This window comes from Magnolia sinica, chromosome 18 (genome assembly GCF_029962835.1).
Source record: "Magnolia sinica isolate HGM2019 chromosome 18, MsV1, whole genome shotgun sequence".
Classification (NCBI taxonomy): domain Eukaryota; kingdom Viridiplantae; phylum Streptophyta; class Magnoliopsida; order Magnoliales; family Magnoliaceae; genus Magnolia; species Magnolia sinica.
In genome coordinates, this window is record NC_080590.1 from 28,990,361 (window position 1) to 29,062,449 (window position 72,089).

General features: G+C 40.2%; 2 protein-coding genes across 3 annotated transcripts; one reads left to right on the plus strand and one right to left on the minus strand.

Annotated features, from left to right (window-relative positions):
* Window positions 1–13,860: 13,860 nt before the first annotated feature.
* LOC131233946 (protein REVEILLE 6-like) lies at window positions 13,861–40,602 on the plus strand. 2 transcript variants are annotated; one of them, XM_058230839.1, is made up of 9 exons: window positions 13,863–14,259; window positions 15,506–15,563; window positions 22,173–22,296; window positions 22,381–22,557; window positions 22,651–22,776; window positions 23,524–23,633; window positions 25,706–25,765; window positions 39,796–39,896; window positions 40,262–40,602. In XM_058230839.1, the coding sequence occupies exons 1-9, from the start codon at window positions 14,042–14,044 to the stop codon at window positions 40,281–40,283; spliced, it is 996 nt and encodes a 331-aa protein (XP_058086822.1). In that variant the 5' UTR covers window positions 13,863–14,041; the 3' UTR covers window positions 40,284–40,602. The 2 variants fall into 2 exon arrangements, with proteins under 2 accessions (XP_058086823.1, XP_058086822.1); XM_058230840.1 differs by lacking the exons at window positions 39,796–39,896; window positions 40,262–40,602 and adding an exon at window positions 39,618–39,784 and having other exon boundaries at window positions 13,861–14,259.
* A 9,398-nt stretch (window positions 40,603–50,000) lies between these two features.
* On the minus strand, window positions 50,001–57,537 carry LOC131233743 (meiotic recombination protein SPO11-2). The gene is made up of 11 exons (XM_058230526.1): window positions 57,404–57,537; window positions 57,225–57,308; window positions 56,166–56,295; window positions 55,675–55,812; window positions 55,459–55,547; window positions 54,657–54,785; window positions 54,464–54,558; window positions 51,674–51,736; window positions 51,512–51,588; window positions 51,299–51,426; window positions 50,001–50,555 (listed from the first exon to the last, which is right to left on the minus strand). Exons 1-11 carry the CDS (start codon window positions 57,488–57,490, stop codon window positions 50,421–50,423), a joined length of 1,155 nt encoding a protein of 384 aa, XP_058086509.1. The 5' UTR covers window positions 57,491–57,537; the 3' UTR covers window positions 50,001–50,420.
* Between the last annotated feature and the right edge of the window lie 14,552 nt (window positions 57,538–72,089).

Here is a 72,089-nt window from a genome sequence, read left to right on the forward strand (position 1 = left end):
ATGAGATTAGTAGGATGGTACACTGCAGTGGGCTAGATAGATGAACAATCTGGATTACTGAAAGGACGGTTGCTAGGACGCGAGAACCCTGCCCATCTACACATAAGCGCACGTTTCCTGTAATGTGGTCCACTTGAGATTGAGATATGATTGCATTTTTTTCTCATATTATATAATAATATATATAAATAGATGGACGGCATGGATGACACACATACATTATGGTGGGCCCCACAGAGAACCGACCAGCCGCGAAATGGCTGGTGTCAGGGCGGAGTAGCCAATCCGTTCCCACTCATTTTTCTTGCCTCAGCGAACGCGGGAATTGCCATTTCTCTCCTTTTTAGAAAATTTTCAAATACGTGAAATCCAAATGATGGTTTCCGCCACTTCACTGCATTTACCTGAGCAAGTAATAAATGCTCAGGGAAAATGTATTTACCAGCACATTGAAAAAACAAACAGGCCCTTAATGGTTCAGATTAGGGTTTTGGGGTGCAGATTAGGGTTTTAGGATGCAGGTTAGGGTTTTGGGTACGGATTAAGGTTTTGGGTACAAATTAAGGTCATGGTTCTCGGACTGTCTTAGCCTTCTCAAGATATTAGCCTGGGTGGGGTGTCTACAGATGCCCCTCTTTGGCTGAGGTTGTGAGCAACCGAGCGCCAAAGCGAGTGGACACCCCACCCTTCTGGTCAGAAAGGGTAGTGATTCGAAACTGTTGCCTACTATTATATCATTATCAATTGACTGTTTAAAAAAGAGATGATTTGCACATATCATGAGAGCTAAGGAAAACGTTGTGATTGTCCCTGCGCATTGGTGTGACATTGTGGGTCACCAATCACAACCTTTTCACGTCAGATTGTTAATAGCATTGGAGGGTAAGTCTGAAAGTAGGGCCTCTACGCGTGGGTGCGGCTTTATGAGGATTCACATACTGTTTGATCTATCGTTCCTTTGCTACGTAATCATCCTAGGAGTATTCGATCCATTTGATCGTCAAAGTGCTTAACTACCCTGCGCATTGGTGCGGCCTTACGGGGAACTTACTACGCCAACTTGGACTCGATTAAATTTTTCGAACACCCCGGACTAGGTATGTGCAAGTAATCTTTTACCATGCAGTCTACTGATTTTGATACTTTGGTTACAATGGATTGTTGTCACTTTGAGTTTGATTATTCTTTCTAGAGATAGATCCACTCATTTCTACTAGCATTCGTACGACTGTCCAGATATAGAGATCAGGCTAATCATACATGTATCATGTACGAATTCGATCATCCTCCGGGGATGCCTGAAGATTGAATTCGATCATCCTCCGGGGATGCCGGAAGAGCGAATCTTATTTAGTTGTTTGGACTGACCGCAACTGGAGAATATGGAAGATTTCTCAGTGTACTGCGCGCTGCTTGCGTTTTTTGAAAACTTTATTTTAAAAGCTATTCCCTTTGGAGCTAGACTCTTTGAGGATTTTATTTTAAAATATTTTTTAAATTTTTTGGAAAATATCCGTTCGATCTCGCGGGTGGGCGTCGTCGTTCGGTTTTTATTTACAAAAATTAATAGTAACATTGCCTCCATAGATAAGCTGATGGGGCTAATGATTTGAAATATTTTTGAATTTTTTTAAAGATCCGTCCGATCTTGCTGGTGGGCGTCGTCGTTCGATTTTTATTGTATGGTCTAGATCGAATAGCCTGATAGGCTCCACTAATGAATTAATGGGGCAATTGGGGAACATGAGCCATGATTTGGACATGTCAGCCTAGGACCATGGGTGTTGAAATCGGGCTTGTGAAGTGGGCCTTGCTTTGGATATGTGGGCCTAGGAAATGGTCTTGAAAACATGGGCCTTGAATCATGGGCCTTTAGACAATGGGCTTGGTGGGCTTTTGACATGTGGACCTTGTGGACTTTGATCTTGTGGGCCTTATGAGCTTTGAAATGTGAGCCTCTGGATCTTTGAAATGTCGGCCTATGGGGCTTTGAACTGTGGGCTCTTGGGGCTTTGACTTTGACTTTGTGGATCCCCGACTTTGTTGGCTGCTTGTTCTGTATATGTATGAATGCCTTTTTTTTTATTTGTAAAGAAAGGAAAGTGATGCATAGAAAGACTTTTTTTAAAAGGAATGAAAATTTTTCCTTGTGCCAAATTTGTCAGTGTTTGCTTGTGTTTGGATTTGTGCTTTGGATGATTGGGATCAGAATATTGAACTCAACCCATGTCAAATCCGGTATTTTGAGTTGTTTACCAGGGATCTCTGTTCCCTAAGAGTAGCGCATATTAGGATCATACCCCTTTGATTTGAGTAGAGTTTGATAGAATTCTGATCCAGGACTTATCTCTTCCTTTTGCTTCTTTACTTTGCTCGTTGCCTTGGCTTCTTCTGTACCTGCACTTTTTATTTTTTTTATTTTTTCTCTAGTCGTTTTTGCGCGTAGGCCCTTTTGGGTTTTCACCACAGCTAGCTTTCCCGTCATTTTTGCCTGTAGCTCCCTTTCAGATTTTCACCACGTCCCGGGTTTTTGGTCTTGCCTGCCCCTTGGCAGCTGTGCTCTTTTTACCCTTGGTGCATTTTTAGGTTTTCACCAAGTCTACTATCTGCCTGCTGTTTTTACTCGAGGTGCCCTCTCGGGTTTTCACCTAGCCCGTTTTGCTTAGGCATGCTACTTTTCTTATGATTTTTCTTTTTCTTTTAAAGTAACTGAGGTAGGAGGCTAGACTCCATTCATTGTCGATCGATTGGTGAGTTGCCTGACTTTATCTTCAATCACAACCGTAAAGCTGTTGACATTGGTTTAAACTATCCTGAGGAGAAACGGGCTGGTGACTTGTGTTCTCACTCATTGGGTTTGACTTCTTCTCTTCTTTTTTTTTCTTCTTGTAAATTTTTTTTTTCAACTGCGCGCTTTATTCGTCTGTTTTTTTAATCTCTTTTTTTTTTAACCCTTTATTTTTTTGGAACACTTATTGGAGGGAAGGAATGATGATAGAATGTACCTCAGGATGCTAATCTCTTGTCGTTTGACTTTAGCTTTACGATTGTGGTTGTTGACATAGTCGGGTAGGATTACCCATAATAGATATTCACGTTGTCGGCGTTGATGGGCTCTGGAAGATCTTTACCCCTAATGTTGGTGAGACGAAGGGCACCTCCCGGAAGAACCTCGCGAATGATCAACGGACCATCTCAGGATGGCCTGGAGTTGCCCCATGGATCTAGTAGGCGCAATGATAAGATGTGCATTGTTACCATGTTACTAACCTTTCTTTCAGACTTGTTTGTCATTGGTCTTGGCGATCGTTGTGTGCTTTATGTCTTTGAGATGTAGTTGGTTGCATCAATCTTACCACCAATCATTTTCCTTGACTTCTTGCTTCATTCGTATCCATGATGTAGGATGTTGTTGTTGCTGCCTGCTTTTGTCTGATATGAGAATGCGTTCATGATCATTGGATGCCTTTGGGTTCATTCTTTTGATGATGTCCACACCCCATAATGAAGAAGTGCTAGAGTGTTGTTAGGTTATAAAGATTCGAAGCATGCACATGGATCCGTTATATAAGCTTTGAATACTTGAAGCACTTACTGACATGCTGTAATAGCTTATCTCCATCATTCATCAGTAGGACTCCATCGTGGACTTCAGGCATGATCTTGACAGCTTTACTTGATGGGCTTGACTTCAGGTTTCATAGAAGATGGTGTAAGATTGGTTCTTCATTTGATATGGGTAAGGCTTCATAGGAGAACGCGAGGTTGGATAACCCTGGCCTTAAGAATTTTGTCATCCTCTGCTTGTACTCAAGAGGCGAGGATCTCTTGATGTGTCACGACATTGACCTTTGTTTCGAACTTTCTGAGGGAAATCTACGGAATACATAAGGTTGGAGAAATCTAGAGACTCTCCTACCTTAGATTGACTCCTGATCTACGATCCGGGATTTCGGGTAAGGGACCTCAGTTACAAAGAGGGAAGGTGTTAGACACCCTCTTTGCCCGTACAAATGTACGGTCTCTACTTGATGTGGTAAAACAATCTCAACGGATGATGTATGTTGTGGTTGAGATAGGATTAGGCACACATGCAGATTTCTGATGCAGCAAGATCCGAGATTTCGGTAAGCCACAGAGCATATGTCCAACGGTGTGTCTAGAAGGCTGATGTGATGATGCTTATGCAAAGAGATAAAGAAAATCGGACTAATTCGCTAGGAATTTCTGATGTGACAGGATCTGGTACACGACAAGTCACAGAGCATACGTTCACAAGAAATCTAGAGGAGCAGGGGGGTTGAGAAGGGAATAAATGTCATGATGAATGCTTGTATATGCGATGAATGGATCTTTGGCTTGAACTTGAATAGGCTAAGACATGAATCGAGCTATAACCACTTTGGGCTGGGTCTAAGGGTTGAGATGGTTGAGGTGAGGCTAGAAAGTGGTTGGAAAAAATCTGGAATTTAAGGCTTGGGAGCTCCTCCTCACCCTCACTCCCGCTCTCTTCTCTTCTCTCCCTCTCTTTCTCTCACACTTGAAAAGTGAAGTGGTTGTTGTGAAAATGTGAAGAGGAGAGGGTTATTTATAACCTTCTCCAATGGTCTTATAGTAAATGTGGAGTTTGGAAGGGGTAAAAGCTGATGTGGCAAGTTGTGAGTAGTTAAGGGGAGAGAAACGCCACGTGGTGCACTCCTATTGGCCCTTGGGTTTGGTAAAATAGTAAATAAGGTCGAATGAGGGGGCAAAGTTGATTTTCGGTCGCTGGGCCAGCTGTTGCTCAGAGGACACATGCGCCCCGTAAGTGGTGGTAATCGGAGTACCGCCGGCGGTACAAACTACCACCCGGGCCGAGCTTGGGCCAGGCTTGAGCATGTGGGCCTCGTTTGGTGCGCTGGTTCGTCCGATAGTCTTATTTTTGAGTTTTTTTGGCTCGACTGGGTGTATTTCATGTTGATCCTAATTTTAACGGGTTTTAGGTTCAGACTGGAATTTGGGTTTGGCTAGGTTCAGGGTTTAGGTTAAGGTTAAGGTGGGGTTTAACGGTTCAGATTAGGGTTTTGGGGTGCAGATTAGGGTTTCGGGATGCGGGTTAGGGTTTTGGGTACGGATTAGGGTTTTAGATACGGATTAAGGTCATGGTTCTCGGACTGTCTTAGCCTTCTCAAGATATTAGCCTGGGTGGGGTGTCTACACCTACGTTAGGTTTTCTATCTTTTCATATTTCATATGAAGATGTTTTATATTTTTTAGAAGGAATCCTGTTTAATATGTGACATGTTGTAAGCAGTGCCTCAACCCATAGACTGAGTGACAACTTTGCTCGTATTAGCATTGAGTTGACCATCTCTACTAATGTTTTATTCTCCCTTTCTGCTATTCCATTTTATTGCGGTATATATAGCACAATACATTAATGTATTAGTCCATGTTCTTTACAGAAGTTATCAAATTTATTAGAAAAGTATTCTCCTCTTCTATCGCTACAGAGAATCTTAATTTTCTTGTTTAGTTAATTTTCTACTTTCAGTTTATATACTTCATTTTTGCTCTTTAATAAGTATATATACATATATTTAGAGCAATCATCAATAAAGGTTATAAAATACTTTCTTCTTCCGCGAGTAAGAATGTTGTTTAACTCATATATATCACTATGCACAAGATCCAATACTTGAGATGATCCCTTGACAATTGGAAAAGGTTTCTTTATCATTTTGGATCGTATATACACTACACATTTATCGTTTTTATTATTTATGTATGAGATTAAACTATTTATAGTCATTAACTTTAAAGTATTATATCCTATATGGGCTAGTCTATCATGCTATAGTCCAATGGATTCAACCATATACGTAGAAGTGTTATTTTCATTCAGAGAAAACTTAACCATTCCATTACAAGTATATCCCTTTCCGACAAAGTTCTCATTCTTTGATAGAATCAGTTTTCCTGACTCGTATATCATCCTTATTCCAGGTTTGCGCAGAAGATCCCCAAAAACTAAGTTTCACCTTATGTCTGGGACATGCAGTATATTTGTCAGAATTACTTTCTTCCTAGAAGTAAACACTAGTTCGACGGTTCCTTTGCTGACAACCTTCGATCGGATTTCATTACTCATTTGGACTTCTTGACCAATGATCAATTCCTCATAGGTTTTGAATGTTGATCTGTCGTAACAGACATGTACGGTAGCGGCAGTATCATACCACCAACCGGGAACTTTTCTTTGGATTGTGTTCACCTCTGTGATCATTGCTATGATATCGCCTTATACTGCACTTGTTTCTTTTTTATATTTGCGATATCAACTAACTCGAGTGTAGTGTCTGATTTTTCCACAAACATAGCAAGGGCCTTTGAGCTTTCCATTCTTCTTCTGAGTGTTTTTCTTGAATTTTCCTTTATTAAATTTCAGGAAATCGTCCTTCTTGTGATTCTTGTTATTTGTATTCTCTACTGCGTGCACTTTGGACGAGGAATCCCCGTTGTCATTTTTTTTATCGCGGTTGTGGGATTCTTCCTCAATTCTTAGATATTTCTCGTTTTGATCCAATGTGTAGTCATCGATCTTATGCAACAACTTCTTTCTATAGTCTTTCCACATCAAGGGTAACTTTGCGATAATGGCCCCGACTTGAAATTACTCAGGAAGATCAATCTTAATGGCTTTAATTTTGTTTACTATTAGTTGTAATTCTTGGATTTGAGTTAATAGCGGTTTGTTATCTACCATGTTATAGTCGAATTACCTGGATATCAGGAACTTGTTGGTACCTTTTTCTTCAACTTTGTATTTGAATTCAAGTACAGTTCAAATCTCATTTGCAGACGACATTTGTGTGCACAGATCGTACAAACGGTCAGAGAGAGAATTCAGAATGTGTCCACGATACAGGAGTTTGTCTTCATCGTGTTTGTTACGGGCAGTGATCTGTTTAGGTGTGTCTTTATCGGTTGCTTTAGGCAGCGGTTGCAGATTCGGATCTAGTATGTAACAGATCTTTAGTGACGTTAGAAGGAACTTGATCTTGTCTTGCCACTTAGTGAAATTGGTTCCATTGAACTTATCAAGCCGAATCAAGTCCTAATTCATTAGTTTGATGGATGATATGCTTTCGGCTTCCATATCAAATAATGCTTTAACATTGTTGAAAAATAATACAAAAATGATATTTTCTATAAAATACGAAAAACCAAAAATGATATGAAATAAGGACAGGCTGAAGCACATATGAGAACGCTGTCCTTAGAGCATTATTTGCCCCTACTCAAGTAGATTGAGTATGCTGAAAGGTTACGGGCAAAGTACTTCTAGGATATGACGAGCTTGATGTGAATCTGCATCCAGCAAAAACAAGGACCCACCAATGGAACTCTTGTATACAAATGTTTGGCAAAAACAATAAAAGGAAAATCCTAAAAAGAAAGAGAAGAAGAAATCTGAGTTAGACCACTGCATTGATCTGTTATTCAGCTAATGGTTCAGATAAACCATTCTAGACCACAACACTGGTCTGTTCTTCAGGCAATGGTTCGGATGAACCTTAATATTTTGCTGGAATTTCTATTTGTAAGAGAGAATTTGATTCGTATGTGTTGTTGGAGTGTGATTGTGATAGATTGTAAACCCATTCAGGCCCTGTATATATAGGCTAGGATTGCTGGCAATTTTAGTCCAGGGACTTAAATCCTCATGACTGTTTTCTAGCTGAGAAATTAGCCGTTATTAATAGTTTCTGACTGTTGTGTATGTGGTGTAATAGTTATGCATGCTACAGTTTCTAACCATTTAGACACATTGGCTAGCTGTTGGGCTAGTCACGTGCAATAATTTCTGCATAGTCAAGTATCAATTGCATGAGGAGTTACACTTCTCTGCAACAACTTTATTTCCAGCCTCTATATAAGTCAAATGATCTCATTCAGTCCTCTAGACTCCCAGCTATCCGCTTTAGCTCTCTGTCGCACCGCGACTCGCACACGTCTTATAAAGGAGCGACCATCTATGACACGTGCGAAGTGCAAAGTGAGACTATTCCCAAAACACTTGAAAAGGGGTTATATATATATATATTATAATATTAATAATAATAATTTTATTTAAAATATATTAAAATTAATATATTTTGACAATTTTTGGCCTACCATGGATTTCGAGCTTTATTTGGGTAGCAGCGACTCCAAATAAAATATATTTTTATATTTAAGTCAATACCACACTCCAAGCAAATAGGGATATAAGTTTGATAGTGGAGGAATTAGCCTTGTATTTAGGCCTCATATGTTTAAATTGTTCTTTTGAAATCTGATGGAGATTGAGCAACAACAATTTATGAGTCCCATCATGATATATGTGTATGATCCGTACCATCCATTTATCTTACTTAGTTCATTTGGGAGCATGAGCAAAAAAAATAAAAACAAAAGGGTAATATATTACTTCACGTGGACCACACCACAAGAAACAAGGTGGATAATAATGATGTCTACTATTGAAAGTTGAAAAGTTCTTAGGGCCCACAGTGATGTGTAGCAGTAATCCAACCCGTTCATAAGGTCAAGCAGACATGAATGAAGGGAAAATACAAATGTCGGCTTCACCCAATACTTTTGTGGTCCTCAAGAAGCTATCAACGGTAGGCTTCAATCCCTTCATTTCTAAGTAGTGTGGCCCACTTACATTTTGGATCCTTCTCAATTTTGGGCTCATGCCCTAAAAGGAGTTGGTAAATTGGATGAACGGGATGGATCATACGTGTACATCATGGTGGGCACCACATATTGTAGTTCTCAATCCTCAATTTTAATATTCAAATCTATCATGTCGTAAGGCGGCTGGAGAGAATTCCTTGCAAGTAATAAATGTTTATTTACCACCCCATATAAAACTATTATTTTTACTATCATTTCTATAAAACAAATAATATAATAAAACCATCATGGTAGTAAAATGCAAGAGATGTCACTGACGACCACAGTGACCATAAAAGTAAATAATAGTTACTCATTTACCATCATTTATCATTGTAACGGGAAGGAGAGCCAGACGGGGTTAAGGAGGACGCCTTGCCAGGACATAATCGTCCAACCGGGGCCTGTGGGGCTATCATAATTTATTGGGTTTATCCATGCCGTTCATCAAAATTTACATATCATTTTAAGTAATAAGCTAAAAAATGAAGCAGATACCAGCTCAAGTGGACCACACAAATGGGGATTGAACTTCCACCATTAAAAACTTCTCAATGGCTACAGAAGTTTTGGATTAACCTAACATTTGTGTTTTCCATTCATACATATCCATGTGACCTTATGAACATTGGATGACAGATAAATATCAGGGTAGTCCTAAGAAGGCTTCAATGGTATGTTATTATCACCACTGCTTTTTATAATGTGGTCCACTTAATCCTTGGATCTTCTTCGTTTTTGGGTTCATACCCTGAAATGACCTGTAAAAATGGATGAACGACATGGATAAAACCCATACATCTTGGCAGGCCCACATAGCTCCAACATGGACCCATTTTCTGCCCCAATCCGCTTCGGAAAGAGAACTTAGAGGTGAGGGCACCACGGCCTGACGGTATCTACCTGGAAACGGATTGGCTACTCCCCGTGCCACCAGCCCATGGCTGATGGTCAGTGCTCCGTTGGTCCCACCATGATGTATGGGTTTCATCCACGTCGTTCATATATTTTTATAGATCATTTTATAGCATGAGATAAAAATGAGGTATCTCCCCCATCTAAAGTGGACCACATTATAGGAAACTGTGTTGAATGAGCGTCGACCATTGAAAACTTTTTGGAGGCCATAAAAGTTTTGGATCAAGCTGATCTTTGTTTTCTCGCTTCATCCAGGTTTGTATGACCTAATCAAATATCAAGTAAATAGTACAGTGGGCCTTAGGATGATTTTAATGGTGGATATCCAATCATTATTGTTTTCCTTTGGTGTGGTCCACCTGATATTTACATCCTTCTCATTTTTGGGATCAAACCTAAAATGATCTATAAAAATGGATAAACGAAATGGATGAAACACATATATTATGGTGGAGCCCACGGAGCACCGACCCCAGCCACAGAAGCGAATTAGATATTGAACACTTCAGTAGCCATGTGGCAAAACGCCATTGGTTAGATACCAATGGTACGTTCCCTTGTATAAATGCTACCCTAGTAGATCCGTTAATGGATCTTTCTTGGTTTTCGCCGTGCACCCACTCAACCATGAAATCAGATTTTCATACTGAGAACATTTAGTTGGGCCCACTATAAATTTATGTGATTTATCCACACCTTCCATCTGTTTTTCCATCTAATTTTAGGCGCTGAAACCTAAATTGAAGCTTATAAAAATCTCAAGTGGACCATACCATAGGAAACAGTGGAAATAATGATTTCCACTGTTGGAACCTTTCTGAGCCCCATAGTGATGATTATTTTTCATCCAACTGTTCAAAGTTAAAAAAAGCATGGATGAAAGTAAAAAAACAAATATAATCTTGATCCAAAACTTTCGTGGCCCTTAAGAATTTTTCAACGGTATAAATTCAATTTACACTGTTTCCTTTGGTGTGGCCGAATTTAGCCTTTTATATGCTTAGGTTTTGAGCTAAGGCCCTAAAATTATCTTATAAAATGGATGGACAGACGAGATAAAATAAATAAATCACGATGAACCCCACAAAGTTTACTCAGCATGCAATCCACTGGCCACGTGCCGGTAAACTCCACGTACGTTTGTTTGTTTGTTTGTTTTTTTTTCCCTTTTTGAACATGGATTTCTTCTTGCGCTAGGAACTAGGTGGGGCCCATTGTGATGTTTGTGAGAAATCCTCCCCTTCCATCCATTTTTTGAGTTTATTTCAGGACATGATGCCTAAAATGAACCATATCCAAAGCTCAAGTGGGCCGTACTAGAGGAAAATGTGGTTAGGAAAATTCATACCGTTAAAATCTACCTGAATTCGACAATGATCTTTAATAGCCATCCATACCGTTAATAACTTTATTCCTATTGAGATGAACTGAAATCACAAATATTAGCATGACTCAAAACTTCTGTGGCCCACGAATATTTCACCTTTGGATGTTCAATTATCATGTTTTTGGCCCACTTGAGCTCCAAAAACAGTTCATTTTTGACTTCATGTCTTGAATTAAACTCAAAATATGGATGGACAAGTAGAATTTCTCACAAGCATTATAGTGCCCCACCTAGGTTCCAGTGCAGAAACTTCTTGCGAAAGTCTTTCACTGGAATTTTGCATCATTTTTTCTTAAGATAAGCCATTACATGTGGGATGCAGATTGCATACTACTCCAGCCTGGCCTGTTCAGGCCCTAGGCTCTGAGCAGATAGGTTTATGGGTGGGCCCACCATGATGTATTTGTACATCTAAGTTGTCAATTGCTTTTCTCATATTATTTTAAGGCATCACAGCAAAAAGGAGGTGAATACAATGATCAAGTGGACCACACTAAATAATAAGCTTGGTTGCATTAAAATATATAAAGCATTAAATGCCAATTGCATTAAATGCAAGAGTCATCTGTGGTGCGGTTCATTTAATCGTTGGATCTACTTTATTTTTGTCTTGATGCCTTCGAGAAAATGGACGGATGCTTGAATGTACAGATACATCACGGTCGGCCTGCCTACAGGCGTTTCCGCTCGGAGCTGGGGACAGGCGGGGGTAGTACGCAACCCGTGTCCCTATTGGAAGGAAACGGTAGATTGGTATTCACCAATGCCATTTTCCAACGTCAAAGGCTACCGAAGCGTGGACGCGGAATTCCTGCAGTAGCCTTTCGCAAGAAGTTCCTGCACACGGATGGGGCCCAATAACATGTTTGTGGGAAATCTACTCCGTTAATCTATTCAGAGAGCTTATTTTAAAAATAGAGCCAAAAGTTAGGTGGATCCAAAACTCAATTGGGCCACACGAGAGGAGACTGTGGGGATTCAGTGAGAACTATGGAAACATTCTTATGGCCATAAAAACTTTGTTTCAGAATAAATATTTTGTATTCTCACTTCATCCCAGTGTTAATGACCTTATAAACTGTTTTGATGGCATATAAACATCAAGGTGGAGCTTAGGAAGGTTTCAACGGTAAGTATTTCTTTTCCCAATGTTTCCTCTCGTCTGACCTACTTGAATTTTGGATCCACTTCAGTTTTTATCTCTTACACTAAAATAATTTGAAAAAACAGATTAACGGAGTAGATCTCCCACAAACATACTGTTGGGCCCCACCTAACATCCTTGCGCAGGAACATCCTGCGAAAGCCTCGCAGGAAATCCGCGTCCCTGTAGCGTTCAGTATCCAATCCGCTAACCCCAGCCAAGGGCTGGTGGCAGCCGGCAGGGCTATCTAGTGGCTGGGGCCGGCAGGGCTATCTAGACGGGCAGTGGATCTCGGGACAGAAGGATGAAGCGTTACCAGCACCATGCAAGCCTGAAGTGTGAGTACACTTGACACATGTGTATGATATCCAGGCCAAAATTGTGAGGGTCCATGTACAATACTCACTTTGAACAGATGATCCCAACCATCAGATACGAGACATGAGGTTGACACTACATAAATGAAAACAAGCCGTTGTCCACTTTCAATGGGCAGACGTTCCAGCCGATCATGTCGAGTTTCCAGTTTAAAACCGACACGAGATGGCCCACTAAATGAATGATCCGGATCTCATCCATGTGAGGTGTGTATGGTTTTACTCAGCGACGCACTTACTGAAATGCATGGTACCAACAGTAATAAATGCGGGTGTCAGTCCTACCCGGCGTCAAACGTGCTGTTTGCCGACGTGTACAACCTCAAGCTTCTGTGGCCCGTATTCAGTGGAGGAAGCATACGATCCTGTACCGAGGATATGCACTGTATCCTCCGGTTCCTACTTTGTACATGTGTGACCAGGAGTTTGTGATCGAGAGCGTTGACTGCATGGGGCGCAGTTTGATGGACCATAACATAAGAAGTAGCCTTGATGGGACAATCTCAACCATTCCAACGGTGGCCACCATACAGACGGTTAAGGAAGGAGGAAAAATTAGTATGGTCCAAACTAGATACGGATGCCCGAGGAGATCAAAATCACTAATCTCATGGGTCTCAAATAAACCGACTTGGATTTGGGATATAAATATTCCTTGTTTGAATAATGAATTTCCACTGATGGATGCGAGAATGATACTTTCAGACAAGAAATCAAACAGTTACGGACTTCACATTACTGCACGTTGCATCAGATCAGATCAACGGCCTAAGATCACTAAAACCTTTGACCCCAGATGCACCGAGTAGGGAGACACCCCAAGCCATACATTTGGTGCGACCCATGCTCTCTCGGTACCGCCGACTCATTCCTGTGATTCCTCAACCATAACTTTTAGCGGGTGTCGTTTGGTACTCTGGCGGAGCATGGTGGTTGATGTGCAAGCACTCAAATCTTACAATCAGGCACACATGAACTCAAATTAAACCGACTAACTTGTGGGGCCCACTTCCTCTAACTAACAGTTCCAAAATATTTTTTTTTTTGAACAATCCTAACTTCTGGTCTGTGGGCACTTGTTCGTGAAATAGGACCATCAGATAAGTTTCATTCTTAACCGTCCAATGAGTATCCACGAATCCGACAGTCAGACAATAAAAATAATCGTAATTTAGTTCACGATGCATCTGAGTTGGGACACAAATCTGCATATTTTAGTTATCATATGGCATATACGAAAATTTAAGTAATTTCTAAGCTCACGAGTACCATCTACCAGAGCCTGCCAGAGTATCAAAGTTTTTCTCTAGCTTTTATGGTAAGAGAGAAAAACCCAAAATGGCTTAGTTTTCCTGTGTTGTGCACATCTCTCATTTGCTGTATCGGACTCACTTTGGAAGTGTACCAGCCATACAGCTCGTCTCATCTCATCTCACCCAACCATTCTCAGCCGTTCGTCATAGGGAAGGAGGAGAAAAAGAACGGATTGATCACCATCATCATCATCATCCTATGGTGTCTGTGAACCCTCCATCAGAGGGATTTTTCTTGGACCCTTTGGGGATGGCTCTTCCTGGCCTCGGCTCCATCACCACCACCACCACCAATACCAGCACAGCTCCTGCATCTGAAGATCCCAACAAGAAGATCAGAAAGCCATACACCATCACCAAATCCAGAGAGAGCTGGACTGAACAGGAGCATGATAAGTTCCTTGAAGCTCTCCAGCTGTAAGTATATACACTCAGCCACTTTGTACGTCCGCCTCTCTCGCTTACACTTCATTTCCTCTCAATCTTATTCGTTTTGATGTTATGGGTTTTTTGGAGAATTGGGTTTTCTTTATTGGGTGTTACATTGGTTTTGAACTTGGGCTTTGTCTGAAATTCGATTTTTATTTTTTATTTTTCATTTGGCTGATATCATAGATTTCGGAGAATTTTTTATTTTATTTTATTTTATTTTTTCCCCTGGCTATTGGAGCCTGGGTTTGTTTTAATTTCCCTTTTTTCTTGTAATATTGTAGATGGAGCTTCTTTCCTTTTTTTTTTTCTTTTTTTTTTTTTTTTTTGTGTAAATTTGGTTTTGGACTTTTTTGTAATCTGAAATTTGCTTTCTTGTGAATATTATGGTTGCTGGAGATATGGATTTGAACTTGGATTTCATGTGGATTTCATTAGTTTTAATTTTAATTTTAATTTTTATTTTGTTGATATTATAGATTTTGGAGATTTGGGTTCTTTTAAGGTGTTTATATCAGTCCGTGGTTGGGTTTCATCTGAATTATGCTTTTTTGTTTTGCTTTTCTAAATGTCATGGCTGTCGTGTAATTTTAGATTGGTATGAACATGGGTTTCATCAGAATTTTGCTGCTTTTATTTTTATTTTTATTTTTATATATCATGGCTGTTGGAGATTTTTTTAAAAATAAATTTGTAAGTGTTTATGTTGGTTTTAATTTTTAAACTCGGGTTTCATCTGAAATCTGCTTCCTTTTTTCTTTCTTCCAGGATTTTGGATTTTTTTTTGGGTGTCCAGGTGTCTGTATTGGTTGTGAGATTTGGAGAAATTAATTTTTGGAGAGATTTGTCTTTTTTATGTGTCAGAAATATGGTCTATTGTAGTCGAATTAATCACATTTGATGGGTGGTTGCTCTTGTATATTTGAGTTCTTTATATGGGGAGTTGGGAGTTCTCCCAAGGTTCTACCTATGAAGGTATTTTTGGGTGTTGGCTGTTTTTCTGTCAATTGCTTGGGTTTGCATGAATTCTCTGTTTTACCATGAAAGCACTAGTGAAGTAATGAAGATTCAAGTATAGAGATGGAAATTTAATAAGGGAAAGTTTGTGGTTAGTCTTCGGTTCATGTCTCTCTCACACACTGCATCACTTAATTATTTTCCAATTTGTCATAACTATGGCATAGATGACGGGATTTAACCGTGACATGCTTGTAATTCTTCTCATTATTTTCAGCTTTGATCGTGACTGGAAGAAAATCGAGGCATTTGTCGGCTCAAAGACAGTTATTCAGGTAATTCAATACATCTTTATTTCTTGCTAAAGAATTAAGTTGCAACCAAACTGTAATCTGCGACTCATGAACTGCAACAAAATCATCATTGTACTAATAATGTAAAGGCTGTAGGTTCAAAACTGGCTTGGGTCAAACTTATAGTTACAATGTTCCGCTTCAAAATAAATAAATAAATAAGTCATTACAAAATGAATTGCACGCATCCAATTTTTATTTAGCTGAGCTACTTAGAATTGTTTTACACCTTTGGCTATGTCAATGAAAATGAAAAGAAGAAATAAGATCTTTACACATGATTTTGAATCCAGATGGTCTAAAAGTTTTGCACTTTCTACTGGAGCTTCTTCCGAAACATCTTTCATTCCTCCATTAGGAGTCATATACTCTTAATGGCATGTCCTGTATCACCTTTTGTGGTCTATGAAAGAATATTCAATGCAAGCATCATTTTATGAGGCGTTGAGGTGACTATATCATTGTTGAGGAATAAGGCCTTTTGGTGGGCCCTTATTCATAGGGATGTTTTGTGACTTTACAATGTACAACAATATTTGTGGTGAATGGAAGATGGTTAATTCAAAATTGTCAAGCACCTTGAGACATGGAAAGATGGAAGGTGTCCGACCGGAATCTAAATTTGACCTTGATGGTAGTTTGGGTGGTGACTTTGGTTCTTTTGGAGTCGGATTGTCTTATGAAGGATTACAGAAGCATGGTGAGAGATCGAATGTGAATCTCTACTAAGTTGGAGGAGTCTGCTCTACTTGAGGGCCTTATAGTATTTCTTAGCTTTTTCTTTGGTCCTCAAGTCATCATGCTGCATTTTTCTCCATGTAATCATATGGGTGACTAGCGAGGGTTTGGCCCATGGAGATCAAAGAATATCCTAGATGAGGGACACAAGCTTTGCTAGGTGATGGTCATCTCTTTCCATCATGTCCATTGGAGATAGATGAGATTTTGAACTCTTTGGCCAGGGACCAAATTAGAAAACCAACATTCGGGCATTGGAGTCCCCACATTTATTCATGTTTCTCTTCTCAATGTGTATCTAATGTGCAATTTTGTTCTCCTTATTAATAGAAACTTGTTATGTGACAAGGTAGAGAAAACAAGGAATTGGCCATCCCTTTATCTCTCATCATTCTTAGCTCATAGTCATATCTAAGAATTAAAAACTCAGTATCAAGGGCCGATTCAGCCCGCCAGAGTATACTCATCAAGTATGTTATTATTCAAACAAATTATTCTAATCTTTAAAAAATCTAAAGAAAATCTAAGAGGAACTTTATGTCCTTGGCATGTACCCCTTCTTGATATTGGGTGATTTGAGCATGTTACACTTCCAAGAAGTTTGGCGTGTTGTCCTTCAGTATCTTAAAATTTTGAACTGCGAGCCATGTTCGTAGTATTGGTATCGATGCATTTATCACACCCTTGGGATATAGAAACATATTAGTATTGCAAGGGAAATATCGCATGTATTAGGGAATTTATTGTCGTTTGCGGGAAACATTAGGAAAATGGAGTTTTGAAATGAAACTTCAGGAGATGTTAAAAGAAACATTGTTATACACTAAGAACTTCAGGAGTTTTTAATGCATAACAAAAAACAGATATGCATTAAAAACTTCCTTTGTATAGGGTCCTAAGCTATGCACTATTTGATTACAGTGATGCAGTTATATCCAAATTGAGTTCATACTATTCTTAAACCATATAATACAAATGCCAAAACACAACAAATACATCTAAAAAATAAAAAGGGAAGCAAAAATGCATTTGTACCTATTACATCTCTACCTCATACTCACATAGAGTTAAGAGGCGATTGGAAGTCAGTCTCCGTTTCCAGTAGGACAAACATAGTACTCCTGCTACACGAATCAATAATATTGTGCCAAGGTCATGGTACAATGGTACCAATTCAGGTACTTTCTCTAGTATCGTTAGTACTCATCCTCTCCGAACTTGATAAGTACACGCCCATCCGTGGGCACTGCGTAATCGTCACTTTCTATGGCTGATATGGATCAGGGGTTAGAAATGGACTATGTACGTACGTCACTGTCGGATACATCTAGCCATAGTTATATCCTAGATGCCCCTCCTTGCTTTCTGTATTCATAGGCATACTCTTGCCCATATTTGTAGTCGGATGACCGCGACTGTGTGCTTTAGCTGTTGGCGTTGTTCGTCCCATATCCATGAGGAGTATAACTGTATCCATGCCCATCGCCATACTATGGCATAAAATTGGAGTTGCCTTGCACACCACTGACGTTCATGGACCCTACGCTCTGTGTTAACAACTCCTCATCATGACTCAACTGTTTCTTCTTACTGCGACAATCACACTTCTTCGGCTAAGAAGCCCTTGTTAGGACAAGACGAGAACCATGGTCTTCATTTTGGGTGGCATGCGATCCATCTCTCTCCTAAGTGAATGGGCTAAGAGGCCTTTGACTATGACTCAGACCATTATCACCGCCATCGTTGCCTTTGCCGCTTGTGTAACTTACCATCGCCACCATCCTCAAACTAGTTAGTGTCATTAAGAGTGATCCCACTACTCGTGCCATACGATCCTAATGTTTAGCTGCCTCTCTACATCAACGGTCAAAATAATCGCGCTCCTGGGGCTATGCCTGTCTTTATGAGATAACATCTACGTTGATGCCTTGCGATGTTGCCTCACTAGCTATCTTCGAATCAAGACATCCATTAGCACTTTCTAGGTCAACTTAACTCACTCGTCGAGTGGGCCTCCCGCTTCCCCTCAACTTGTGCGTAGTGGTCGATCATCAAGTCGAGCGGGTCCTTATCCGCAATTCCATCTTCATTTGCCTGTAACTACCTCTCCTGCATTTTCATGTTGTAGTGATAGAAAATTAGATTTTGGAGGCTTAGAGCCTCGTGTACCCCAACTCGTTTTGCTTGTTTGTGTGAATAAGTGAGAAAATGCTCCAGTTTCACTCATATGGTGACAATGACATTGTTTGTGCAAGTATGTAGACTGCTAAGTGTTGTAGGGTTGGCAGTCACTCTTGTAAAAAGACTACCATTTGCGTGCAAATTGCTTTTTGACTATCCGTTAGCTAGGCAATTACATTGAAATGCCACGTGCATACTAGATGATTGAGAAATAGGAAAACTAACTAGATGATGCTACAACTCACATGACATTAGTTTCGACTTTGGATTTGATGGCAGATTCTTTCCGAAATAGGCCCTCTCATCTTGGAACATCATAATCTGTTAAATAAAATTATCATAATTTGTTAAGTATGTATATGCTACCAAATCACAGAATTTAATAATAAATGAATACAATATTCTATAGGTCATTCGCAAAGTTTGTTTTCCCCAGTCACTTTGAAAATAGCTTCTCATATACGTTGTGCACTGCTCTCTTTAAGTCATTGTCATCACCTGACCTTTATTGTAGTGGTACTTGGGGTTAGAAAGTGTGTTGAATCCCATTGAATAAATTATAGTCAATGAATTATTGTGATGAGGTAACATGTAAGAAAGTAGTAAAGCAATGCCGTATGTAGAAAATTAAATCTAGTTACTTACCAGTCGCATGAAGAGGGTGAGAGAGTCCCCTCCCATTGATTGTCGATGATCATGTGTAGTTGTGTACCCATTTATACAACTTGGGGGCTTTTGCTTTAATCACATCTTTCATGAAGCACATCGACTCTCACATAGAACCCATCGACAGATGTCTCATGATCCATCATCCTCAACACTATGTATGGGCTATAGAATCCCCAACACATCATGCATGTGATTGCAAAATGTGTTACCCAAGACAATCGCCAAAGCCCTCCTCCTCATAGGAGCTTATTGCGTTCACCCCACTCAACAGAGGAGAACAAGCGGCTGAGTCCCTGCTTATGTTTCTAGAGGCTGCTATAGCCGATGAAATTAGTAGCGAACTATGTTGCCCCAGGCCGTACTATCTCGTCATTACACCTTCGCTTCTCAGTAAGAAGTAAGGTGTGATTTTACATGAAGTTAATTACTACTCTCTGTCAGCAACCACACTCCTAATAGTTGACCTCTCTCTTATCGCCTCCAATATCAAGTCTATGTAATGGGTAGCGCATAGAGTGCAATACACATGGTACTTCTTCATCAACTCCTTTACCTTCACAAATGTGCTCCCATTGTTTGTGTGATTTGGGCAACATTCTTCCCCGCCTCCTTCATCATATCTTTAATTAGCCCATATATGTAATTTGCATTCTTAATCTCATTTGATGTGTCAACGGACTTCAGGAAAATGGCCGTCCCCTACAATAGACTATAAAATTTGTAAGGGACAGTCGAGTTGGCCCTGTCCATCTGTTATAAATCAGTGTGATGACCCTATTTGCTCCTAATATGGCCTCAATGTATCATTGTATTGCCTCATCTTCGCCACCTCAACTTCCAAGTATGTGCCCATAATCTCACATGGGGAAGGCTTTACACCCGATCCCACGCATTGTACGTCAACAATCATGTTCTTAAAGGATGGCTCTTGGCACCATGGGGAGGCACACGGTCATAAATAAACAACTTGGAAATATACTTGTCTGTCCTGCTCCTCAAATCCTTTCCAAATAACATGTCCTTCAATTGCTTTAGTGCCCCACTTGCTTTCCCATAAACTACTGGTCCGTTGGTGGATTTGACATCCTCGTACTATGTGAGCAGTTTATGCCCCAACCTTCCCTGCTACCACTGCCACCCTTACCCTCTTACTACTCCCACTCCATTACACCCACCAGCCTCCTGTGCAAACCCCTGGAAAGTGGGCTTACTTGACTCCCATTGCCTCTTCTATTCCATTTCTCACTACTCAGTCAAAGACTTTTGAACCGCCCACCTATACTTGGGATCGTCCTACTTCGCTCCTTCTACTCTCCCTAGACCCAGTACATGACATGCTAGCTTCTCCGTATATTTCATTTCATGCTTAGTCCTCTCCTGCCTCACCATCACCCATTTCTTTAGTACTTCATCAATGCCCTCACCTCTTTTAGAACACTAGGATTCAACAATGTTCCTATGCCCGCCTGCCAAGTGTTCTTTCAAATGGTACATTCTACTACTCCTAGACAAGTGCCTGCAATATTGACATTTCAACCTGAATCGATTATTAATAAATGGACGCGGATTGCCGGGTGACCCGACGTAGTCGGATTTGATTGGGCCATGAGTCACTGTCCGAGATGGGGCCTAATAGAGTATGTGCTTGACCGAACAACTTCTAGCCTAATCGAGTACGTACTCGACTAAACAACTTCCAAACATGCTTTGTGTGGGCCCCCTCTCTGACAGCAGCATGTGGCTCAATCAAATTCCACCACGTCGGTTCACCAGGCAATCCTCTTCCTCAAGAAGTGGAATCTCACGCTGCTGACCAATGTCTACCTGCTTCCTTTTACCAATCAATTTTTTTAACCTACATGGTTACAATAGAGAAAAATGAAGTGTTAGAAACAACAATTAACATCATTTGGATAATTTTCAAAATATTTGTAACTTTTTCAGTCTTTTTATTTTTTAATAATAAAATTCCATTAATATATATTTAATGCACTAATATATGTTACACACTTACACTAACTGACTAATAAATCAACTTCACTTAATCTGTGCTAAGTGCATTTTTAAAAAATAAAATTTTAATATTTTAATGTTTTTACTTTCTTACAATACCACAAAATGTGGCTAAAACTTTCAAGAGTACACACTTCTTAACTTGTACATAGGTCAACCTATAATGATAAATCTGTGTGTGTGTGTGTGTGTGTGTGTGTGTGTGTGTGTGTGTGTGCGCGTGTGTGATTCTTTTCTAAATTATTTTCGCTATTTTTAATTAAAAAATATATTTTTTAAATGATGGAAACTGTCGCCCAATTCGTAGATCGGCTTACAACTAGAGTGTTGTGATTTTTTGACACTATAGTTTCAATTTAAATGGGTGAAAGTGGTATTGAGAATTGTCCCCAATTTCTTCGATTTTCCCCAAATTTGAAAATCAGAGGTTAAAATCTATGATTTTGCATCCAAATCACACATGATCATGGATTTCAAGTATGTTTCAACAAGTTATGAGCAAGAAATTTAGTGAAAAGCGAAAAAACGCAGTTTCTTACCGAATGGGTTTCTGGCCCTTTTTCGTGTTTGATCTCAATCTCCTGCCCAAATAGGTGATTTCTTCTACAACAACTCAAAATGAGTTGCCTAAGTCTACTCTAGAACAGATCCCAACAAAGAAATTGGCGAAAAAGTTGGTATTTTTTGAGATTTTTATTTATTTATTTATTTATTTTTTTGAGGTTTAAAGGGAGAAAGGGGTGTTGTCCATATATTGTCAATACATTATCACATGTATCGTGAAATATTTATCCTGCAGCAGGGTTGATCTCACACAATACATTGTGATTTATCGACGATAATATCATTGATACCAGGGAGTTTGTGTTTATCGTACTACTCGGTAGTGATACTGATAATAATATTAATATTATCAATATTGCGAACTTTGATTGTTAGAATCATATTGTTTTTATCTATTTCCTGGATGAAAAAGAATAGCTCTTGCAGATACGTAGCCATGCACAGAAGTACTTCCTGAAGGTTCAGAAGAATGGGACGAGTGAACATGTGCCACCCCCTCGGCCAAAAAGGAAAGCAGCTCATCCTTATCCGCAGAAGGCCTCTAAAAATGGTTAGACGAGTTTAAAACTCCTTTTGCCTTTGTTTCACGATGTTGTGGAATTACTCAACCCCTCATTTTCCATAAATATTTCAGCTCCTCTGCCTGCACAAGCTGCCATCCCATTTCAATCTTCATCCTTTCTGCTTGAACCGGGTTTTGCTCTCAGGACAGATTCATCTTCGATGCTTAGGAACTCTACCACAGGTGCAGCTGTGTCTTCCTGGGCCCACAATTCTGTTCCGCCACTCAGCGTATCACATGTGACGAAAGGTTTTTATTTCTTGACCAGTTTGACCTTGTTTCTTGTCCTAACATAACTCCAACTCCTTAATCGTATATAGTACTGATGAGCTATTTTTACAGATGATATGGGGCCTGCGGGGCCTACAGTAGTAAATAATTGCTGCTGCAGTAGCACTGAAAGCCCTACTGGGACATGGCCAACTTGTGAAGCAACCGATCATGGGAACCATGGTGCACCACTTCGAGGTAATGGCCTTTATATCAGTAAGGTCCCTTGGTTGATATGTTTTTGCAATTGCATTTTAAAACCTTGACCGTTTAATTTCAAATGATTATTGTGGATGGAAATGTTACCAGCAGTTGAATATTATAATGACTTATATGAAAAATCAACAGCTTGATCTTTACCAAAGCATTTGTTGTATGCATATTGACCCACCTGAAGTGCGGAACTGCCTGATTTTTTGGCCATAAGAACTAAACTGTGTGGCCCACCTGATAGAAAACTTGGATCTTGCACATGCGTGTTGTGTTGGCATGTGTTCTTGTGTGTGAATGAGCACAGCTGCACATGCGTGTGGACTTTAGCAGCAGACACATGTGCATGTGTGCACACATGCGCACACAAAAACACAAAATTTAATACCATTGATGATTCAATTTGGTCAATTTCTACCCATACCTAAGCCCAAGGTGTGCTTTTGAGACATGAGCCACAAATTCTATCAAATCCATATTGAAGGAGTTCACCTTATGCAAACTCCTGGAGAGTACTACACAGATTTGCTAGGGAATAGCAATTGCATACATGTTCCTTCCTCTTTGGTTTATGCTTCGAAACTTCTGGTTATTTAACTTGGTGGTCATGCAATTTCTCCCTTTATATTTCTTGTGGGTCAATTTCCAGTGTCATATTAGACTAGTTACATTTCCATGGTCACACTGTAATGCTTTTATTTTTATTTATTTATTTATTTATTTTTTTAAATACAGTTATGCCAGACTTTGCTCAAGTATACAGCTTCATTGGCAGTGTCTTTGACCCAAACACAAGTGGTCATTTGCAGAAACTGAAGGAGATGGATCCAATTGATGTTGAAACAGTAAGTGTCTGATCCAACCTAAATGATTTTTATCATCCAGTGAACAATATTTTTTAGTTGTTCTTGTGAACCATGCTTGAAGTGACCTTTATATTATAATAGAGAGATTGCATGTAATTCCTCTGTGTGCTGTGGGGAGATACAAATCGTACATTTTTAACTGTCAGATTAGATTTGTTTAGAAGTTCAACTTCCTGATTCAATTTATCCAAGATTACAAATCATTGTAGATGATGAATATTTTTCCTCTCAAGTGGATGTTAAGAGAAGAATAGTTTTCTGAAAATTTTCTGCATCCCTAAGGTTCTCGTTGGTATTTGAAAATTTCAATAGAGAAAGAAAAGAAGAAGAAAAATAAATTAATAGATAGAGCAAGAAACAGTAGCTCATTGAAGGGAGCTTTTGACTTCTGTTTCTTCCAATTTATACAAACCAACACAGGTAGTGATCCATCGAACAACTGAATTTTCTTCTTTTTCTATCGGCGACAGCTTCCCTTGTATATCTTCTTGTAATATTTTGACATTCTCCATTCAATGTCTCGAAGTTTTTTCTTATCTCATGGTAGCTTTGGCTTAAGCCCATAGCTAGAGACCACCTCAATCATTGTTAAAAAGCTATTTCTTTTTCCCTGTCATCTTCTTAGGTACCAGAGAAGCATTTTACCCATTTGGGATTGCAAAGTCATTTATAGCAATGTTAATATGGTTTTAATAGGAACTCATCCATCCTCTTAGCTAATTGACTCATTTGAGTCAATAAATGAAATTAGTTGAAAACTTCTAAACAGAAGAAATTACATAAATCATAAAATTTTGGGCAAAGAAAAAGACTAAAGGTTTATAATGTATTAGTTTAAAATCTCAGTTCAGTGGGTAGCACTTGGGTGTGTTGATTGAGAGACCCATTAGTTTCTCTTTTTTGGATATTCAAAGTCTTTTATTTATACCTCTAGTATCTATTGCTTGAAACCATCTTTAGTCATACAGGGATCTATTGCTTTTTCTGAGATGGAAAAAAAATTTTCAGTCATTCATTATTTTTGCTAACATTGTTTTGACAGAAACTTGCTGAGAACTCATGGTTACATACCATTTATTGCTTATCATGAGTCAGGCCAATCCAATTTGACACGTTGCTTGATACAAGTAGAGGACGCATTGAGTTAATCCATGACAATATATTTATTTTCATATCAGCTATACTGACGTGATTTTGCTTTGCTATTGTTTGGCATAAAGTTCCTTCGGGAATACCCATTCTCAGTTTAAGGTCCTTGTCTGTTGGTAGTCTAAATACTGTTACTAAGAGAACCTCAGATCACAACTCCTCAAGTTGCTTGCCCGTGACATGCATATGCCCAAGACTGCTTTGCTACAGCACCGTGCATGCATATATGGCGTATATGCCCAAGACAGCCTCTCTACAACACCATGCATTCATGCATGTATATATCAAGTTGCTTACCCATGACTGATGTATTACACCCAAGATGGCTATGCCACAGCATGAGTGGTTGTATTGGAAAAGACCATATCCAGAATTACACTGCCAAATCCCATGGTCTAATAATTGCCCAGTCTTGCTAGCTACAAGGTTCTAGGCTGTAGCCATTTTCATTGGGTCACTTAGATATGTGTTCTTCATTGAATAGAATGTTTTCTCCCATCATTTCCACGAATCTTCCCTAATGGGCAGTTTACCTGTGTGTTTTTTCTTGATCTCTAGCTTATGCTGGTATTCCAAGTTGGCATCCAGAAGATGGTCTCTGATGGCTCCAAGGAATCCCTCAACCATTTAGCTTACTGAAAATAGAAAAACACGGGACAACATTTCTCTGCATGAAATTTTCAGATAGATTTGGTGGCATGCTTTCGCTAATAGAGAACTGATACAGACTCTAGGAGGGAATGATGGACCACCTATGATAGTACAATGTTGTCTCCTGCTTGAGATGATATGCATTGCTTTTTTTTTTTTTTAAAAAATTTTATTTGATTGTTATACATGCATCTCTTTCTATGTTGAAAATAGCCCTTGCAATTAATGAATTCTCTTTGGTTCCTGTCCAGGTGTTGTTGCTGATGAGAAACCTCTCTATCAACTTGTCAAGCCCTGATTTTGAGGATCATGTGAGTGCCTTCTTCCCTAATACCTTTCTTTTTTCCCCCACTTATTTTTGCAGCATCGGTTTTTCCATCAGATAGTTTATGTGATATGTAGTACAATTCACGATGCATTCGAACCCATCTATTATAGTTTTAGTTTTTATTTTATTTTTAAATGAATTAGCACTTCTGCCATTTGATTTCATCATAGCTCACATATCCCATTCTTGTAGTACTGAATTCAATTTACCACTTGTACTTTACCAGTCATGACTATTGTAAATGGCACCACACTGTTTTATTCTCTCTATTTGCGGCAGCGTGGGTTCAGTTTACATCTTGATATATGCTGCAAGATGTGTATTGTATTTTATTGTCTTCAAAATGAAGTGTTCCTTTCCCCAAATAAAGCTAATCTCTGTCATTGACTTCAACAAAATGGTATAGCTTGCATTTATGTTTTCAAGGTTTGCTAAGCATTTATGCATCTTCATTCCTGGCCTTACATGCCAGTATGGGATATCTGAACTGTCATCAGGTGGGCCCACCCATTTAGATGGCCTGGTCAAAAAATCAGCCTGTCCACTCATCAGGCAGGCCAATGTGGTGAATTTTATTCATTAACCATTCCTTTCGTACATTTGTTGCCAAAAGATTAGCTGACCAACCTGATTTCTGTGACTGGTCATATACATGGTGGGCTTGCCTGTTCCACGGCTTGGATAGTTGGATGTCCTCAGGTTTCAGGCAGCACATGGGGATGTGCATATGAGTGCTGGTAGGCTTAGCAAAGCTCTCATGTCTAGTGTTCTACATTCTGACAATGATTCAAGATGTGACAAATTAAATCTATTCGAGGAACCTTTTTCGTGGACTGATCATCTACAACCGGTTGTAGGTTTACTTAACCTACAAACCACTTTGCCAACAAAAAATTCTGAGAAAAAGGGTCAAGGTGAAAATCATTTGTATCATAGTTCAAAAAACCGGAAAACTCTATGTCAAAAGCGAAAGGCCTGGTTGTTGAATGGGCCTCAAGCTTAAAAGGGGGCATTGATTTCTCTCTTCTCATGTACAGTTTGCCTTTTCTTTAATACATTCTTTGTTAACTCAATGTTTGGCCAGGTTCGGTTGACTCAAAGACTTGACTTGCTTCGACTTAATATTTGAGTAAATTGAAAATGTTAAGAATTCTAATAGATGTTTAATATAGTTAAGTTTCCTATAGTAATATAAGATGTAGCTTAAACCAACAAAATGGCACACAACTCAATGTTTGAGGTTGGGGGTTCAAATCCCCTATACCCCACCTTTCTTATTTTTAATAAAACCCTATCTTCGAAACCGACTGACTCAGTTTGAGTCACGCCGAGTCGACCGAGCCATCATGTCAACTTGACAAGTATCTCCATCCTCCGAGTCTAAAATGAGTCAGGCATAACACTGAGTTTGCTAGTGATTTGGCTCGAGACCTCGCTGAGTCTAGTTGTCTCGTCGAGTTCTCAGTCAAATGAGCGAGTTGTGGAACTATGATTTGTAGGTGATCAGTCTCCCCCCCTTTCTCTTTGGTTTACTCAAGTAGGTAAACATGACAAGTACTACTGAAAGCCCGGTCAAAGTTAATCGGCATCCACCTTTATGGGAAGCTTTCCACGAAGTGCGTTGGGTATTCTGAGAATTTCGATGAACCCTTTCGATCCGATTCCCAGACCGTTGATTTACTCTTAGCAACAATTTGCCATTCCCCTTGGTCATCACCATCGTCCCCTCCCAGCTTCTCTTTATCTTTTTGACGACCTTTTTCTTTCCAAACCGCAACCATTCAAAAGTTATCGAGGTAGTTATTCCTAGAGAGAGACTCTAAGTATCATTAGAGGTTTCACTTTTGTCCGAATGAGCACATAGAAAGAGGTTGACAAGGCAGTGCAACTTATAAATGGAGAAAGTTTTGGGGGGATTAAGCTCAAGGTGCAAAAAACAAGATATGGACCAGAGAGGAAAAACAGAGAAGGGAGAGTGGGGCTCAATACCTATACAACTGGGCTTAAGGAGAAAGGTAGGATGTGGAGAAAGGAAAATGGTAGTCAAATAGGGGATTCAAAAATGGGAGCAAATATTCGGTTACGGAAGGAAAATCCTACTAGGAAGTGTTGTAAAAAAGGCAGTAAAGGAATCCAATAACTCAGGGACATGCCAAGTCTGGGAAACAAGTGGGTTTGGAGGGAATCCATGGAAGATGGTCCGGTTGTGAGGATTCATAAGAAAGTATTAGAGGATTCCTTGAAGACATTTGAGTTATGTTTCGTCATTTTAGTTAAGCCGAGGGTAGCGGAATCAAGGGTGGTGGAATGGTTAACACGGAAATGCGAAGATCTAACCAAGGAAGATATAGTGATCAAAACTATACAATCCGATACGATACTCGTTTCGTTGGATAGAGAAGATCATGCAGAATTTGTTTTTATGGTTTGCAGGGCTGATCAGGAGGATATGATGCTGGAAATTCAAAAATGGGAAACCTGGTCAGAGTACGGTTTGAAAGAGCACTGGTATTAGTTCTGGAACATTCTGCTTTAAGTTTTGGATTGACAACATTTTCAAAGAAATTGGAGCCTACATCGGGGAGCTGCTGGAGACGAATTCACGAACAAACAATAATGATGAACTTCGTTTTGCGAGATTGAAGATTGGAGAGAAGAATCTTCTCTCGTTCCCAAAACAGGTAATTTTAAGGGTTGAAGACGCCAAAATCAAAATAACAGTGGTTCGGGAGTTGAACGAACAACATTTTGGTGCGACTAAAGCTAGAAAAGGTCTGTCAATGGCGCTTGTGAGGATCATCGAAGGAGTATTTTCCCCATTCTCCTACGGGATACCGTTTGGAAAACGGATGTGTTGTCGATTGCGGAGTGGATTCAAAAATGTGACCTTAGACAATATTAATGATGGAGCAACGTGTCTAGCCATACAATTGTTTAGCAAAGCACGTGTAGAGAACGAAAAGGAAGTTGGCGAAAAAGTCTTTCTCAAAGGAGGTAATCCTCCAACACGTGGAAAGGAGGGTACAAGTGCTTTTAAGGAAAGGGATATCGAAAGATAACATCGATACTGGGTCTTGCTTTCGGGTGCACGAGTCGGTAAACGCTTGTGTGGCTTTAACTAGCATGTTCGCACGTGAGGATACCGATTCAAGTCAAGGCATGTGCGACGAATTTTGCCCTTTTAATCTTTCTCCCAAATCGGAGTTGGGGGAGGCGATAGTTACGAGTCAGAAGTTTTCTTTGGAGAAATAGTCAGGGTGCAACTAGTTCCCAGCAGAGCTACCGTCTTCGTTTTTGCATCCAAGTTCTTCTTGCCACGAAAAACTGAGACAAGTGGATAGAGATGAAGTTTGTCAGACGAACGTAGAAGAGTATAGAGTTCTAACAAGGTGCTCAGTAACTCAGGGGGGGGAGCTTTACGGTATGATATCGAATTGCATCCTGAGTGGCCAACGATGGCAGGGGGTCAAGTAGACGTCAGGTGTTTCCAAGTAGTCCCATATGTGATAGAGGTAAACGAGTCGTGATTGTGTGAACAAACCACAACCAAAGATCAGGGTTTCAATGGGGGCAGAGATAGTAACCAACAAGGTAAGAGGTGTGATCCTTTCATCTGGTGGTGTAATATCGTAGGTGGAAGGCCTAGATGATCATGTATTGTGTCCCCTTTGGCTACTGATCATCTTTCAAAAGCAGTGGTAACGTTGGATAGGAGCTTGGTGGAGCAGGTCAATATTCCTCTTATTTCAGAGATGAGGAAGTTACAAAATAGAAGGGTCTGCATGGCTCAAGGTATGAAAATAATTAAATTGGTTACAATGGAGGTTGCTTGATTAGCGGGGGTTAGGTTTGGGGATGGGCTAAAGGATTATGTGGCTTATTTTGAATTCGTAGAAGCAAGGGGGAGGCGGACAAATCCCAAATCAGGTACAAACTACTAACAGAGATTTGGTGGTTTTGGAAGAGAGTATTCTGAAAGTAAGAAATAGAGAGGATCAAAAGGTGGATGGGGGTCAGTAGGGATTAATTGTTTGCCAATGAAGATGATGACTTGGAACGTGAGGGGTATGTGATGTGGCTTATTTTGAATTCGTAGAAGTAAGGGGGAGGCAAATAATCCCAAATTAGGTACAAACTACTAACATAGATTTGGTGGTTTTAGAAGAGAGTATTTTGAACATAAGAAATAGAGAGGATCAAAAGGTGGATGGGGGGTCAGCAAGGATTAGTTGTTTGCTAATGAAGATAATGACTTGGAACGTGAGGGGTATGGGATGTGTACAAAAACTTGGGCAAATTAAGGATATGTGTAAAAGATACAAAATCCAGCTGGCGGCATTCCAGGAGACTAAACTGAAGGAGATTTTAGAAGCTAGTAAATTCGATATGATGGGGACATCATGAAGATTGGGTAGCTTCAAAAGCGATAGGTTCAGTAGGAGCTATTTTATTTATTTGGAATTCAACAATTTGGTGCAAAGAGGACAACTGGAAGGGTGACTATTTTGTGTTATTTGTGCTAAAAGAGATCACGTCGGATTCATATGGTGTCTTTCAGCAGTATATGGGCTGTGCAAACCAAAATACTAGGATAAACTCTGGGCAGAATTGGACAGATGTCCTACTAGATGGGATTTTCCATGGTGTGTAGGCGGGGATTTTAACATGTTCAGATTCCTTCATGAAAAATCAAATGAGGGCGGATTTCAAAGAGCATGAAGACTTTTTTGAATGGATCTTAAAAAAACGAGTTAGTGGATCTACCGATGGGAGGAATCAAATATACATGGTCTAACGGGCGAGCGACGCCAATTAAGTCACAAATTAGATAGATTTCTGATCTCACTAGAATGGGTAGAGAAGTTCCCTATGATTTATCATAATGGGATGCCTAGACCTTTTTCTGTCCATTGTTCGGTTATGCTTGAGGTGGATGAGGATAATTGGGGTCATCGGCCTTTCAGATTTGGGTTAGCATGGTTAGAGGTGGAAGGGTTTGCGGAGAAGATGGTGGAGTGGTGGTCTTTATTTTTGTTTCAAGGGGGTGCGGACTTCTCGCTTTTCCGAAAATTAAAGGCGTTAAAAAAGAAGATATGTGAATGGAAGGAGCACCTAAAAGGTCGGGAAGAGGAAACATCAAAGTTCCTTCAAGAAATTCAAAGGTTGAACTCAAAAGAAGAGGCAAAGGAATTGTTAGAGGAGGAAAGGGCATGGCGGGAGGTTTATTGCACTAGGTATAACGCTAGAGTGCAAGAGGAAGAGATCAAATGGCGACAAAGATCGAAGGCCACGTGGTTGCAGTGTACGAAATATCGGTATCGCGCTATGTATCTCACCCTTGGGATACAGATACGTATTGGTTATCGCATGGGATATATCGTTTTTATCGCATAATTTATCGTACTTTTTGGGAAACATGGAGAAACATTGAAAAAATTGTTGAATTTTTCAATGAAACTTCAGGAGTTGTTAAAAAAGACCTTAATACACTTTTAAGTCATAACATCTCAAAAAAAGGTGCACATAATAAATTTCCTTTGTGTATAGGGTCATAAGTTATGTGATGTTTAATTGAACTAATGGAACTATATTTAAATTGAATGCATGACATTTATAAATGTATCAAAGACATGTATGATTCAAAATATTAAGCAGATCCAAATCCCAGGTGGACCATAATACATGAAACAGTGGTAATCAACCATTAAAAACTTCACGTGGGCCACAAAATTTTTAGGTTGATTTGATATTTGTATGGTCTCTTCATCCAGATCTTTGTGACCTTATATAGGTTAGATGGAAAATAAACATTCCGATGGCCCCATAAAGTTTTTAATGGTGGGGATTCAATCACTACTGTTTCCTGTAGTATGACCCACGTAAGATTTGGATTTGCTTCGTTTTTGGGATCATAGCTTAAAATGATATTTCAAAACTGTTGGACGGTATAGATTTAAGACACATATCATTGTGAGCCCCACAATCAAAGTCCCACCCACCTCTGTGGATCCACGCCCACGGTCATAACTGGCCCATTTGCTGCCAAAGCGTTTCACGTGAAGTTTCTTCGCTGGGAGCCTAGGTGGGGTCCACTGTGATGTTTTTGAGAAATCCACTCCTTCCATCCGTTTTGTGAGTTCATTTTAGGACATGAGGCCAAAAACGAGCTGAATCCAATATTCAAGTGGGCCGAAAACGTGAGGATTGAACGTCCACAGTTGAAATATTTGTGGGGCCACGGAAGTTTTGAATAATTTTAATATTTGTGTTTTCAGTTAATCCCAATAGGAATGATGTTATGAACGGTATGGATGGCATGTAAACATCAGTGTCGACCCCAGGGAGGTTTCAACGGTTGGAATTTCACTAACCACGTTTTCCTTTAGTACAGACCACTTTGAGTCTTGGATCCTGCTCACTTTTGGTCTTATATGGTAAAATGAGCTCATAAAACGGATGGACGGTATGGATTTCTCACAAACATCACGTTGGCCCCACATAGGTTTCCAGCGCAGGAAATCCATAGAAAAGGCCTTCGAATCCACGTCCGTCCGGTGTAACTCATTGCGCCAAACGTACTGAGTAAACTCTGTGGGGTCCACCATGATTTATATATTTTATCCACTCCTTCCATCCATTTTACCATATAATTTTAGGGCTTGAACCCAAAAATAAAGCTTATCCAAAGCTCAAATGGACCACACCATGGAAAACAGTGTGAATTGAACGTCCACCATTGAAAAATTCCTGAGGGCCACAGAAGTTTTGGATCAAGCTTACATTTGTATTTTCCCTTCATCCATGTTATTGTGGTATTATTAAAAGCTGGATGACAAATAAACATCACTGTGGGCCCTAGCAAGGTTTCAATGGTGGAAATCATTATTCCCACTCTTTCCTGTGGTATGATCCACTTGAGCTTTGGATATGCTTCAGTTTTGGGCTCAACCATTTAAACGAGCTGGAAAAACTGATGGACGGTGTGGATAAACCACATATTCACGATGGGCCCAAACTCAGGGATTGGATACCCCATTTAAAGATATCGGACTGCGTGGATAAACTAGATACATCATGATGGACCAAACTCCAGGTTAAAAGGGATCGGATTTCCCTACTACAGAGACCGACTGAAGTCATTTTCGAAGAAAAGAGGGTTCCGGTCCTTCCGGAACCCCAAATCTCCCTGAAGTTTCTCCGTTTCCATCGCCATTTTTGAAGAAAGAGAGTTCCGATCCTTTTGGAACTCCAAATCTCCACGATTTTTGTGGATTTCTTGCCGAAAACTGCGTTGAATCTTTATCCATTGGAAGAAAAAGAAAAAGGAAAATGCAATTACGACGCACCGTTGTCAATCGATGGAGTGGCCCACCAAATTCTTGGTCTGATTATGCAATCTTCTTCTCTACAGGTACTAAAACCCCCTCTCTCACATCGATTCAAAGATTTTTATTTTTATTTTTAATTTTTTTCTCGATTTTTCAGTAGTTACTTGACATCTCAGGCCCTTTTATCATCGAAATGTGAATGTATTGATGAAAATTGTGCGATATCCTGCGATATAAGAATCCTTATTTTTTAAAAATTTCTGAGTGATTTCTGGGGGTTTCGTATCGCTTGCATGCGATAACGATATTATCTGCTGATATATCGGTCGATAGTATCAATATTGCGAACACTGCGTGGTTGAAAGGAGATAAAAAACACTAAGTTCTTTCATGCTATTACTAGTGCTAGAGTGCGCGCAAATAAGATTAAATCATTAATGGAGGGCAAAAGGATAGAGGGGAAGCTTAAGATTTGTGGCTCAATGGTTGACTTGTATAAAAATCCTTTGTCCAAGGACATATGTCATATGCCTTCTCTTGATAATCTATGCTTTAATTCCATATTGTTAGATGTGGCGACCTCTCTAGAATAAGCTTTTTTAGAGGATGAAATCAACGGAGTGGTAGTAGAGTTGGGGGGTGATAAAGCCTTGGGGCGAGATGGTTTCCCATTGGCGTTTTTTTCAGAAGTTCTGGGAGGTGGTGGGAGGGGATGTGATAGGCATCATGAACGAATTCTATGAGAAAGGTTTTATAGTGGCGGAATTAAGGGCCACTTTAGTACTATTATTCCCAAAAAAGGATGGAGCCAAGTGCTTGAAAGGATTTTTGTCCCATCGGCTTGCTAGGGGGCCCATATAAAATTCTCGCTAAGGTCTTAGCTTCTAGATTTCACTTGGGTTTGGGTGAAGTAATTTCGGTTTCTCAAGGGGCGTTTGTGGATGTCAGATAGATCGTTGATAGTTCTTTGTTGGCTAATGAATGTATTGATTCTTGTAAAAGAAAAGGTGATAGGGGCATTGTTTGTAAGCTTGATATCGAAAAGGCCTATGATCATGTGGATTGAGCTTTCCTAGACTACATGTTAGGTAGGTTGGGATGTGGGGTCAAATGGCATGCCTAGAGTCAAAGGTGCGTGATTTTAGCTAAATTCTCAATTCTGGTAAATGGCTCGCCGAATGGTTTCTTCTCAGCCTCCAGAGGGTTGCATTAAGGTGATCTACTATCGCCATACTTATTTGTATTGGTTATGGAGGCTCTTAGCAAAATGATTGAGAGAGGGGAAGAGATAGGTTTGGTGGAAGGTTTCAGGGTGGACAATTCAGAATTCAAAATTTCGCATTTACAGTATGCGGATGACATGCTGCTATTCTGCATGGCAGACGAATTTAAAGTGCAAAATCTTCATTTGATAGTAGTTAGTTTTGAGGTGGTTTCCAGTTCGAAGGCGAACATTAGCAAAAGCGAGCTTGTAGGGGCTCGTATTTTTTATGAAGAAATTTGGAGTTTCTCTTTAGTGTTTGGTTGTAGGGAGGGGTCTTTTTTAACTACATATCTAGGGCTCCCATTATGTATCGGTAGACCGGCTAGGTACATGGAGGACAAAGTTATCGAGCGGTGTGAAAGCAAGATGTCCAAGTGGAAATCTAGATATCTATCACTAGGTGGGAGAACAATGTGATAAAGGCGTTAATGTCAAATCTTCTAGTTTACCTTATGTCGCTTTTCAAATGCCCAAAGTCGGTTCTAAATACTTTGGAAAAGCTGAGGGATTTCTTGTGGAAATGGTCGGCAGAGTAACATAAGTTTCATCTTGTGAAGTGGGTGGAGGTGTGCAAACCGTATGATCAAGGAGGAGCGGGTATTAGGACGCTTCAGGAGATGAACTTAGTGCTACTTGGGAAATGGGTGTGGTGATTTGGGGTGGAGGTGGGTTCTCGATGGAGGGAGTGTTTAGAAAGGAAGTATAGGGTAGAAGCTAGTGAGAGGTGGACCAAATCCTCTTCTTTGTAACAATCTTCTTACTTTTGGAAATCGGTGTCATCCTTGGAAATCGGTGTCATCCTTGAAACATAGGGTCTGGGAAGGGATCATGGTGTGCCGTAAAGGCCGTTACGTAAAGGTAATGGTGGCAACCGTTATTTGTTACGGGGTCGTAACGGCCGTAATAACCGTTATGATAAAAAAATGACCTGTAATAGCCCCGTAATGGTCTATTATGGGACATATAAAGGTTTTTCATACTTTTTAATCAACATTACGGGGCAGATATAGGTTTTTCGGTAGTTTTTTCAATAAATAAAATAAAAATAAAAAAGAAAGACCATAACAACCATTATGGACCGTAACAGCCGTGATGCCCTGTATCGTAAAGGTAACGGTTGTGGCCGTTACGGCCACCGTTACCATTACGGAACACCTTGGAAGGGATAGGTTTTAAATTGGGGGATGGGGAAAATATTTGCTTTTGGGAGGACAGGTGGGTTGGAAAAAGTAAGCTATGTGATAGGTTCCCTGAGACTGGCGGGGATAGCTAGGGAAGCAGAGCTAAATGTGGCTAGTTGTTTTTCTTGGAGGGGTGACAATGTAATTTGGTCCCCCCATGCCGTAGGAATCTCTCCGACGAAGAAGCCCAAGACTTGGTAGATCTTCTTCTGTTGGCTTTGAAGGCTTGTCCAACAGAGCTTGGGTTTGCTCAGTTGGTTAAAAGATAAATTGGGCTAATTCTCAGTGAAATCCCTATATCATGTTTTAAGTGATAATGAGGTACTTGTAGGGAGGGCTGCAACGACTTTTGTTTGGAGCTACAACGCGCCGTCAAAGGTGGCAGTTTATGGCTGGCTTGTAGGCAGGAATAAGGTATCAACTATAGACAATTTGGCTAAGAGGAATATGGTGCTCCTGAATATGTGCTTGCTTTGTTACAAAGATGCAGAATCGGTGAACCATTTGTTCCTTCGTTGTCCTTTGGCTGGGGTGGTGTGGAGTCTTTTGCTACAACTTTTCGGGGTGCTTCGGGTGTTTCTGAGGTCAATAGATACTTTCTTCTTCTCTTGGCACGGAGAGGATATTGGGAAATTAAGGGAGAGGTTATGGAGGTTGAGCATGCTTGTGGGCCTATGGGCGGTATGGCTGGAAAGAAATGATCAGTGTTTCAATAACAAAAAGGGGAGTGCTATGGATGTATTTAGGCGGGCAAAACTTTTTGTTATGGAGTTGGGATTGGGGGCAAATATCCCGTCCCACTTCCCGGGGGTTTCACAGTAGTCTCTTTCTTCTTGTTTTTTTTTCCCCCTGTATATAGTCCATTTGTACAGTGGCAGTGCTTTTGTAATGAAATTATTACCTTTCAAAAAAAAAAAAAAAAAACACGACTAGTAAAAACCTTGCACTTTGCACCCAGGATACTGGACATGGTAAGACACCTTAATGTTACCAATCAGGAATCTAGTGACACAATATAAAGGGATGTTGACACAAGTGAATGTAGAGGTCACAAAGTAGCAAATGCATGATTAGCTGAGACCTTGGTTGTTGGCATGGTGCTTGTCAGCCTAGTAGTAGAGGCGAAATAAAAATGATACCAGAAATACAGGAGACCTTCAGAAGTAGAAGAAACAATAATCCATGATGTGCTTATGTCATGTTCAAGTTCTTCAGAATATCAATGTCAGACATGGATGCCAATGCACGCATCATGCATGTGGATGGATGATTTCACAGTATGGAATTTTGGATGAAATGCTCTATCTATGCAGGTTAATATTTTCTTTTGTTACCAATTAAAAAGCAAAAAAAAAAAATAAATGAAAAAAGAAAAAAGAAAAAAAGAAGCTGTTTCTGAAGCATTGTCCTTTTTTGGATGCGTAACTACATCGAAAGGAAAGGATGCATGAAGGCAACGGCAGGGAATGCCCTATACAAGTAGAGCTCATGGACACCTCTTGGCAAGATTAATATGCTAACTTGCTAGCTTCACGAGGAACAAAATTGGAAAGCAACCACCATATAACACTATAATCCAAAATTCTTCAGTTTCACATGACATCTTGAAAAAGGATTTGGTCCTTTATGCCACAACTAGTAGGCATTATCTCAAACAACTCCTTGATATTCTCTGGCAAAACCCAATACACCCTAAGCATCCCACTACAAATTGTAGTCATGCTCATGCATGAGCAGCTTACAAAGTTTCATAGTGGGATGTTCTTGCACTAAAATGTGAAAAGTGATAGTTGACAAGCAAGGAATTGGGATTGAGTTCTCTCAGACCATTTTTTCTTGTGATGGGGCTGAGGCTTGCTGTGCTAGATTTTGCCAGAGCCTCACACTATTTGGAGTTCAATCTTTTGCATGGCTGGCTACTGAGAATAAAATCCTTGCTCTTGGGAATCTCAGGAAGTACCAACAAGCATTTCCTAACATGTGCATCTTGTTTCGGATTGATGGGTACTATGGATCATATGCTTCCTCATTGCTCTGTGGTGAGATCCACATGCTATCACTTTTTCGAACCTTTAGGGGTGAGTTGGACACGTTAACAGGAACCTCAAAGAGTTGATTCATAGGTGGTCCGCCAGTCCGTTTTAGGTAAAAAGAGAAGTGCTTTGGAGTATGGTACCATATGCTATCTTGCGGGGCCTTTGGAAAGAAGGGAATGGAAGGATCTTGGAGAATGAAGTTACTTCATTGACTTGATTAAAAAGAAGATATTGATTATCAGTTGTCTATCGGCAGACTCAAGTTCAGGAGCACTTCCATTCAAATGTTCTTTGAGATTGGAAGGTGAGGTTTCAAGGTGAGGGTATTAAGAAGAAAGCCAAAGGCAAGTGAGAACTGCCCCCTCTTGTTTTCTTAAAGCTTAATTTTGCTGGGTGCTTTATGGGAAAACCAGGTCAAGCTGGGATTGGCAGTTTACTGAGAAATGATATAGGTTGTGACAGCTCTCTGGTCCATGTGCCAAGGGGAGCCTGAAGGTGTTGTGTTCGCTTTGATAGAAGAGTTATGTATCTTCTTGTCTTTATACTCTAGAAAAAGCTGATTATAATGGTGACGCTCTACCAGTTAGGATGTGGGTTGGGTTGTATATATTTGGTCCATAGGGGCTTGCTTGTATTTTAGAGATCAGATTGTTTTTGGTCTATTTGAGAGCTAAATGCCATGTCTTCTGAGTGATGCTAAGAATGTGGGCAGCTGACTTGAGTATGGGGCGATGAGAGGGGGTCGCTCCCTATTGGTTCATCATGCATCTTTATCCATCTTTTTCTCACTAAAACAAAATTTGTTGGCCTTCAAAAAGAAAAAAGAAAAAAGAAAAAACACAAGTATCTTTGCAATAACTAAAGTGGCATTGTGGAAATTACTCAAGTGGGTGAACCCTGTTCCATCCATGGTGAAGGACTGATCCCCCAAACTACAATTCAGATGCTGAACTGGAAATGTGAATTGCAATTATTGGTTGGTCATTATGAATTAAATTGGCCCGACCTCCATTTTGGTTAACTTGTCTATATATTCAACTGAATTATTGCTAAAGGTGGACATTGGAGAAACCTATCAACACTGGACAACTAGTAGTTAATCTGTGTGGAACATACAGTGAGCGGGATTGTTAGATTCTGTCTTTTATTCATTCTAACTGTTGTCCTTGGTCCAAAAACTTTAACATTAAATGTCCAATCATGTGCAGTTAGTGTCTGTGCGTATGTGCAATAATACCTGGATCTTTCAATCACTCAATACTACCTCTCCCCGGTATGGCACAACATGGGTATGGGTATGGGATCCATGTTGGATGTCTACTGCGTACGGAATATGTTTGCATGAAAAATAGTTCAAAAAAATTGTAGAGAATATGTTTGCATTAAACATAATTGAAAATTGTACAGAGTATATTTCTATGAGAAATAATAGAAAAATGCTCCGGGGCTCTCATAGCACTATCTGTAAGTTATAATGCATGTAGTTGCGTGGGGACACTTAAGACAATCCAGAACAAATTCTATGGGCTACTTTGCAAAAATCTCGCTGACATGATGATCCAATCTGTCCCTAATTTTTCCTTATTTTTGTAGCCATTCTTTTTCCAAGCCATGGGTGGGATGGTTAGGATTGCTTGACAAAAGTGACTCTTTCGAATCATAAGCAATCTATGATGGGCTCCTACAAATAGACAGATCAAAATTTTGATTGGCCCTATTTTGCGTGAATGATCTGGAATGTCCAAATTAAAGGCTAATGATCAGATGGGTACAGTTGTTAGGTTAGTGTGATATTGTATGGTAGCCCATAAAATTTGTGTTGGACCTGATGTACAGTCTAGATAAAGCGATTGGATTGTCTAAGTATCCCAATACAACTAGGAGCATTATAACTTATAGTGCTCTGAGAGCACTAGAACATTTCTCATAATAAAAAAAAATTGTAAAAGCATATTCAAAATTAATAAAAATATTTTAAAATAATTTTATTATTAAAAATATTGAAAAGTAAAATTTGGGTGGTTAGGCAAGCCTGAGACTTGGATGCTACCACAACCATACCGAACATGAGTAACATAGCATGTGTATACACTTCATCTCCCCAAGCATATGAAGCACATTTAATGTTAAGAAGACTCAGCAAACTCCTTCACGACGAGATAGAGAATGTGAAAAGACTAAATTCTGGGCGTTGATTGATGCAGAGGAGGTTGCTCTCGTCATATGAGGTTGAATCCGACGAAGCTAAATCCGGTAATGCAAACAAGCCCCCCCATGCCGATGAGTCTGAGAAGACTCCTTCCAGGTATGAAAGCTAACCTTCTTATATGTGCCTGACCATATCTTGCTGTCTCGGAACTTTATACATGTGGGGCCCAGGTTTCAGTGATCCAGACTGTTGATCCTGCTGTGGATAGGATAGGAAAATCCCAGTTCCTCGAACTGCAGCCTGCAAATAGATGGTTTAGCAAGCAATACTTCTACAATCTGCACTCAGTTGTAAAAAAAAGGCTAAAGATTGATGGAGACCATGGGGTAGAATTTCCAATCTGGAAGAGTTTCAGATCTATGACTGGGCGCATCAGATCAGCGGTCTGGATTGCTGCAAATATGGGACCCTATTTCTCTTTATTGCTGCACATGTTATTTGACTGTAAGTTAACTTTCCAGGCCAAAGGAGAACGATCACTAAGGTCCTATATCAAAGACGCTTTAACTGCCAAACATATCACGTATTGTATAATAGGCTTCCATTGGCTGCAACCTTTTTCAAATGGAGAATGCTACCGCCATTTCTGCTGTCATTTTTCTCAAAGAGAGTAGCTTTAGAAATCCAATGATAGGATGTGGTGTGAGCTCTTCGGCGCGTGACTATGGAGGTTACCTGTACAGGGATTTGTGTTTGTGTTTCAAGCTCGAGTCTTTTTTTACTGTATCGTTGTAAGGTTTATGTAAATGGATGATGGGTTTTGTTCAAGATCTTGGCTAATACATGTGAGGTGTTTATTGTATCGTAACGAATAACAATCATTCTGCTGGTGCTCAAAGTTGAGGGCAATGCCAATCCATACAGGACAACCTTTGGTACTTGCACATATCAAGGACGCTGATTTTGGCGGGTCCCATTGTGGTTGCACATGCTGTAAGATAGGCTGGATGGATGAACCTAGCTGCTTGGTTTGAGGAAAAACATAATGTGGTTTGAAGATGTTCACAGATGTTAGTATTTTTTGATGGACAGTGAGAATGGGGACATTCACTGCTTTTACCCAGAGTGGTTAGGACTCTGGCCAGCCTATTTTTGGGCTGGTTCATATCTATGATGGGGCCTATTTGATGAGTGGCCGGGATGTTGTATGTGTGGTGTGTGTGAAGGGACAGTTCACTTGTGTATGATTAGCATTCCAGTTGTCATTCACATGCATCCATGTGGTGATGATGTTAACTGTCTCTGTTATTTTTTTGGGTTTTTTTGGGGCCCACTCCAATCCATCCATCGACTCACTGAAGCAATGGTTTCTGGGGTCATTTTGATCCATTCACTGAAGGGATTGGGCACAAGTGGGCTCACCAATGTATGGTGCAGGGGTCGCCCAAATGAAAATGGATGGTCCCATTGCTTCTGTTAATGGCTATGCATATACACTACAGATTCTGGAATCAGACAGGACCTCTGGGAAATCAAATGAAGCAACGACCCCAACTGAAAATGGATGGTCATGTGTTTCTAGCTAAGAGCAGCCCATGTGCCACATTTGGTAGTCTATGGGTTGAAAGACTGAACCACTTGCTCTAAAAGCTTAAACTGAAAAAGCATGGTGAACTAATCCTTTTCTCATAGCACAGCCTCTACATCCTATGGGTTAGGTCCTTGCTGAATTTCGTTAGTGGGTCTTACTTCACATGGGTTCCACCTCACACAAGCCATCTACCTCACACGGGCTGCCCACTCCGAGTATGCCCCACCATTCCACAGGCTGAAAATGCTCCTGCATTAAAGAGGAACATCTGTTGCAGATTTTTCCCTCTTTCTAGATAAAATAAATCTATTGCAAAAAGAATGCAACATACAAAGAGAAAGGACCCAAGACAAATGCCTGCAAAAAGAGGCCCTACATCTTAAGGACCAAAGAGGAGAAAGATACAAAGTCCTAATCAAATAACTGAAAAAAGATGTGGCACGAGCCATACTATTAATGCCCAGGCTAACAAACGAGCCCCCAATCCGAAGAGCTCGACCAGAGAAGGCACAAGCTAAGAGGAGGGACTCAATCCCTGCCAGAGGACATGAGGACAAGGGGCAGCCAGGTGGAAAACAAGCTGCCATGGGATCCTGCTGCATGCATCAACAACAAGGGAGGCCGCAGCGTAGATCATGATCCAATAGTCTACAATCCTGGTGAGCCCAGGCCACTGAAGAGTTTGATGAGCAGCAACAGAGCACAAACCATTCAGCAGCATTACTCCAAAGCCATGGCACAAGAGCAGACACGATCACCACGAGTAAAAGACAACACCATCCATGGTTTTAGACTCATCCAAGTCAGGTGTGATTGGGATGAGTCGGCTCAGACTCAAAGGGACCCCAAGACTGGAAATCTATTGGCTAGCCTTCAAGTAGCAGCAGCACATGAAGAGCAGAGGTCATCTGATAGGGATCCTGAACTGCACCTCTTGAGGCTCTAAAACACCTCACTGAACAGCTCTAAGGCCAAAGAGATCATTCTATCCCTTGTGATGAGCCGTGGACAGCCATCATGACAGAGCAAGACTGTTTGCAATGTGATGACAGTAGAATGAAGAGTCAGCACTCAGCAGATGAATATTTGTCCATACACCAGCATATAAGGTCTGATATATACTGGTATCACTTATGAATGATACAGCTGTATTGGCCCGACTAGGGGCGAAACAGCATGATACAGCGGCAATACGGATCATTTCACTGGTGAACTATATAAGACTCGATACGTTGATTTAAACCTTAAAAACTCCACATTGATAGCAGGTCCTTGAGCCAATAGTTCTAAAACTCAAGGGGCTTAACTTGAAACTCAGCCGAGTCAACTTAGTCAACTTGACTCGGGGAGATTTGAGCTGTGAGTCTCTTTGAAGCTTGCAGATGACCGTGACTCGGTCAACTTCATACCAATTGGCATGACTCAACGGATCAGTCTTCAATGTCTGTTAAAGAAGATTTAAAAAAGAAGAAGAAGAAGAAGAAGAAGAAGAAAGAGATGCCTTCGAGAGGAATCCAATAGCGACTTTGCAAGAGAGATTGAAAAGTTACTTTTTAACTTAGGTTAAGCTAGTAAGTGGTAGACTGAGTGAAGATAGCTCGTTTCAACACGGAAGTCTTGGTATCGATTCCCTAGTGGGGGTGGCTAACGCTGAAGTCTTGGTATCGATTCCCTAGTGGGGGTGGCTAACATTGAAGTATGTACTGACAGTGGGGTGTGTACTAACCCCCCCAAAAAAAAAGTTAGGCTATTAAGTTCCTTAAAAAAAAGAAAAAAAAGCTTAGGTTAGTTTGGTTAGTATAATTGTAAAAATAACTTATTGCTAAAAACTACTTATAGTAATAATTTTTTAAAAGCTTTTTAACTTTTCTACTTGTCTGATGGATCAAAAGCCCCAGTACTGACGAAACGTCAGACCATTGGGATCGTAACAAGGCTTGCCTGCACATAGCAGGCATCTGAGCAAAAGCCGCATAAATAAAATAAGAGCAAGGGACTTGCTGACGTGGATTGCATCCAACCCCTGCAACGACGGACTCGGTTCTTGCAGGGGCTCTGTGGGGCCTTAAGAAGCCTCATTATCACCACTGCTTCCTTTGGTGTATGTCGTGACACACATTAGCCTTGTATCTGCATCCTTTTTGAGATCATGCCTTAAAAATAATCTATTAAAATAGATAGATGTCTGTGGATAAAACACATACATCACTACAGACCCCACAGAGCCCCAACCAGCATGGAGTCCGTCTGGGCAGGCGAAGGACGCAATCCACGTCTAGGACGTGCTGAATCCCGCAAATAACAGAAGCTGCATATATGCATGGAGCATAGACAGGAAGGATAGGAGGACCAGCTTCTGAACTTGATCTGCACGCTAACGTAGATATCAGTGGTAGCTTTCCATGAAAAAGTCCTCGAGCAAAACATGAGAGGGTGGGTGAATTGAAGCCACCCCCTAATTATTATTATTTTAATTATTTTTTTTTCTTGACCAAGAGAGGATGAAATTCATCATTATTATCATCTAAGCTTTATACCAACTAATTGGGTTCGGCTACATGAATCTTTTTTCCACCATTTCTCTCTATCAAGGGCCAATCATAGGTCATCAAGTATTTTCTTACCATCTTCTCTCACATCTTCTTGGGTCTTTCTCTTCCCCCTTTAGAGCTTTCAACTTGCACTCACTCACTTCTTTCAAACTGGCGCAGCTTTTGAGCTTTTGGTTTCTGTTGATGCGAAAATCTGGTTCGTCCTCTTAGACCTTCGTATACCTGCACGGAAAGATGACAAAGGAAACCCTGGCTTGAGCAGGGGACCCTCCGATGCCAAAGTCAGGCCTGGATTCCGGGTCTAAATGTATTGAGGGGGTTTTGAGAAAGAGTTTTTGCCTACCTCACAAGACGATGGAGGTTCCTCTTTTATAGCTGCTGGAGCATTTAATCGTACGAGGATTCTCCTTCTGATATCGTGCGCGGGATCCTCTCCTGGTATCACGGAGACAGGATCGTGCCCATCTCCAGTCTTCATCCGATCCCGTGAGCTTCGGGGTCGGGGATCTTATCCCAAGATATTCGGGATGAGGCTTCATCTTGCGCTGGCCGATCTGATAAGAAGATCGGTCCGATGCATGCCCGGATCGCTGATGTGTCGTCCGAACCGACTTAACTTCTGTCTCGGTTTGGTGAACCATGCCTCGGATCTGACATATCCTTTGGCGACCCGAGGCATTAAGTCCGAGTCTCCGAACTCTGCATCTTTTGTCCCCAACAGTAAGCCCCCTTACTCCATGTGTTTCATATGACACTTAGGAGTAGCGAGTTTTGAGTTGGTTCATGACTTAGTCCGAGACAATAAGTAGTCATTTAATGCATTCTGTGTCGCCTTTGACGGGAGACGGTTCAGTTTCTGACATCGCATGCGCCGACAACCGTCAAATCACTCACCCCGCCAATGAGGGTTGGACACGTAGCAAGGGCATTATTGTCGTCAGTCGACGTGCGCCACGTGTCGAGTGGGGGAGTCGATGCAGGCGTCGAATCACTTCCCCATTAATTGCTTCCGCCACATGGCAATCTTATAAAATGGTGGGGGTCCCGCATTTCGAACTTCTACTGCCATTCCCGCTTTGCATTTCCTTTGGAGCTTTTTCGGTCTTTCGTCTTCTTCCTTTCCTCTTTCTTAACTGTCAGCGGCTCCTTTCGTCATTTCCGTTTTCCTTCCTCCCTCCGATGAGTCTCCCCTTCCTCTTTATTTAGTGATAATGACGGCTAGAGGTTCTCGAAGTCCCCAGGAGGGAGTTTCCGGAGATGAAGGCAAAGCGCAACGTTTTTGGAATGTTGCGGAATCGCCTTCCTTACTGACAGAGATAGCAGTTGATGCGAACGCTGCTTTTCTTTCTGAGAGGGTCACTGAAGCTCTAGTGGAGCGCCCTGCTTCCGTTGATCCTTCTCGTGGTGGGTCGTCTTTAATAACCCACCCGGGAAGGCCTAATTTTCCAAGGGGGATTGTAAAGACGAGCCAATTCGTACTGTCTTGGATCCATCTGTTTCGACCAAGGGGACTGAGATAAGATTTTCGACCGGCTGCCCTCGTTCATGACTCTCGCCCCGAGGGTCCAATGATTCGATCGTCGATATGTTGATCGGACTTTTGTCGGCGGTTCCCTTTACAGCTATCATGTAACAACGCCTCGCATCTTACTGGTCTCCTTTGACAATTCCTACTCCCGACTCAGTCGGGAATTTCAGTGAAAGATGGTATGTGGATACCACGGCCTGGAGGAGACTCAATGAAGGTCGGCCGAGTATTGCGTTGTATACTGAGGGTTGATAGACGACCAAGAATTCGACCATCATCGTCGTTTGATGTGGGGCACTATCAGCAGTGAGTGGCAACGAGACAATCCCTTCAGGCAGTACTTGTCCTCCGAAAAAACCGATTAACGGGGTCCGAACTGGGCATAGCATGGATCGTTCGATCCCCATTTTGTCGAACGCCTGAGTAAACAACACGTCTGCAGATGACCCCGTATCGACGAGTATCCGGAACACTTTTCGGTTAGCGATAGTCAGGGTGACAATCAATGCGTCGTCGTGGGGGTGATAGATACCTCGGGCATCTTCCTCTGTGAACGAAATGCAATATCTTTCCCTTTTCTTCTCCTTTGGTGGCCGATCTATAATCATGAGCTCGGACTTAGGCTGACTAAGTTTTCTCGCATGATTCCTTCGAGCATTGTTTGAGTCGCCCCCACCTCGCGGACCGCCGATAATTGTCCGGATTTCTTCCATAGGCTGACTCTCGGTCGGACGTCCCTCAGCTACCCCAGCTTTAACCACATGTTCTTTGAGTCGGCCGTCCTTTATGAGTCGTTCGATCTCTTCCTTTAGGTGGCGGCAATCACTTGTGTTATGCCCGTGATCACGGTGATAATGGCAGTATTTATCCTTGTCCCGCCGATTAGGATTACTCCTGAGCTTACTGGGCCAGTTGACAAAGCCTTCGCTTTTGATTTCCATCAATACCTGTTCCTGAGTCTTGTTCAGGGGGGTATATGTGGAAAATCTTCGATCTGGTCGTTTGCCTGACCTTCGCTCATCATGCTCTTGATCATCCTTGCGTTTCCTTCCTCCGGCCGAGTCGGCTTCCTTTTTGGCCGACTCTTTGACCAAAGTTTTAGTTTCACGCAGAATTCGCGTTTCTTCGGCGTTTGCATACTTATCCGACCGTGCCATAAATTCTGCCAGAGTATCGGGCGGAGTTTTATCTAGAGATGCCAGGAATGGCTTATCTCTAACTCCTTGCATGAGCGCATTGAGAGCCGTTTCTTCTGAATGTTTTCGAACCTGAAGGGATTCGAAATTGAAACGCTTGATATAATCTTTCAGTAGCTCTCCCTGCTTTTGAACTATGTTGTTCAGATGTGCAGGGGGCTTCAATTTCTTTTTTCCACCGATGAAGTTGGTGAGGAAGGCGTCGCTCAGCTCAACGAATGAGCTGATGGACTTTGGTTTCAACTGTTTGAACCACGGTCGAGCTACATCGGTCAATGTAAGAGAAAAGGCCCGACACATTACCGCATCCGAGGCATCGTGGAGCTCCATGTAGGTTCTGAAGCATTCGATATGCTCCGTCGGGTCGGTCTTGCCGGTGAAAGGAGTGATTTGAGGTAATCGAAACCTCTCGGGCAACCGAGCCTTCATTACCGAGTCCACAAAGGGGGACGCCTTTGCCTCAGATCTGGTCGAATACATATTCCGGCCATGCTTCATGTCTGTGATCTCTTTCGCCATTTCTTCCCGCACTTCTCTTTTAAAATTTTGAATATCGGCTTTCTAAGGTTCACTGCTCTCTGCCGTGCCTTCCATGGAAGGGAGGCTGCGCCTTCTTCGCTCTATCTCGTGTCGAAGATCGGTCGGGGCAGGGAAGCGATGGCCGACTGCGCTGGAGATGGTTCTGATTCGCCTTGGGGTTGGCTCGGCCGGAAAGACTGCGGCGCGGAAGGTTGAGGATCAACCGCCGCAGTCGGTACGTGCGCTGTCTCCCCTTGAGAATGCGGGAGTGGCTGCATTTGCTGCTGATACATTCGTTCCAGCATCTGCTTCATCATATTCATATCAGACCGGATTTCTTGAACCTCCTAGTCCAACCGCCCATCGTTGCGACCCCGCTGGTTGTTGCTTGTTCTGGTCGCTCCTCGTTGGCGGTTGTTGGGTGGGTTCTGGGCTGCGGGGACCGCGACTGGACCCGCTGGCCCTGTAATCGCAATCTCATTCAAATCTTCTTCTGGGACCGTCCTTCTAGTCATCACCATGGAATTCAATATAGAAATATGAGATGGCTTTTTTGTACGGTTCCCACAGACGGCGCCAAACTGTTGATGGGAAAATCTGGTTCGTCCTCTTAGACCTTCGTATACCTGCACGAAAAGATGACAAAGGAGACCCTGGCTTGAGCAGGGGACCCTCCGATGCCAAAGTCAGGCCTGGATTCCGGGTCTAAATGTATTGAGGGGTTTTGAGAAAGAGTTTTTGCCTACCTCACAAGACGATGGAGGTTCCTCTTTTATAGCTGCTGGAGCATTTAATCGTACGAGGATTCTCCTTCTGATATCGTACGCGGGATCCTCTCCTGGTATCACGGAGACAGGATCGTGCCCATCTCCAGTCTTCATCCGATCCCGTGAGCTTCGGGGTCGGGGATCTTATCCCAAGATATTCGGGATGAGGCTTCATCTTGCGCTGGCCGATCTGATAAGAAGATCGGTCCGATGCATGCCCGGATCGCTGATGTGTCGTCCGAACCGACTTAACTTCTGTCTCGGTTTGGTGAACCATGCCTCGGATCTGACATATCCTTTGGCGACCCGAGGCATTAAGTCCGAGTCTCCGAACTCTGCATCTTTTGTCCCCAACAGTTTCCATTGCACAAGATGAAACTATCCAAGTCTACTTTTCCTTGTCTTATTATATATTCATACTATTCCTAAGTTCCCTCGAATGCTTTCATTTCTAATTCTATCCTTCCTTATCTTACCACTTATCCATCAACATCCTTGTTACAGCAACTGTCCACATTCAGCTATAAAAGCCCACCAAAATTAGTATGATGCTTGATACGAGAGTTTGTGTAACGGGTGTTATCTGATACCCTGTCAAAGTATGATGCTTGATAGGCAGACACTTAGAGGTTGTACAAGTGGCATAAATTAACACAATTTAAACCAGCTAAATTATGGAATCTACTGTCCCTAAGCCAAAGACCCAAAATAAGATTGGCTGAACAATCCCGATCTCTGATTCTTTTTGGATGCTTGTTTACTGAAATACGACCGTTGGATAGTTCCTTTTTTAATTGTCCAACAAACATCCACCAATATGAAAATAATCCAATAAGCCATAATTTTTTTTCCATGATGCATCTAAATTAGGATTCATAACTTGAACAATCTAATTTGATATACTTTTATGCCATGTAAGCAAAATTTGTAATTTCTAAGTACCCATGTATCACCCACCACACTGCCATTTTTTTTCCTTCCCTTAGAACGATGGGACTTGATTCAGATAACTGAAAGGAAGATTCAGGCCTTATATGACACAAACTTCCTAAAGTCAAGCTAGGTTAGGTTGAGAATGTAGGTTCAGGTCAAATCATACCATTTTATGAGCAAGGTTTAAAGTCCATGTATCAGGTAACATGTTGCTCACCACCAATACCCAGTTGTAACAATCTATATCTAGCTATTTTGGGCTGTTTCAGGCTGATACAGCTATATCATTCGTGTTAACACCTGTACATATCAGGCAATGCATACTGTTTTTGGAGGATACTTTAAACCTTGTTTATGAGTCAACCTGTAATCAACCCTAATTTAAATCCACTATGAAAAAATACAACATGAACATAACCCAACTACCCAACCCATCTTGAGTTAGAAATCGGATCAGGCCAGTCCAATCCGGGCTGTCAGTTGCAACCCTTGCTTTGGTAGATCAATTTTACTTAATTCATTTCACAATGGATGCCACCAGTTATGCATTTTATAGGTAGCACAACTATCTTTCTGGTGCCCCTTGTTTTCATTTTAGAGCACTCACGTACAACACTTTGTAGGCAATCAGTTCTCTTGTTTTATAGTGGAATTATATCAGACGAGATAAACGATCACCTACAATTGGTTGTATACCAAAAACCCATTTTTTATGACTATAATTTTGGTATTTAATTTGGCCCTAGAAAATATCATATACTGCCAGGTCATAGGCCAAACTAACCTACAGCCTGCCTTTTGAAGGCATAAAGAATGGGTAATACCATACTACTAGTTGTAGGTGATTAGTTCTCATATTTTCAATGGGAAAATTTTTGTAAGGAAGTTGTAGGTTAACCTACAACTGGTTGCCAGTGATCAGTTTTCATTATACAATGCTCAGACCCAAAGTTTCTACAGTTCTGATTGGGATTTCGATTTGTAAAATTAGGCCAGTGTTCAATGATCCAAACTGTTGATATTATAGGCCCCAGCTTGGTTGTCACAAAAGTATCCTGTATCGAAAAATCCCAGCCTTTCAATACCTGGCCAATAGAGAAGGTCATGAAGGAATGTACAAACTTGGCGTTGAGTATGAGAAACAACAATCAGCATCATTCATCCACTTAACATATGACACTTCTTCACTTTCTAAGCCTTTGATTGCATACTGCCTTTAAAGAAATTGGCATTTTCAGATCAAATTTCTTCTTCTTTGGATCACATGAGCACTTCTAGTTTTGATTTTGAATTGCAACCTTCAGTTGAATGTGGAATAAGGCCCTACCAGCCTACTGTATGAATCTTTCCAATACCAGAAGTACAAGAAAGTAAGAAATTGAAAAAAAAAAAGAGCAATCAAGTGCAAAAAAGTGTACGTGTAAGATCTGGGCCCTTTATCAAGTGGGGCACACTGTTAAATGCCGTGGCTTTGAAATCAGGCGGGCCACCTATCAAATTGCCAAAGAACTGATATTTTTTAAGCATTTCACTTGATTCTGGTCCATGGGACATAGATGATAGGCCCCATCTGATGATCATTCTGGCTATGGGCTTAGATGTAATCAGCTTGTACAATCTTCCTCACAATGTACTTTGCCAGGAAATCATATCCATGGGTATAGAGAGCTTCAATCTCCACCCTTTGACCGCTCTGAAGCATCGACGTCAACTCTGCTCGGTAGGTGTCCTTCATATCAAACATCAGCCAAGAAACAGTTTCAAGCATTGAATTTCAACAAAGAACTTACTATACGACAGGGACAACCTATGGCGCATAATTTCACTAGGATGCAGAGATACTTTTATGCTCAGGAGGTTATGGAGCAGGAAAATGCAGGACCAATGCATGCAATTCAGATATGCTACTATAGTATGGAACTTATATTGTGATCAAGAGAATTGATTTAGAGGGCAACCAAAAGGATGGGTCCCAAGAGGCACGGTGGTCAGCCAGAGGTAGCTATCCAATCAGAGAAGCCACAGTTCTTTTTTTCTTTCCGGGTTAGCTTGTTAGTACACACCCATGTCAGTACACACACTCCATGTTAGCCACCCCCACTAGGGATCGATACCAAGACCTCAAGTGTTGAAACGAGGAATATCCACTGAGTCTGCCAGTTGAGCTATGGATCTGGGTGTGAGAAGCCACAGTTCAGATTCAATGAAAGAGATCAAGTGAATGGTTAAGAGTTGGATAAATCAATATGATTGCTGGCTCATAGATCATCAAAGTGGGGCTCACCAAACCAATGGTCATGCACGTTTGTCACGTATATACTGGGATGGCAATTTGTAGAACCATAAAGCACGAGTTATAAGAGCATATCTCTTTACAAAATGAAGAACTTAAGAGCGGTTATAACAAGAGAGAGGGAGTATCGAACACCAACTTCGTGGGTGATTAACATGTTTCGCTGTATACTTATTTACCTGTAATATCTCGGAGGACATCATACTTTTCGCTATTTGAAGGTCACGTGGCTTCAACAGAACAAATGAATGTTGATGTACAAGTTTTAGATCATCCCCTCTCAATCCTAACCACTTAACATCGCAAGCTGAAAAAAGGTAATGAATGATTATTGAAATTCATTCATATGCTTGAAGCTGATGTATTTTAAGCAAAATATTAGTGTAAAGTACCATATCTATATGCCTCCAAGCCCATCCCTATGCTTCCAAACTTATAGGTGCATAGTATTGCTAGTCCAGCTGGATTCCTTCAAATTTTCAAAAAATGTATGAATTGCAGGGTGTAACAATAATCTGACGCAATGCAATGATCAGAGGTCATTTGAATTTCACCAGTCAACCAATCCCAAGATTGGTAGTTCTGGAAACTCTGTGCTCAGTCGATGTAGAAGAAACCTGGTTCAAATGATCAAAGAGAATGATCATGTTCAGCTATCAAATTACCAAAGAACTGATATTTTTTAAGCATTTCAAAGTTAACAGGGATAAAGAGCAAAAGAAAATGCAGAAAGATGGATAATGTGTGTAAAGATGTGCATCTATTCATGCATTCACCATGCAGATAAACACATTGCGAGACACGAGCAGATGAATTTTCTTCAGTATCTAACACTAAAATCAGCACCGTATGACCTGATCCTCCTGCATGGGCCTATTTGATTGATTTGGTACTTCACATACACCATCAGCAAGTATGCAGGATATTCTATGATGAGAAAACTTTGATCCTTGCTTTGCCTGGTCTGTTGTTCTTTCTTTAACCACTAGAGCTGCTAATCCACCTTCGGTGTGTGATCATTGATATATATGCCCTCATAAAGTTGAACATATGGCATATAGATAAGCTAAATTGAACTGTGCAAATTGTGGGTCCCAATTTAGATTATTTGTAAACCAAAAATCGCATTGATTTGAATTCCTTACAGGCTGATAGATGAACGGTAAAAATGAAGGATAGTCAACAGCTTGAATCAAACAAACAAATGGCTGTTGATCAAAGTCAGGATCATTCAACAATCCAAGTATTTGATGATGATGACCCAACTCCAGTGGGTCCCACATTTTGGACGGTTTAATTTGAGTTCATGTACAACATGTATACAATTTCTGAGTGCCTTTGTATCAGCCATCACACTCTGGCAGAATATTATAGCCTTGCAATGCTGCCACAAAATACCTTAAATTCAAGAAAATTTCAAATCGACGCAGCTAGTTTTATGAGCTATGTTCATTAGCTTGACCAAGGTTAGCTAATCATTGCCATTGATGAGTTATGTCATGTCAGTTTGTCACTTACATAACACAGGCATAGAAAAATCAATGCCAGTTACATAGTTATAAGATCTACCAAACTCTAAAGCTGCATTTGGATGCATAAGCAAATTGAACTACGAATATTCAATTTAATCAATGAGAAAGGTCAAAAACAGCGATGTTTCCTAATATTCAAAATGAGGAAGTACCCTGAAATTGCCGTCGTGCTTCTTTCTAGTCCAAGTTGAAAGTAACAAAATTGCAATTTGGAGCCTAGGTACTCAATAGCAATGCTAAGGAAATAGAAATTTGGTTACTTCACTTCATTAATGATTTCACATTAAAACAATATTGCATCTAAACACATCTTATATAGGATCTCTAAGTTAATCCGAATTGGGTTTACAGTTTTTTTCTAATTTCTGTTGGAAAAATTGACTTGATTCGGCGGTCAACTCTACTTTTGATAGAATTTAATCAAACTAAACTCGATTTGATGAATACTTGTTCAATATTTGGTTGATGTGACTTGACAAAACTATGCACAACTCACAAAGACTACAACATTTATAATTTTTCAATATTACAAGGTCTTTAATTCATGTGAGTGGTGAAATTGAAAAGAATGTTGCCCATAGGATTAAAACTTGGTGGAAGAAATAGAGATATGCCCCTAGAGTTTATGTGATTATCATGTACCACTCAAACTGAAAGGGAAAGTTTATAGGATTGATGTAAGACCAACCATGCTTTATGGGACAGAATGTTGGGTAGTTTAAGAACAACATGTTCAGAGGATGAGTATAATAGAAATGAGGGAATTGAGATGGATGAGTGGGAAAACGAGGAAGGATAGAATTAGAATTGAATGCATTTGAGGGAATTTATGAGTAGCAACAATAGGTAATAAGATGAGGGAAAGTAGACTTGCACAGTTTGGTCATGTGCTCCGGAAACCAAGAAATGTGCCGGTTAGGAGTGAGCTTGTACAAGTTGAAGGCTCTAAAAGGGCAAGGGGAAGGCCCAAAATGACATGGGTGTAGGTGGCAAGAAAATACTTAATTGCTGACTCATAAAGAGGGTAATCAGCACTTCAACCTACCTCTGGTATGGTTCAGATCAGTATTGATGGAAAAACAATAATGAGGCTGTTATTTTTCCAACTCAATCAGAAAACATTGCAACCATATGCTGCATCGTTTCCCTTGTTAGCACTTACTCCAGCAGTATTATATTAACATAACACATCTACATATCTAATTAATTGAATGACTAGCAGCTTCGATATAAACATTCATTACACTGTGGTAAACAGTTTGATCCCAATCCATTTTAAAGGGCATTGCAGACTTCCAATTCTCGTGATTGAGAACTACCTTTGATCCACGTGAGCATCCATAAACTGAAAATGCTGGACACCAATCCTTCTAATTAACTAGAAACGTACACAGCTAAAGTTGGGTATTCCAGAGGAAGTATGAAAAATCAGGATCCTCACAGTTTACTCAGGTTTTTGGTTGTAAAAATGGGTCCAGTTATTCACTGATTCTTAAATTGAGAGGTTCCTCTTGAGCATTCAGTTATAAGTTGAAAATGGATCATTGCTGTATTTCTTTTGAGACGGTCTAGTTGCAGGCCACAAATGGAGAGGTTAGCATCAGGCTATTAAGATTTTTGGGTCATTTCCATCCATGAAGAGGCCAAATGGACCAATGCGCTGGATTGCTTAATCATAATATAAACTCAAACCTGGTTTACTGTGCATATCCTAAAGAGGAAAAACAAAAGAAAAAAAAAAAACTTCATTTTGGATTGTCTTAGAAATCCAAAATGATTTATTTTCTTAATCTAGAAGCCTTATTGGGTTACCTGGTGGCAATATCTGGGTATCCTTTGGCAGTAATCAGAATGCTTGGGACCTGATTGAATATGCAGTCTTCAGCCAGCCTCTGGAAAATAGCATCCTAAACAAATATACGTTCCAAAAATAAGAACAAAGCCAAGCATCTGCATGTAAACAGGATGTTTCAATCAGTAAAAGAACACCAAAGAAGCATATTACCTTCTCCACCACGATAATATACCGAGCATCTGATTGTATAACCAATTTGTTTAACAAATTCAAGTCCCCAGTTATGGCATATCCAGAAGACCCAAGTACAGAACAGTCCACCATCTCTTGGTTTGGCTCCTTGATCATGTTTCAAATCAAACACAGCAGCAAGCAGGCTGCATTAAGCATATTTACATGAAAAAGAATGAATATTGTACTGCTGTAGAGTTTTCTCAAGCCCAGTGAGTAAGATGTGGTCTGGCATTCTACTGTACCTTACATGCAAGGGCTTTTACACAATGCTCTCCCATAATTAATATTTTTATTGAGGCCAGGAATAACTACAGGTGGGGACACGTGTCAATGATCCAGATCTTTCATCTGGTGGGCACCTTTGCAGATATGTGACGGATCGTTCGAACAATTCCAACCATAGATCAGTGAACAATTATTTGTTTTTGACCATCCATTTTGTGGCCTACAATCAGTCCTAGGATTATTTGAAAGGGGCAGTGTTTAAATCGTGAAAACTTGATTAAAAAATTCATGGATGATCATTGCATATCCATGCTGGGCTTTTACACAATGCTCTCCCTTAAAAGCAAGGATTAAACATAATCTTGATAATCAACAATCATGATCTCTAGTACATAAATATGATTAACTGTAATGAGATGAACCCATTTTAGGCACCTGCCAAACACGTCCATACGAGTCTCGAAGAGCAACTTTGAAGTGAATAGGAACAGCAGTGAAGAAGACATACTACAGAGAAATTTGAAAGGAAACCCAAAAGGCAGAAATGCTGTACCTGCAACAACAAGCGCCCAACGACGGTGCCTCTGCTAGATGCCATAATCCCAAGACTCTGGCGGCTGCACCGGAGCAATGCAATGACATCTGCAGCATAATTCACCAGAATTCTCTTAGATTGGAAAAAGGAGATGCTTTCAAAAAGCTGATTTTGAGGAGAACACATGAGAGAAGATGGAAAAGAAGGAAATACAAAAGCAGCAAAGAAAGTGACCTTGTACAGTTCCATTGACCTGCCTTTGAGAAGTGAAGTAATCTGGGGAGTCACAGAGAAGCTTATAGAAGAGCTCCCTTTGGGTGACCTGTTTTTCCTGAATCAGGATCTGGAAACAGAGCTCCATGACTTTCCACACTGCATTAGAGAAAACCCATCAAGCTCATCCAATTCAAAACAAGAACGATTGGTAATTTCCCAGACCACGAGTCCTTGGGCCCACCACATACACAGGGCCCATGCTCCATGTTCGGAACCAGTCATCCTGTCAAACCCACCATGGATGGGCCACCATGATCACAATGAATATATGGTCCAGTGGGTCCCACCAGCAGGATGAATGGTCCAATTGCTCAGGGTGGGTCCCATGCATGGCAGTAGGACCATCAGTATTTAAAATGAGAATCAAAAAAAAAAAAAAAAAACAGGAGCAATGAATAATTTTTTGTTCTTTCTTTTATTTGAGGAATTAGGGGTCCACTAGTGATTACCTCTAATGAAGGCCTTGGCATCATGGGCTCTCATGAGAGACCTTGTGCAGAAGGAATGAGATAGGAAGATTGAAGGAACATGGCTGAGCAGCCCACGACGCATATGGCTGTTATTCAAACTCCTATTGATCTGTCAATCCAGCCCACCATTTTGAATTCACATGAAACAGAACTGAGAGACGCCATTACAGCAAGGGCTGCAAGTAGGCTGGGCCTGAGATGGCCTGAATTTTGTCTATGCCTCCCCATAGTCAGAGGCTCCATGTCTCAATTTTCAGCCCACTAAGTAAACAGGCCAGGCCTGTACCCAAATTCATCTGAAAAGTCCATTGTGAAATAGGCATAGCCTAAAATCGTAGAGATAAAATGATCCCAACCATCCAATGAAAAGAATTCTTTCTTTTGTTATTAGAGGTGCATGACTGTTCAATCTTTCTTCATTTTTGCATTGATAGGCCAGCAATTGGATGGATTAGGATCATCCAATCAGTTTTAATTTTTGGCATTGGCCAATCCATGGTGGTGAGTGGCCCTGATTATGCAATAACCTTCTGAAATGAACTAATCACATCATCCTATGATAATTCACCTATCTTTTAAGTGACAGCACTCATCAACCATATATGAGGTATGGCAATCTGGACCATCCAAATCACAGGACCCATTGTATGACTATGATCACACTGATTGGGTATACTAACCATCTGATTTGTCCATTTAAATTGGACTAACCCTACTTATTTTTACCATAAATTTGATAGTTAAGAGTCGTTCGATCCTCACAATTTCCAAGGTATGCTCCATCGAAGATGGGCCCTACGATCTGTACAGTCTAGATCGACAGACCACCATAGTCTTGTCCCACATGCACTCTCTCTTAGGATGAGAGTTGACCCCCAACATTCCCTAATCATAAACAAAAATTGAAAAGTACTGCAAAAAAGAGCTGCTCAAAACCCATCCATTTCACCATCAGAAACGATTCAATCTGTCAAAATACTGAGATCTGTAGTTTTAAGATAGTGAGGGGATGTGAAAGAGATTGAGGAATGCTCGAACCAGGGAAAGATCGGTTACAGCCGGAGCTGGAGAAGTCAAGATCTTGAGAAATTTCAAGACTGCTACTTCGATTCTCGCCCGGACCTGAAGAACAGATCAAGAAAACATAAAAACGGAAATTCTAAGCAAAACAAGAAATTTTTAGTATTGATTTTTTTTTTTTTTTTAAATGAAAATACCTGAGAAGGTGGGAGGATTTCTGCGTAGCAGAGGAGCTGATCCGAGTAGAATAATGATGATTTGCATAGATCTTCTTCTTCTTCCATGTAAGATGAGAGAGAGAGGGAAACACAAGCTCTGCTCTTTCTTTCCCGCCAAATGGTGGGGTTTTGAATGGTTAGGAATTCATGGGAAAGAGGAAGAGAAATTTACCACTGTACGACCCGTTTATGGCCCATTTACCCGCTTAAGCCCACCCCATTTTACCTGACCAGAATAAGCCCCATCTGTACGGACGACTTGCCAAAGGCCGAAAATGCCCCTGCTTTTTCCTTCATGCGGATCGGCTGGTGCTCGAAGACGAGCGCTGACGCTCCTCAACTCCGAGTCGTACGAACGGTTCAAAAGAGATCAAAGTTACATGGGCCCCACAGTTATGTATTTATTATATCCACAACGTTCATCCATATTTCGAGATCATCTCGGAGCATTATCCAAAAAAAAAAAATCATATCCAAAGATCAACTGGACCACACCACAGAGAGCAGTGGGAAAATTGATTTTCACCGTTAAAAATCTTGTAGGGCCCACCATAACATTTATTTTCCATCCAATCTATTCATAAGGTCACAAAGGCCTGGATGAAGAGGAAAAACAAATTTCATAATGATCCAAAACTTCTGTAACCCCTAAAAGGGTTTCAATGGTAGACGTTCAATCCCTCACTGCTTTTTACAGTGTGGTCCACTTGATAGTTAGATCTATCTTATTTATCTTCTCAAGCCTTAATATGAGCTGGCCAAATAGATGGACAGTTTGGATATAATACAGACCTCATAATGGGACCCACAAAAGCAATGAAGATTCCATAGCAAAAAAAAAAAAAAAAAACCAGACTGCCGGTGCCCCGCCAGATTAGCAAAATGTTTTTTTTTTTTTTGTGTAAATCTTACAAGGAGAACTTTTTCCCCCTTACATTTTTCTCTAATACATGATTACGTAAATATGTATATATAAGTATATAAAAATATTTTTCTATCTTTTAATTCATTTCTTTATCTATTTATTTAACAAGCATATCTCCTAACTGAGGATGAGTTACTTAACATACCATATATGATTTTGGGGCCGAAGAAGCTAATTTAGCCAACCAACGTAGTTATTTCTAAGATTCCATCGGGTCGATGGTCGAAAATCCATTTCATTCACTTCGCGGTTAATTTCATTCATTTCATTAACTTCGCAGTCAATTTTATTTATTTCATTCACTTTGTGGTCAATTTCATTCATTTTGCAGTAAATTTCATTAACTTCGCGATCAATTCTATACATTTTACGGTGAATTTCGGCAAATTTCCTTCACTTCACGGTCAATTCCATGCATTTCACAATCAATCCCGACGATTCCCCATCACTTCACGGTTAATTCCATGCATTTCAAGGTCAATTCCCTTCACTTCACGGTCAATTTCGTGCATTTCACGGTCAATTCCCTTTATTTCACGGTCAATTCCATGCATTTCATGGTCAATACCGGTGATTACGCTTCACTTCATGGTCAATTCCATGTGGTCAATTTCCTTCACTTCACGGTCAATTCCCTTCACTTCACGGTCATTTTCATGCATTTCACGATCAATTCTAGCGATTCTGCTTCATAGTCAATTCTATGTATTTCACGGTCAATTCCCTTCATTTCATGGTCAATTCCATGCATTTCACGGTTAATTCCCTTCACTTCACGGTCATTTCCATGCATTTCACGGTCATTTCCAGCGATTCTGACCATGAAGTGAAGGGAATTGACCATGAAATGAAACGAGATCGCCGGAAATGACCGTGAAGTGAAGGGAATTGACCATGAAATGAAATGGAATCACCGAAATTGACCGTGAAATGTATGGAAATGACCATGAAATAAAACAGAATCGCCGAAAATGATAGTAAAATGCATGGAAATGACCGTGAAGTGAAGCAAATTGACCGTGAAGTGCATGGAAATGACCGTGAAGTGAAGCAAATTGACCGTGAAGCGGAATCGCCGGAAATGATCGTGAAATGACCTTGACGTGAAGGGAATTGACTGTGAAATGTATGGAAATGACCATGAAATGAAACGAAATCGCCGGAAATGACCGTGAAATGCATGGAAATGACCGTGGAGTGAAGCGAATTGACTGTGAAATGCATGGAAATGACCGTGAAGTGAAGGGAATTGATCGTGAAATGCATGGAAATGATCGTGAAATGAAACGGAATTGTCGGAAATGATCGTGAAATGCATGGAAATGACCGTGAAGTGAAGCGAATTGACCGTGAACTGCATGGAAATGATCGTGAAGTGAAGGGAATTGATCGTGAAATGCATGGAAATGACCGTGAAATGAAACAGAATTGCCGGAAATGACCGTGAAATGCATGGAAATGACCATGAAGTGAAGCGAATTGACCGTGAACTGCATGTAAATGACCGTGAAGTGAAGGGAATTGACCGTGAAATGCATGGAAATGATCGTGAAATGAAACGAAATTGCTGAAAATGACCGTGAAATGCATGGAAATGACCATGAAGTGAAGGGAATTGACTGTGAAATGCATAGAAATGACCATGAAGTGAAGGGAATTGATCGTGAAATGGATGGAAATGACCGTGAAATGAAATGGAATCGCTGGAAATGACTATGGAATGCATGGAGATGATTGTGAAGTGAAGCGAATTGACCGTGAAATGCATGGAAATGACCGTAAAGTGAAGGGAATTGACCGTGAAATGCATGGAATTGACTATGAAATGAAGAGAATTGACCATGAAATACATAGAATTGACCGTAAAGTGAAGCGAAATCGCCAGAATTGGCCGTGAAATGCATGAAAATGACTGTAAAGTGAAGGGAATTGACTGTGAAATGCATGGAGTTGACCGTGAAATACATGGAATTGATCGTGAAGTGAAGCGGAATCGCCAGGATTGACCTTAAAATGTATGGAATTGATCGTGAAGTAAATGAAATGAATAAAATTGACCGTGAAGTGAATGAAATGAATTTTCGACCATCGACCCAATGGAATCTTGGAAAATAAATAGGTTGGTGGCTAAAGTAGCTTCTCCTACCCTAAAATCATATAGGGTACATCAAGTAACTAATTTTGGTTTAAAAAATATTCTTGTTAAATGAATAAAGAAAGAAATGAAAAAAAGAGAGAAAAAATTATTATACGCTTATATATACATATTTATATAAATATGTATTAGAAAAAATGTAGGTAGAATAAAGTTATCCATGTAAAAAAAAAAGTTCACAGGTGGATGTGAGGCCCACCAAAATCATGAACATTGAGTGTGGGGCTACGATGGGACCTACCCAATGTTTTTTATAAAACCGGGCGGCACTACCGCACAGATGTTTAGAGTTTGGCGGCTTTACCGCCAGATCGGCAGTACTGCCGCCCGTATTATATTTTTTTCAATGGCTACAACTGTGTCCACAGGAAACCCAGCCTTCAAGACCGACCGATCTGCTTGAAGGAAAAAGCAGGGGCATTTTCGACCTTTGGCAAGTCGTCCGTACAACTGAGGCTTATTCTGGTCAGGTAAAAAGGGGTGGGCTTAGGCGGGCAAATGAGCCATAAATGGGTCTATAGTGGTAAATTTCTCAAAGAGGAAGGGGGCGTTTTTGATGCATTGGCAGAGTATGATGCTTCATACGCGGGCACTCAAAACTTGTACACTTATCATACATTAAGTAAAATTAACAAGATTAAATTGTGGAATTTTATGTTCCCAATTCACAGTCCTCCCCCCGCTCCCTTAAAAAATAAAAAGAAATAAAAAATGCTGGAACAGTCCTAACCTCTGATTTTTGGACATTTGTTGAAATAATATCAGCGGATATTTTTCATTTTTAACCGTCGAAGAAATGTCCAACAATCCGATGGTCAGATGATCAGATAAGTGAATTTTCAGATTCATCTGAATAAGAACGCATAATTTTGTAAATTTTACTTTTAATTACTCATGTTCCATTTTTCAATTTCTAAGGCCCGCCTAGCAGCCATCATACCATGTCAGAGGGACCCGGTCTGCGTACTGAGTAACTGGGTGCTCAATAGCTCAATGACTTGAGTGGTGAATGACATTAAGTAGGATTATGTGGGAGGTTGCAAATCCAAAATGGATACGCTGTATTTATCTTAAATCATCGGAGGCACAGTTTTCAAAACTTCAATATATTATTGATTGATTGTCCTAACCAAAAACACAATTATAGGATTAAAAAGTCTATCCCATGTAATCCATCTGTCCCTTAGTTTCAGGGGTGCATATGGAACCGGTAGAACTGATAAACCAGACTGGAACGAACCAAACTGCTTGGTTTGGTTCGGTTATTAAGTACACTGGTTCGGTTTTGGTTTTGAAAATCAAAGAACCGGTTAGTTCGGTTCATTTCTCAGTTTGGGATTATGTAAAACCGAACCGGACCGTGAACCGGAGTGTAGAATCGAACTTGGAATTGAACCTGGAGCTGGACCATAATTATCATGCTAATTGGACTTGTCTTAAAGCTATTTTATGAGTGCACAATATATTTTAGTTGTCTGTTCAACTCATGATTTATGGTTTACAATGCGTCCTTCGATTTGTTTCCGTAAATGTCTTTTTGCACGCCTTACACAATATCTATACGTTTCATCAAATGGATTACAACACGAATGGACATGGGCCGGATTATAAAAAAAAACATGCTATTGGGCTGGATTATAAAAAACCCACAATTGTAGAACTGAGGTTCGGTTCTAAGGTGCAAACAGTTTGATTCTGGTTCCGATTTTCCAAGAATGGTTAGGAATGGTTCAGTTCCGGTTTCACCCCAGAACCAGACCAAAATGAACTGTGTGCACCCCTACTTAGTTGTCTTAGGATGGGAAATGAGGTCATGAACCGAGGTTGGTGCATTGTTGGCTATGGGACTACCGTGATGTTTTTGTTTTGTATATCCACGCCGTCCATCCGTTTTTATAGATCATTTTAGGGCATGGAATAGAAAAATTAGAAAATCCATATCTCATTGGACCACAGTAAGGAAAGAATAGTGATTGACCATTAAAAACTTCTTGGGGCCACAAAAGTTTTGTATCGACCTGATATTTGTGTGGTCCCTCATCCAAATATTTGTGTGGTCCCTCATCTAGTGGCCCCCAAGACATTTTTAATGGTGGGCATTCCATCACCACTGTTTCCTATAGTGTGGTCCACCAGAGATATGGATATTTTTAATTTTCGGCGCCATGATCCATAATTCTCTGAAAAATCAGATGAACGGTGTGGATATACAAAAAAACATCTCAGTGGTGTCTTAAGAAATAATAGACGCAGTGGAGCCAGTACATATTATGAATATGGTAGAGGAAGCCTCGACGCCCGACCGAAGCTAGGCGGAGCCCTCCTAAACGTTTGTGAGAAATCCACCCCGTCTATCCATTTTTTTTTAGCACATTTTAAACATGAAACCCAAAATGAGGCAGATCAAATACTCAAGTGGTCCACAAGACAAGAAATAGTGGGGATTGAATGCTCACCACTGAAACATTTGTGCAACCACATATATTTTGTATCAAGCTAATATTTTTGGTATTTCAATTCATCCTAGTGGCAATGATTTATGAACGGTTTGGATTGCACATAAACATCGAGGTGGACCTCATAAAAGTTTCATCGGTAGGCATTTCCCTTCCCACTTTTCTCCATCTCGTAGCCCACTTGGGTTCTAAATCCACCTCTTTTTTGGGATCATATTTTGAGCATGATCCGAAGACGGATGGACGGGGTGGATTTCTCACAAACATCACATTGGCCCCACCTAGCTTTTGACCGCGGTAACTTTGTGCGGTCAGGGGAAAATCGGACCGTTTGCACCCTAGAACCGAACCTCAGTTGTCACGCCCCAAACTCAGAAATCGGGCTCAAAATTCCCGATCGCCAAATCCGGTGCTGACAGCCTCCGCAGTACCCCATTCTCGGCTTTCGGCGTCCATACGCCAAATTCCAATCCTGGGATCATACAAGGAGGATTTTTCAATATAGATTTTTACTCGTAAGAAGCATAACCACAAGTATACGCAAATCACAAAGGCAACATCATCATCACATATCCACTAATATAAACATTTGAGTACAGTGCTGAAAGGAAAATACATATATAAAAAATCAAAGCTCCAAAAGGTGGCTGCACGCTCCATGCTCAACGCTGCTGCAACCTAATGCCACCTGCACGCATCTATCGTGCATAAGCTTATAGAAAGCTTAGGGGGAATTGTAAGTGTGTGAGCAATATATGCATGCTCAGAATGTAATATCAGAGTAAACGAAAATACTGGTAAGTCCACAAACCATACAATATCAGAGTAAGCAAAAATATTGACAAATCCATAAGAATATCATCAACCTCATCCAAGATATACGATGAAAAGACATAGCAAGCTAATGTTATATATTGAGAAAGTAATGTAAATCGGCCATGTAATGTGGAAACATAATGAATTAGATATCAGATATCAAGGATACAATATAATATGCAATTCGGAAGAGCTACGAATAACATCAGCCTCATCTAGGTCATATAAGATGCGGAAACATAACAACCCAAAATGCCATATGCCGAGGATGTAATGCAATATGCAATATGTGGTGCGAATGAAATGACCAAGCTATAGTGTGAAGTCGGGATGATAGTATGTGGTATCGCAGGCTATGGGGCCTATCACAAGGGACTTCTATCCAAACCAGTCCCATACCTAAATTTGAATAGATAGACTCAATGTGGTAAACTCCTGATCTCAGGTTACTCACCCGCCCCAACCGAAATTCTGGCCATTGTGAAAGTACACATAATAATTAGTTGCGCACCACCAGCCTGAGTGGATAGTGAAGGAATGAATATAATGCTGAGTATACAACTCCTGCTCCACAAATCGGTACTGTATATCTCTGGGATCATCACCAGGATCTAGTATACTTTACACCAACTTGCCGCCCTATCAAGCGCACAACTGGGTAAGTGGAAGAGACCTCACTATCCGCTTACCAATATTGGCCCGACTCGTCGATAGCGGACCCATTTATAAGCTGGTCAGACTCAGCCTAGTATTGCCTACTCCCTTAGGCGGGTAAGGCCACACCCCCTTCCAACCAACCATGACACAGTGGGAGATGCGGCCTCTTAGTATTCGGCACTCGGGTGCTCATGTATCCACTCGGTTTCGACGTTAGAGCGTCCTCTAGTACCAAGAGGGTTTAGAAATTTTTACCCGGGGCCATCTATAACAACCCGATGCTAATATCATATTTTCGGTGTCCTATCTAGCCATCCACAATATGCCTGTGGAGGCTATGACCTTGATGTCGCTAGGGCATACAGTAATCATAACACACAATACAAGATGCATGAGTTATCCAATCCAGTCATGCATCAATCCTGCACATACCGTGAGCTCATATGAGATAACCTCCACCTATCAGGGAGTCTCATAACAACCTGCCCAATAACATATGCAATGGTTAACCACATCTCATAACAAACATGCAGATGATACATATGTACATGTATCATGATGCTATGCTGTCACATACTCATAGTCGGTACCAATAACCGGTCTCGATAATCGGCATCGACAGTTGGACTTGACAATGTGGACATTTAACCAACATTGTCCCTAAGGAGTGGCTCACATAGAGCCTAACCTATGATGGACCCATGGCCTCACAAAAGGCCTAATATACAACACCATGGGCCCCACTCAAGGGCTTAATATACATCACAATGGGCCTCTCCCATGGGCCTACTATACATCATAATGGACTCCATCACCTGGCCCTTAAATGCATCGCAATGAGCCTCGTCCTATAGGCCTAATATATATCACAATGGGCCTTCAACACGGGCTGAATACACATCACAAATGGGCCTCAAATATGGGCCTCATATACATCACAATGGGTCTTGTCAATCGGCCTCGACAATCAGAATCGACCTCGGTGGTCGGCCTCGACAGTCGAAATCGACCTCGACAATCAGAATCGCCTCGACAATAGGAATCGGCCTTGACAATCAGAATCAGCCTTGACAATCGGAATCGGCCTCGATGATCGGCCTTAACAATCGGAATCGGCCTTGACAATAAGAATTGGCCTCGATAATCGGAATCAGCCTCGATAATCGGAATCGGCTTCGACAATCAAAATCGGCCTCGACAATTGGAATCGGCCTCGATAATTAAAATTGGCCTCAATAATCGGAACCGGCCTTGATAATAAGAATCGGCCTCGACAATCGGAATCGACTTCGATAATCGGAATCGACCTCGATAATCAGAATCGGCCTTGATAATCGAAATCGGCCTCGATAATCGAAATCGGCCTCGATAATCGGAATCGGCCTCGACAATCGGAATCACCCTCGATGATCGGCCTTAACAATCGGTATCAGCCTCGATAATCAGAATCGGACTCGACAATCGAAATCGGCCTCGATGATTGGCCTCAACAATCAAAATCAGCCTCGACAATCAAAATCAGTCTCGACAATCGAAATCGGCCTCGATAATCAGAATTGGCCTCGACAATCGGAATTGGCCTCGATGATCGAAATTGGCATCGATAATCAGAATCGGTCTCGACAATCGGAATCGGCCTCGATCTCGAAGCAAGGCGGGGTCCATAGATGGACGGCTGATGATGGACCAAGCAATATCAATGGGGCCCAATTGTTTAGGGTAACCCACTCGAGAATGGCGAGAATGGGCCTAATTAAGCCTAAGGGAAGGTCATAATGTGGACGTTTAACCATCATTGCCCATCAATGTGGACATTTAACTAACATTGCTCCCAAAAAGTGGTCCACATAGAGCCTAACATATAGTGGGCCCATGACCTCACACAAGGGCCTAATATATATCACTATGGGCCTCACTCAAGGGCCTAATACACATCACTATGGGTCATATCCATGGGCCTCTCATACATCAAGTGGGCCACATCATATGGGCCACATATACATCACAATGGGCCTCTGACATGGGCCTAATATACATCACAAAGGGCCACATCCCATGGGCCTCAAATATATCACAATGAGCCTCTACCCATGGGCCCCAAATACATCTCTATGGGCCGCAACAATGGGCCACACCATGTACACCATTCATCTATTTTTAGAAATCATTTTAGAGTAGTACCTAAGAATGAATCATTTGAAAAGATCATCTGGACCATACCACAAATAACGATGGAGATGATGATTTTCCACTGTTAAAACCTCAATGGGCTCACCATAGTGTTCATTTTCCATCCAGTCTGTTCATAAGGTCATAAGGACCTGAACTGAGAGGAAACAAATATCACATTGGTCCAAAACTTCTAGAACCCAAAGGGTTTCAAAGGTAGACGTTCAATCCCACTGTTTTGGCAGTGTCGTCCACTTGATACTAGATCTGTCTTATTTTTAGTCTCAAGCCTTGAGGCGAGTTAGCCAAAAAGGATGGACGGTTCAGATGTAACACGTACATCACTGGTTGGACGGTGTAGATACGACACATACATCATGGTGGGGCTGTACCTAGCACCATCTAAATGGACGGTGCAGATGAAATACATATGTGTAGGTGGGGTCCACGAGCGTGGCCAGCATGTCAGATGGATGGACGGTTTGATAAACATAGACCTCATGTATGGGACCCACAGCACCGTTGATGTCAATAATCAATAGGGTCCCCACCGTTCATACGGACGGCTGGGATATAACATATCTCATGCTCCAAGCTAAGAACTTGCTGACGTATAGCAGCTCCTCACCCCAGCCAATCCGTTTTTTTAAATTTGGTGGGTCCCCACATGGGGCCCGCCTCATATAATATTAATATACATATTATATTAATATATATACATATACATATATATATATATTATATTATATATATATTACATATATCAAATATATGATAACTACATGGTCCAACGTACTGGACGCAATCCACGTGAGATCCCACCATCCCTGATGGACGGTGAAGACAAAACACATACATCACATCAGGTGGGGCCCACAAATCAACAGCCACCAGCCAATTCGTTGCTCAGGTGGGTCCCACGCAGGGCTAAAAGGCTGGTAGTACTCACACTACACTGTTAGCCACCTCCAGTAGGGATCAACACCAAGACCTCAGTGTTGATACGAGGTATCTTCCACCCAGTCTACCACTTGAGCTATGGATCAAGGTAGTCCAGTGGGTTTCCCACCGTCCCAACGGTGGACGGTGCGGATCATCACTTGCAATATGGTGGGCCACACCTTCTGATGGATGGAGTAGATATAACATATATTGGTGGGGCCCACTTCATCATAATGGATAGAGAGAAAGAGAGAGGGAGAGAGAGAGAGAGAGAGAGAGAGAGAGAGAGAGAGAGAGAGAGATACATGAAGGGGAGGGACCCCGCCACTATTGGGCCCTCACATACAATGCATACATCAAGTGGGTCGCACATCAAGTGGGCCCTAAAATTTAAAATCAACGGTGGATTACCCACCTATTGGCCTTCTTCTTTAGTTCCTTGGACTCGTATGCTCCATGCCTTCAATTTTGATGGAGGTTGATGAAGAATGAATGGTTGAGATGAGAGATGAGATGGTGGGAAAGTGGACCACACTTGGCTTGGGAGGCTTGGGAAATTTGGACATTGGGTGCTCTCTTTGGGAGCATAGGAGATTGTTAGAGAATGAGAGGGAGAGAGGAGTGATGGATGAAAAGAGGTGGATGGAGTGGGTGTTGTAAGAAATGGGGATGAGAAGTATGGTCTTGGTTGAAATTTGTGTAAAGGTGGAATGAGTGGGGAGAGAGAGAGTTGACTTGGGGAAAAGAGAGAATGGGTGCTTGTACTTAGGATAGGGTGAGGTGGCATTGGGATATGGAGGATGTACTTGACTTGATTGATGTGACGGGTCGTAGAGATTCTCTAGGAATTCACAACGCATGACGTCTCTTTGGAATGAACGCGGACCCACATCTCCTGGCCTGGGTATCAGATCGGTGCGTGAGTCGCGGCGTTGGAACCGTGGCAATGGCATGGTCGCTAGAATACAAGTTTCGAGTTGAGTCGACTTTGATATGCAGGACTTGGCTTAGGATCACTCGTAAACGTCGGATACAGGTCGAGGGTTGCCGGAATTCGACCGGGAGGACAGTGGAAGCCTACAGAACGGTACAGACTATGACACGGGCCTTACATTAGTTCTATAGTTTTGGGGTTTTTATAATCCAGCTCAATTGCATGTTTTTTTTAATAAATTTTTTATAATTCCACCTTGCTTTTAGTAAATTAGATCATAATGTAATTTCTTTAATGTAGATCGTATATGAGAGTCACAGTAGTTAAGTGTTTGAAAATGTGTTTAGAGTTACATTTTATGCCTGTGTGCAATATCTTCGTTTCATGTTCACTCTAAAAAATAAACCTAATTTTTATATTAAAGGGCTCCACTTTCATACTCATATAAGTAGGTTTATTAATATGATATTTATAATAACTATTATCCCACCTTACAGGCTATAAACTCATTAGAGGATAAATTCAACCTCAACCCATTACAAAGAATAATATTATTTACAATATAGATAGAAACTTAAAAAATATTTATATTTTAATTTATGTAATATATTTCAATCAATAATCATGACATGAAAATTTATTTTTCATATTAAATATAATTCTTACAATCTCTAGTCCTTAAGTTGGGTTGTCATTTTTAATTATCCATTTTTTTTATAGACTTAAATCCCATCTCCCTCGATGTTTTTTAGATTTTTCTCTAAATAGGCCATAGGTTGAAGTTTCCGCTCTATTCTCATTGGATCATATAAATCTAAAATTACAACACTATTTTTTAATACTTGTCTTACACAATCATGCTTTAAATAAATTTGATTGAATTTTACATTATAATACTTATTATTAGCTCTCTATATAGCCGGGAAGTTATTAACAATAAATGGATATAAGTGGTATCAATTTTGCTTAGAAGGGTATATCAATTAGTAGAGTTTTAATCCATTTAACCTCCTCACTAACTGCTATCAAAGCAGTTATTTTAAATTCTATAATGAAATGAGCTATATAAGTTTATTTTTCATATCTTTATGAAATAACTCCACTTATCATGGTAAAGATATAGCTACTAGTAAATTTAAAATTATCTGATCTTAAACTCTAATATGCATTACTGTAACCTTTAGTTACAACTAGTAATATTTAGTGATGAATACCAAAATTTCACGTCCATTTAATATACCTTAAGACCTTATAAATTGCAATTCAATGCATGTAACTCATATTACTAAAATATCTACTCAGATTGCTTATTGCAAAAGTAATGTTTGAGCCTAGTGCAATTTATAACATAGGCTAAACTATTAATGACACTGGCATATTCAGTTTGAAATACTTTTTCACTAATATTTTTATTTCAGTTTTATACTATGGTAAAAAAGAGTACATATACATATATTTATATTCATAATAAGTAAACTCTCTTAAAATCTTTTCCATGTAATGGGATTGTGTTAGAGATATGTTGACTTCATTTCTATTGATTTTGATCCTTATATCAAAGTGAGAAGATATGAAAGTTTTAGGTGCATTATTAATTTCTTAGTTTGTACCAAAGATAAATAGATTATTTACATATAGGCAAACCATAACTACAGAGTTTTTAAACACTTTGGAATTAATTTATCTTTCACCTTCCTATAAATCCATTAGACATATCACTTGATCGATTTTTTCATGTTATTGTCTAGGGGCTTATTTAAATCTATATAAAAACTTTAAAAGGCTACATACTTTATATTATTGACCTAATTCAATAAACATTTTAACTTAATTTATATATATTCCTTCTAGTTCACCATTTAAAAATATAGTTTTAAGGCCTATTTGATTGATTAGAAGATTATTGATGAAGTAATGACAAATAAAATTTGAATTGATGCCATTTTAGATATAGGGGAGTATGTATTAATGTGATTTGTACTTTTTTTAAATTTTTTTTTAAATTATTGACTATTAACATAGCCTTATAATTTTTTTTTATTGAGTCATCAATTCCGTGTTTCATTTTAAATATATATTTACAACCTAAGATTTTTATTCTAAGAGATAGGTCGATTTTCACATGTTTTAGTTCTGATGGACTCGATATTACTTGTGACGGATTCTTTCCAAAACATAGTATCGTATGAGAACATAGTTTCTTTGAATGTCACAAAGTCACATTTTAATCAGGATAGAAGCGTATAAAAATCATGACCATATTCCTCGATAACTTAAGTCGTTTATTTGTTCTAATTTCAAGTCCAAATATATGTTCTTTTATGTGTACGATTTAAGCTTAATGGCTCATTCATTTTACAAGAAAGAGACTTCTAAGGGAATGACTACCGCTATTTTTTAATTTATAATGAAAAATATTTTAAAAGAACTTCACATCTTTATATTCAATTTTAATATTTTTATTAATATATAGGAATCTAAAAGCTTTATTATGAGACACATACATCATAAGTACACATTGAGAGATTTTCACGATCTATTAGCTTATAAACATGGGCAAGACATTTCTATACTCTAAAATAATTAACATTTGATTTCATATATTTTCATAATTGGAAGCATAGCATGGCAATAGTATAACTCTTGCTTGTTAGCATGCAAAAATAAAGTGCCTATTCTAAAAAATTAAGAGGGAGACTAAAACTAAGCAACATTGCATTTACCATATTAATTAAGGGTATTATTTTTTTTTACGTCTTGCTATCTCATTTTGTTAAGGTGAATTGGTGAACATAATTTCATGAATAACTTATTAGATTCATAATAATTATCAAAACCTTTCAGTATATTCATAACCACTATCGCTTTTAAGGACTATGATTTTTTTTTTTTTCAATTGATTTTTCACTTTATTTTGAAACCATGAATTTTAAAAAGTGCTTCTTCCTTGGAGCTTAACAGATATATATATATATATATATATATATATATATATATATAAAATGATCATTAATAAAGATAATAAAGTATTTTTTACCTCTTCTAATAAGAATTTCTTTAAGATCATATATATTAGAGTGAATTAATACTATTAATTTAGAATTCTTTTCTACATTAGGAAGATTTTCTAGTTATCTTAAAATATGAACATGATTCACACTTATCAAGTTCGTTATTTTTTAAAGTAGGAATTATATCACAAGAAGTCATGTGTAATGGATTTAATATTTATATGTCCTAATCTATTATACTATAAAGAGATAATGCACACCTTGTAAGCAGAAAAAAAGTTTTATTTAATTCAATATTTAGTTTAAACATGGTATGTTCATGATATGTACAACCATTTCCAATAAAAAGATTTATTCTTTATAATAATGATTTAATTTGACTTATAAACCAATTTCAAAACTGTTTTTTTTTTTTTTTTTTTGCCCATCAACTTGCCTACTACATTTATATATAAGAAAATCATCTAGATTACCATAAAGAAAAGAAAATAAAAGGAAAGGAAAAACCGTCATGGTCATCATTACAGCATTTGGAATTGAAAACAACTATATCAAAGGCTTAAAAACTATATGAATATCGCCAACTTGTATTCATGGGTA

Excerpts from the sequence above, each read along its gene's own strand:
- LOC131233946 (XM_058230839.1), top strand. The coding sequence starts at position 14,042 with ATGGTGTCTGTGAACCCTCCATCAGAGGGATTTTTCTTGGACCCTTTG. Across the intron at positions 22,297-22,380 it reads GCAGAAGGCCTCTAAAAATG|CTCCTCTGCCTGCACAAGCT; the intron begins GTTAGACGAGTT and ends TAAATATTTCAG. Across the intron at positions 25,766-39,795 it reads GCCCTGATTTTGAGGATCAT|AGGAGGTTGCTCTCGTCATA; the intron begins GTGAGTGCCTTC and ends TGATTGATGCAG.
- LOC131233743 (XM_058230526.1), bottom strand. The coding sequence starts at position 57,490 with ATGGAAGAAGAAGAAGATCTATGCAAATCATCATTATTCTACTCGGAT. Across the intron at positions 56,296-57,224 it reads CTGTAACCGATCTTTCCCTG|ATCAATAGGAGTTTGAATAA; the intron begins GTTCGAGCATTC and ends CTGGATTGACAG. Across the intron at positions 50,556-51,298 it reads TGTCCTCCGAGATATTACAG|GACACCTACCGAGCAGAGTT; the intron begins GTAAATAAGTAT and ends TTTGATATGAAG.